We start from the raw sequence: 72089 nt of genomic DNA, 5'->3' as shown, positions 1-72089 counted from the left end.
CTCCTCTTCCACACCCCAAAACACTAAGCTAAGAATTAGGAACTCCCCTGCATTAGAAAACTTTTGCAGACGACTTTTGATGTACAATGAAGGCGAACATGTTTTCTTTCTCAGATTCCCGCTTCAGTACAACCCCCCCTTACTAAACGTATAAAGGGCAACATGGAGCTTTGGCATATCTTACCCACTTTAGCATATATGCTGAGTCGACCACCGGAACGTATACCCCCTTGTGTACTGGGCTTGGCCCATTTACTTTTCTTCTTCTTCTTTTCTTAACCTTCAAAAAATGGTGAGGGTAGTGGGATTTGAAACTCCAAACCTCACTGTCTAATTCGAAATAGAGTAACCAACCGGGAAAGCTCAATTGTTGTACTTTATAACTACTTCTTCTTGTTGTTTCTGTGCGACAAAGCGACGAGCCTTCCATGATCAAATTTTCTTCTATCTTTTCTTTTTTTATTTTCTCTTTACCTTTTTGAACAAATCATTGACTTATCTTAAACTTGAAATTTTCAGATTCATGAACATTGTTTCAAATACTTGAAAATTTCTCAAATCCGTGAACATTTTTTTAAATTTGCGAACTTTTTACAAATCCCTGTTTTCTTCAAATGCATGAATGTTTTTCAAATACACAGATTCTTTTCATTTTTTATGAACTTGCTTCAAATTTCTGACCTTTTTTTTATCATTTTGTGAACAATTTTTGAAAATAGGGACTTTTTTTTTGAAAATTTTGAACAAAATTTGGAAAAGTGAACCTTCTTGGATCCTTGAACAATTTTTGAAAAGGGGAACACCTATTGAACTTTGAACAAAATTTTCAACACGATTTTTTTGAATTTATGAACTTTTTAAAATCGTGAAAATTTTACAATATTGTTAACATTGATTAATAAGTATGAACAAAAATTGGAACCTGAACCAAACTAGGAAATTCTGAACATATTCTAATATTTTTGAAATTGATTTATAAATATGAGAATCTGAAATTTAAACTGAAAAACATGAAATATTTCAAAATTCTGAACATAATTTCGAAATTATGAAAATTATGAATTTATGACAATAGAAACAATAAATTGAAAAAGGAAATAGTCAAATAAAACAAAAAGGAAATAAAAATAAACATAAAAGTAAAAAAGGATAGACGATGGAAAGAAAAAAACATGGTTTGAAACCTCTTAGAATCTTCCCAAAACCGGAAGAAATTGGCTGGGAAGCTCAGGGGCGGACCTAGACTGAAAATTACCCGGTGTCCACATAGAAGAACATATGCCTACATGTCAAACAATCAATGGCCTACACACTAAATCAATGGATTATATTAAGCAAGTGCAAATTGGACCCGGTGCCAGTGACACCGACAAGCTGTACGTAGCTCCGCCCGTGGGGAAGCTGACGTTCCCAAAACCTGAAAGGTTTTTTTGCAAAAAAATAAATAAATATTGTACTTTCTTTTTGAAAATTTTCTTATTTTTTTCAAATCCATGTATTTTTTTTTCGAAATCGATGAACTTTTTTCAAATCCGCGAGCGCTTGGGCTTGCCCAACAGGCGCTCGACGGGAGCAATGTCGTCGCCTAGTTGGAACATTTTCTTATGTCCCAACTATTTCTTGAATTTGTCAACAATTTTTGCATTTCAAATTTTGTATGAAAATTTTAAAAACTATTTCTTCCAATTTTTTTACAAATTCCCAACAATTGATAAAAATTTGAACACAAATTCCAAACCCTTTTTTTTGAAACACAAACATTCCTTAAATTTGTTAACAAAAGCTTGAAAACAATAACATTTTTTAAAATTGTAAACAATATTGAAAAACAAGAACATTTTTGGGTATTCCAAACAATATTTTAAATAGTTCAACAGGTTTAAGAAAGAATAATAAACTTCAAAAAAATATAAATGAATTAACGTAAAAAAAGAAAAGAAAAAAGCACTTAGGCTTTGACCTAACTAGGTGAAGACATTGCTCCCATCAGGCGCCTATTGGTCCGGCACGTGTAGCTAGTTGTTTCTTCGGCGCAGATTATTCCTGCTCCTTTTGTCTCCTTCATGCTCTATAGTTGATCAGATCATCACCACCACACCACATTACAAGTAATTACTAGTTCTGTACTTGTGGTAGCTCTTATTTGCAGATAACAGAGTTGTAGAATACCACTATAGAACAGTAGCTGCAATACTACGCAGAAACAGTATTGATACGCGCAACCTGGAGTATATCCTTCATCACATCTGGCCTAGACTGTTGGACTGCAATACTAGGTAGCAACAGTTTTAAAATGTCCACCACCGGCCCAAGCACTCGCTCATTTGAAAAGAGTTTAATGATTCAAATTTTTTCCTGTTTTTAAATTTGTTCACAAAATAAAAAAATGTTCATTTTTCAAAAATTCAATAAATGTGTAGGGAGTTCCAAATAATGTTTAAACTCTCAAAATTTGTTCAGAATTTAAAAAAAACATTCCTATTTCAAAACAAAAACTACACAAATACAAAAAAAGTTTTGGGACATTATTTTGTTTCAAAATTGTGCTCGTATTTTCATTTTTTAATTCCACTTTATTTATTGTTTTTCAGAAAAATGTTTGAAAAATTCAAAAAGTGGTTGGGTTCAAACTTTACTTCTCTCCTTTTTAAAGAATATTCGTTTTTTCACATTCTCAATAATTTGAAATGCATGAACATTTTTTAAATTTATGTATAATATTTTGAAGTATGAATTTATATTTTTTTCAAAAGAATTGAAAATAGCTCTTTAGAATTTTGAATAAATTTTGAAAGTGTGAGCATTTTTAAAAAAGAAAATAGAAATGAAAAAGGAAACAATAAAATGAACAGAAAAAGAAAAGAAATAGTGCGAAAAAATACCGGTTCGCTATGGTAACTGGTGCTGTCATCGATTTGGAAAATAAAAGTTTACGAATTTGAAATAAGTTCAAGATTTTTCGAATAAAAGTTTGTGAGAATTGTAAGGAGTTCTATGATTTGAAAAAAAAGATCATGGCTTTGATTTTTATTCACGGTTTTGAATAAAAGTTCATCAATTTTGTAAAAAGCTTATGAATCATATTAAAAGGAAAATAAAATGAAAAAGAAATACAAAGAGAAAAAAGGAAAAAAGAAGTAAAACCGGCCAAATAGTACCAGAAAAAAACAAAAAAAACAAGTAAACCCGCGACCTCGTTGGCCAAACGAAATCAAGAGAAAAGAAGAAAGAAAGTGAACCCTTGACCTCCTCATTCAGTGGGTTCCGAACAGAAGAAAGAAGAATGGAAGAAAAAAGATGTAAGTATTCGCATCAGGTGAGCTGTCTGGCAGACTATTGCGGCGTGCACTTAACGAGGTGGTCGTGGGTTGAATCACGTCCTGTACATTTGTTTGTGGGTTAACAGAGAAATGGTAAGATGGGCCAGCCCGGGGCGGAGGGCGGATTGCGTACATCTACATTCCGACGGATGACGTACTTTTGAAAAAGACGACGATCCTACCCTTTATTATGAAGAGGTATGTAGAGATTTCGTCCCTTGATGTGTTTAGGGGGTTGTACCGAAGTAGCAGAGTTTTCTCAATGTAATTACAAAGAGTATATGCATGCTACGTGTGTACTTGGAACATTTTTCAAATTCTTTGCAATTTCAAAACCCTCCTTTTGAATGCTTACAGAGCATTTTAGCTCAAGTGTCGAACTTTACGGTCGGTGTAAATTTTAGATTGATGTCCTACAACCTGGTAATAAAAAAAATACAGAGCACGTCGCGTTTTGTTGAAACACATGAATATGAAATGCACCAATTCCAAAAGAAAAGGTGCAATTAATCATTGGATGATCCCCTTCCATTCCATATAGGTTGAGTGCGGCGGCATATGCACTGTGGCCTCGTTGCAGTAGATGGTATCAAAACCTTGAGCGCCTCCTTAATGCGAGATCTCTTTTCATAGAAAGTCGGATTAATTGCCTGCATCTTTGAAGTTGTCCAATTGTGAGCTTTGTCCTCTATGTGAATTACAGTCGTTTGAATTTACAAATGATGATCGTTCCACTCAAAACTGAGTCATCTCATGATGTGCTCCGCTCATACTAGGCTTACATACATGTGGGTGCCAGCGGCACTAGACTACAGGGTACTGTTGAGCGTCAGCTAATTGATGTTAGAAGCCTACGTCTTCCTCTTCAGAATCTGTGGGTTGTTCAGCACTATCTTGGGCTACTTCATCTTGGAGTTGGTCATCATCGGCTACTTCATCTAGGGTTCACTATTTTGGGCTACTTCATCTTGGGACTGTTCATCATCGGCTACTTCATCTAGGAACTGCCGAACCTCTGCTTGGAGACGTATGATGTCGTCGGAACATAGGGATCTCTGAAAGCTGAAGCATTCCATAACGTCATGCCGGCAAGTGGGGCACGTCGTGGCCTTGTGGAACCACGGCATGATGCACCGGCTATGGAAGGCATGCGAGCATGGCGGCCTGCTGGCGGTCTCCCCGTCTTCACTCTTCAAGACCAAGAGTCCGTCTTCAATCTCCAAGTCCAGCAAACAGATGGCGCACACCTCGCGGGGCTCACGGCGGCGCTTTCGCTACCGGCCACGTGCGGTGACTCCGGCAGCCTCCTTGTCGACCAAACTCACATGTAAATGGGGCATCTCGATGTCTACGTCGTATCCCAAGTCTCCGATCCCGCTGCTGAGCGTAGGTACCTGACGATCCCCATGGCTATGTTAAGGGCCGGCGTACGGAGTGAATCCGCCCAGCTGCCGTGCTCGTCGGCCGCCAGCGCCTCAGTGAGCATCACGTGGATGAGTCGGCTGCAGGCCTCCATGGACTTGAAGGTGGTGGGGTCAAACCGAAACCAGTGCCGTTGGTCGAGCGCCCTGAAGACTTGATCGGTCACGCACACCACCCCGCCGCGTGGTCCGATCGCGCGCGACCCCTGCGTCAGGATCAGGTCGCCGTGGAGGCGCAGGAAGCACGGGCGGTCGCGTGGCTTGTGCCGGAAGTTGATGGTCCCTTGCCCTTGGAAACGGCTGCGGGTCTCCGTCGCCGCTGCGGCGTGCGGCCACGGCGGCAGTACTGCTGGCGCTGCCATGGCCGCTGCCGTCTCGGTGGAGTCCTCTGTTAGAATAATCCGAGACACTCCGTTGATCTACCAAGGACCAAGCAATCATACGAGGCACGACATCGAGATTTGTTAACGAGGTTCACCGTCATGGCTACATCCCTGGGGCCTGACTACGGGCGCTCCTTCCCATGATACCGCTACAATACCGCACCCCGGCCGCCCGGGCGCCGGCACACACCGCCGGCTCCCCGCGTGCCCGTGCTATTATGTTGGCATAGGTTACATCGTGTGTGTATCCTCACTATATATAAGAGGCCTAGGATACAAGTGTCCTATTAGGACATAACTCCTACCCTGTCTACACACAGTCCAAAACCAAGTCCAATTGTAACCTACCTTGTATAATAATATTCGACACAATTTTAACAAACTCCACCTTGGCGAATATTCTCCATCACCTTAGATTCATCCATGCATCGAACCTCCATGTACATTGGACTTGAGATACGCCATGAGCACCGCTGCTACTCCCAGACTCCATGTGACTCCACCTACAACTGTAGTCCATTCTCATCTTCATCACAATCAACACTTGAGCAAAAATTAAGTTCCTCGTTACTCTACTTTGTGCTCCCAACTTCCGGAGTATCCGTTCAACGCAATCACACACCGACCACTGTCTGCGTGAAAATGAACAACTCACATATCGGACGCTACATATAGGAGTTACCTGAACTCAACGTCACCGCTCCTTTCTTGACCGCCTTTCTGAAACTTGAAAGAATTTCATCGTCGCACTGTGTCACCCTGAGTCAAATTCACAGTTGTCTCACCATTTTCCCCGGAGAGTCTCTGACATGTCTCACAGCTATAGCACTCAACCTCCTTCTGTACTTGTCACCCGCACTTTGCCATGTGCACCGAACTGTAACGCCCCGACACCGATGTGCCAGGTGTCTTCCAGTTATTCGCTGTCGTTGCCATGTCTTTTGCTTGCGTGTTGCATTTTATCATGTCATCATATGCATTGCATCATCATGTTTTCAAAACTTGCATCCGTCCGGGTTCCCCCACTTCCGTCTGTTGTCCGTTCTGAGCCCAGACACACTTGCACGCGCCCGCGGCATGTCCGAAATATTATTTTATAAGTGGCTGGAAAATGTTCTCGGAATGGGTTGAAAGTTGCATTGCTGTGTTGTTATGTTGTAGGTAGGCCGCCTGCCAAGTTTCATCGCATTCGGAGTTCGATTGATGCCCCAACGGATAACTATAGCGACATTATAGTCGGTCAAAACGTCGGACGTTTTCGGTCTCCGGAAACAGTTGCCGGGCTGCACTCCTCTCCTCTCATCTCAGCCCAACCTCTTTTCACAACCCACCTGTAGCCCACCTAAACCCCCCTCCGTTCCGGACCGTCAGATCGCGATCGGAGGCTCCGAAACGCTCCTAAAACCCCCCTAAACCCAAACCCTAGCCATCCCTGCCTATATATGGACAACCCCTTCCAAATTTGGCAGCCTAACCCTTCCCCTACCTCCCTGCCGCCTCCCTCCTCAAATTCCGTGCCACCAGCCTCCTTCCCCCTCCAAATCCAGCGCCAGCCACCTCACTAGCGCCACTTGGCAGCGTCCCAGTGGCTGCGCTGCCACCCAGCCACCGGATCGGCCAACCGGGCGCCGCCACTTGTCGTCCCTGCCTCCAGCCTCCTCTCTCCAGCCGCAGGCCCGCCGAGCCCGCGGGAAGCCCTCCAGCGCCCATCTGGGCCCGGATCGCTCCGCCGCTGCTCGTACATCGCTACCGCCCTCGTTCCCGAACGTCTCCTGCGTCGGCTCGCTACCACCGCCTCGCCTTGCCTCGTCGGCAAGCCCATCTCCGCTCTGCCGAACTCCGGTGACCAGGAGCCGCCGCCGGTGACCCCAGGCCGCCTTCCCTGCTCTCCTCTCTCTTCGTTGCTCCCTCTCCGTCTCCCTTCTCTCATGGTCTCTCTCTCTATGCCCTTCGCAGGTCGACGCCGCCGGCCATCTCCGCCCGCATCCGGAACCCCCATCGCCGGAGCTGCCCGTTCCTCACCTCCCCTGTAGTGCTCCGCCGCCCTCCGCGCCGGATCTCGCGCCGCTGCGAGCCCCGCGACCATGGCCGTGCCCCTGGTTCGTCTCGCTGCGGGTGCACGCACGCGTTGACCTCGGCTGCTCCAGCATGGGCCAGCCTCTGGCCAAGGCCCAGCTGCTCCTCTGCTGCCCCGCGCCAAGGCCCATCTCCCTTGGCCCAATGTGAGCAGCTCCCTGGCCTTTCCTCGGTTGGGCTAGCCGGATGTGGCCTGTTTCTATTTTTTTTCTGTTGCTGCAATTTTAGCTTTATTCCAGAGTCAGCAGTTTTTGCAGAAAACCCCCTATACTTCATGCATATATTAACTTAATAACCGTGCATCGGTTTAAAATGATTTATATATGAAACTTGCTTAGAATTTTGTCTAGATTCATAATATCCAACTTTCATGCATGTTTAAAATGTCTAAAATGATGTTTGTTTAAATTTGCTCCTATGCCATGCTAAAATGTTTTAAATCATAACTAAATAACCGTAGCTCGGTTTCTAATAAACTTTATATGTAAATGGGGTAGAATTTTGCCTAGTTTAACATGGTGGCATCACTTTGCATGTTTAACAACTATAAAATTTAATTTAGGGCAGAACAGTACCAAACCTAATATATGCATATGAGGAGTTTCCGGACTTGTTGTTTTGTTGTTCCGGCCTCATTTAAACTTGCCTAGATTAGATAGTTTCATCATGCTTCACCTCTTGCCATGCTAACAACATTTAATCTTGTTGGGTACATAAACGAGAGAGAACTAAATAAGTCATGTGGTGTTTTCTCCAATATGCAACCCCGTTGCACAATGAGCTCCACTTAATTTGTAGGATTGTTTGTGCACTTTGCCATGCCATGCCTCATTAAACCGGACATGCATCATACTTGTTTGCGCATCGTGACATGCTTATGTGGTGGTTGTTTACTATGTTGTTTGCTTTCTTTCCGGTGTACTTCGTCTCGGTAATCCGGTAACATCGTGTTGTGAGGATTCGTTCGGCAACGTCCGTTTGTCTTCTTCATGGACTCGTTCTTCTTCCTTGCGGGATTTCAGGCAAGATGACCATACCCTCGAAATCACTTCTATCTTTGCTTGCTAGTTGCTCGCTCTTTTGCTATGCCTATGCTGCAATACCTACCACTTGCTTATCATGCCCCCCATATTGTTAAGCCAAGCCTCTAACCCTCCTTGTCCTAGCAAACTGTTGTTTGGCTATGTTACCGCTTTGCTCAGCCCCTCTTATAGCGTTGTTAGTTGCAGGTGAAGATTGGAGCTTGTTTCATGTTGGAACATGGATATTTTGTTGGGATATCACAATATCTCTTATTTAATTAATGCATCTATATACTTGGTAAAGGGTGGAAGGCTAGGCCTTATGCCCGGTGTTTTGTTCCACTCTTGTCGCCCTAGTTTCCGTCATATCGGTGTTATGTTCCCGGATTTTGCGTTCCTTACGCGGTTGGGTTATAATGGGAACCCCTTGACAGTTCGCCTTGAATAAAACTCCTCCAGCAATGCCCAACATTGGTTTTACCATTCGCCACCTAGCCTTTTCTTTCCCTTGGGTTCTGCAGACTCAAGGGTCATCTTTATTTAAACCCCCTGGGCCAGTGCTCCTCTGAGTGTTGGTCCAAACTAGAGCCCCTTGCAGCGCCACCTCGGGGAAACTTGAGGGCTGGTTTTAGTTGTACGGATTGCTCATCTGAGTGTGCCCTGAGAACGAGATATGTGCAGCTCCTATCGGGAGTTGTCGGCACATTCGGGCGGTGTTGCTGGACTTGTTTTACCATTGTTGAGGATGTCTTGTAACCTGGATGCTGAGCCTGATCGGATTGTCTTGGGAGAAGGAATATCCTTCGTTGACCGTGAGAGCTTGTGATGGGCTAAGTTGGGACACCCCTACAGGGTTTTGAACTTTCGAAAGCCGTGCCCGCGGTTATGGGCAGATGGGAATTTGTTAATGTCCGGTTGTAGAAAACCTGAAGTTGACCTTAATAAAAATGCACCAACCGCGTGTGTAACCGTGATGGTCTCTTCTTGGCGGAGTCCGGGAAGTGAACACGGTGTTTGAGTAATGCTTGACGTAGGTTGTTCTAGGATCACTTCTTGATCATAGTTGTTCGACCGTGCTTTGCCTTCTCTTCTCGCTCTCTTTTGCGTATGTTAGCCACCATATATGCTAGTCGCTTGCTGCAGCTCCACCTCATACCTTTTACCTTACCCATAAGCTTAAATAGTCTTGATCGCGAGGGTGTGAGATTGCTGAGTCCCCGTGACTCACAGATACTTCCAAAACCAGTTTGCAGGTGCCGATGATACCGTTCAGGTGTCGCAACCAAGCTCAAGGAGGAGCTCGATGAAGATCTTGTCCTTTGTGTTGTTTTCGTTCTAGTTGATCAGTAGTGGAGCCCAGTTGGGGTCGATCGGGGATCTGTGTAGCATTTGGGGTAGTCTTCTTTTATTTTGGTTCCGTAGTCGAACCTTGATTGTATCTGTATGATGTAATGCTTTATTCATGTATTGCGTGAAGTGGCGATTGTAAGCCAACTGTGTATCTCTTTTCCTTATGTATTACATGGGTTGTGTGAAGATTACCTCACTTGCGACATTGCTTTCAATGCGGTTATGCCTCTAAGTCGTGCTTCGACACGTGGGAGATATAGCCGCATCGAGGGCGTTACAAGTTGGTAATTAGAGCCTTCCCCGACCTTAGGAGCCCCCTGCTTGATCGAATAGCTGGCGTTGTTAAGTTTAGAAAAATGTTTTGAGTCATTTAGGATTATATATATCGGAGAGTTAGGAATTCTTTTTACTCCTCAGTCCCTTCATCGCTCTTGTGAGGCATCCTGACGTAGAGTTTTGACTCCTCTCTTCTCAAATTTCACTAAAAAAAATTTAGGATCACGCGGGTATCTTGGAATCGTTCCGATGGTTTTGTGACGAGAATATTGTTCTTGGTGCCTCCTGACATTTAGGGGTTGTGGTAGTGTCCTGGGGAGTTGAGCTCCGAGGTGTTGTCGTCACAATTTTATCATTGCAATTCTGAAATACCTGAGTTTAGTTTCACCGACATCGAAAATCTCTTTTATGCAGTTGTTGGTGAGATAACCTCGACGCCACCCAGTATTGGGGCGGAAGTTCGGGAGTATTGCCATAACTCGTATAACGGATGCTTTTCGAAGGTTGAGGTAGACGATTTCCGAAGGTTTCTTGGTTATGTGTTGAAGGATGGATACAGCTGGATGTAGGATTTGCTAGTTTTGGGTGAGATATTATGCTTCCCCTGTATCCCCAACACCAAGATTGCATAACCGGAAAATTTCGGGAGTTTATAAGTGGGAATTCAAGTAGCTCTTAGGATATCTTTTCGACAGATGTATGATATGAAATTGGGGTTCGACGTCTAGTGGTCCGCCTATTCACGATTGGTTTTACAGTGGTCTCGTTGTGTCTTAAAGAGTCCTTGGCTATGCCGACTCGGGGACGCTTCGTATGTCATGTGCACTGCCTTGTAGATGATGGTGTTGTACGATCGAGCCCGTGTAGGCCCCACCACGAAAACTTCGGACGAAATCTCTATCATATGTTTGTTCCGGCTTATTCTGCAAGCCAATCCTTTGTTTTGTTTTGAGTTGTGGTATTCGAGTTGCTTCGAAGTCAAATGTTGATTCCATACTTTTCCTAAACGGTGTTCTCATACTCCTATGTGAATGCAATCCTTCTCGATCATCGAGATTGTCATGTCAATCTTGTTCTACCGGCGTGTTTCTCTTCAAGTGGATCCAATCTTTGTCAACATCCGCAAGATCAACTCAAGTCCTCTCAACGGTGTTCATTTCATTCGTCCCAAGCTGCTTTTGTTTTCCCGCCCTCCCACCCTTTTTCTTCGAGGACTCGAATTTCTTAATCAAGTATCCATTTTACTGATGTGAAGTCTCTCCATTCTTTTCAATCAATATCCTTATCTGGTGATTCTCATGAAGATTCTAATGGAGCTCCAAGTTCGTCATTCTTCATTCCTTTCATCTCCGGTGGTTTCAATTCAAGCTTTGTTGATCATATCCTTTTCTCGTTTCTATGCTTTCTCTTGCCCGTGCACCTCATAAATCATTCACTTCTCGTTACTCATTTGTTCCGGAGTCCTCAAGATATCTCGAGGCTGTTATCTCATTCAAGTCTTTTAATTCAACCGGTGCAATCTCTCTCTTTAAATCATTTCAACGGTGTTTCTTTTGAGTGGGCCCTAACCCACAGGTCTTTTTCCAGGATCTTACCTGACTCTTCTAATTCTATCGGAGCTATTCTAAAAAAATTCCTTTTGAAGTTTGACGTAAGAATGATTTATCGTTAGTCAAATGTCTTTGTCCAAGATTTTTCAAATTCTTTTCATAGTTGGCTCAACCTCTTCGCTTTTGATTCTTTCGGAGTATCTCAACAATACATGGTGGTGTTTCTCGTCGTCTTTCTCATCATTTGAAGACCAAAGAGGAGTTCCTCTTAAATCCTTACCCGTTCTTCCAAAGATCCATGGTTCTAATTTGTTGCCATCCTCTCATAATTGTTTTGACTATGAGAATTCTTTTCACCCATCCGGAGCATTTCATGAGTTGTTTTCCATTTCTTTCCCCCGAAGCCCATCATTTAAGAAGACTTATTCATTCTCAGCCTTCAGCTATCTTTCTCTAAATCTTACCGGTGCATCATTCAAGTTTTCTCTTATTAGCTCATGATTCTCTTCGTTCTCATGTTTCTAATTCTCTCAAGCATCTTCGTTCAATTGCTAATTCTTCCCGGTGTTTCTTCATATTTTAATCGTTCTTTTTCAATTCTTACGGTGGTTTGTCCAAGAGTTCTCTTCCTTCATTATCATACAGATTCATTCGTTGTTTCAATCCTACCGGTGGTTCGTTGAAGACCTTTCCAAGTTGACGCTATATCTATCTTAATCCTTTCTACGAGAATAAGTAGTATGCCAAATCCGTTGCTTGTCATCAACTTAAATTGGTGAAGGATACACATAACATAATTCTTATTCTTGCTTCATCCAAATGATGGATTCGTTCCTCCGGAGTTCGTTCACAATGACTAATTCTCGTTGTCAATTGTTCATCTTCTCTTTTTCCCGGAGTTCCAACCTCTTTCAATTATATCACCACGGAGATTCATCTAAATCGTTACAAGGATTCACCTTGTGTTTTCAACTTCTCTTTCCTTTCGTTTGATCTTCCTTTTGTTTTCTGGAGTTCTTCATGGAGGCTCAACATGATGGTTCATCAAGGATTTAATTCCTTCTCGGAGTGTTCATTGAGATTCTTTTCAGAGGAGCTCTAGCATTCTTCATCTTGCTATCCGGAGTGCAATTCTTTTTTTCCATATCATTGTAGGTGGTATTATGTCATTCTTGATAATTTGAGTTCATGTTTCATGATTAACAGGTTGTTAAGAATGGGGTTTTGTAAATCAATCAATCTCTTCATTGGAGTTATATTGGGTTATATTTCACCTAAAGCCTTCCCTAAGGATTGTTGCTATTATGGTGCTCTCAAATAATCCAAGTTCTTCTTTTATCCTCCCGGTGAAATAAGTTTCTCGTCTCCTTGTTCTTATCAATCCAATTCTTTTTCCCGTCAGTGGCAGGTTGTCACCTCGTAATTTGAGATGTTTTCGATAAGCCCACAATAAGCTTTCTCTTTTCGTTGTTGGTTTTCCAACAACTCCGTTCGACTCTTCTTCTAAAGATGCTTTTCAAGCTCTTTTGAGGTAGAAGATGTTGTTTTCTCCTCCGTTCTTTTGATTCCATTCTTACTTTTGTTCCGGAGGCATTGTGATGTTGCTCTCTTCAACCCATCATCTTGTTTGTCAAGATCATGTTCAGTTCCTTCCATTTTCAGTCGAAGTGCTGCCCAAATTATACCATTCTTTTCCCTCTCTATCTTGTTTTTAACCGGAGCATTGTGTCCTCTGCCCAAGTCCTTTTCATCCTATCAAGTCTGCATCCCTTCTCAACCGAAGTGCTAACCGAATCGGTTCTTTCTTTTCCTCTTTCTTAACGGAGTGTCTTCAACTTTGTTCTTCTCCGTTGTTTTATTTCTTTCAATTTGTTCAACTTTCTCAAGGTTCTTTGGTCTCACTCGTTTGTCAAAGAAGCAACTTAGTTTTACCTCTTCTCTTTCTTTTCCGTTGTCCCTCCGGCGCCATTCTAGATCTCGGGACGAGATCCTCTCGTAGTGGTGGAGTGTTGTAACGCCCCGAGACCGATGTGCCAGGTGTCTTCCAGTTATTCGCTGTCGTTGCCATGTCTTTTGCTTGCGTGTTGCATTTTATCATGTCATCATATGCATTGCATCATCATGTTTTCAAAACTTGTATCCGTCCGGGTTCCCCCACTTCCGTCCGTTGTCCGTTCTGAGCCCAGACACACTTGCACGCGCCCGCGGCACGTCCGAAATATTATTTTATAAGTGGCTGGAAAATATTCTCGGAATGGGTTGAAAGTTGGCATGCTGTGTTGTTATGTTGTAGGTAGGCCGCCTGCCAAGTTTCATCGCATTCGGAGTTCGATTGATGCCCCAACGGATAACTATAGCGACATTATAGTCGGTCAAAACGTTGGACGTTTTCGGTCTCCGGAAACAGTTGCCGGGCTGCACTCCTCTCCTCTCATCTCAGCCCAACCTCTTTTCACAACCCACCTGCAGCCCACCTAAACCCCCTCCGTTCCGGACCGTCAGATCGCGATCGGAGGCTCTGAAACGCTCCTAAAACCCCCCTAAACCCAAACCCTAGCCATCCCTGCCTATATATGGACAACCCCTTCCAAATTTGGCAGCCTAACCCTTCCCCTACCTCCCTACCGCCTCCCTCCTCAAATTCCGTGCCACCAGCCTCCTTCCCCCTCCAAATCCGGCGCCAACCACCTCACCAGCGCCACTTGGCAGCGTCCCAGTGGCTGCGCCGCCACCCAGCCACCGGATCGGCCAACCGGGCGCCGCCACTTGTCGTCCCTGCCTCCAGCCTCCTCTCTTTAGCCGCAGGCCCGCCGAGCCCGCGGGAAGCCCGCCAGCGCCCATTTGGGCCCGGATCGCTCCGCCGCTGCTCGTACATCGCTACCGCCCTCGTTCCCGAACGTCTCCTGCGTCGGCTCGCTACCACCGCCTCGCCTTGCCTCGTCGGCGACCCCATCTCCGCGCTGCCGAACTCCGACGACCAGGAGCCGCCGCCAGTGACCCCAGGCCGCCTTCCCTGCTCTCCTCTCTCTTCGTTGCTCCCTCTCCGTCTCCCTGCTCTCATGGTCTCTCTCTCTATGCCCTTCGCAGGTCGACGCCGCCGGCCATCTCCGCCCGCATCCGGAACCCCCATCGCCAGAGCTGCCCTTCGTCTCGCTGCGGGTGCACGCACGCATTGACCTCGGCTGCTCCAGCATGGGCCAGCCTCTGGCCAAGGCCCAGCTGCTCCTCTGCTGCCCCGCGCCAAGGCCCATCTCCCTTGGCCCAATGTGAGCAGCTCCCTAGCCTTTCCTCGGTTGGGCTAGCCGGATGTGGCCTGTTTCTATTTTTTTTCTGTTGCTGCAATTTTAGCTTTATTCCAGAGTCAGCAGTTTTTGCAGAAAACCCCCTATACTTCATGCATATATTAACTTAATAACCGTGCATCGGTTTAAAATGATTTATATATGAAACTTGCTTAGAATTTTTTCTAGATTCATAATATCCAACTTTCATGCATGTTTAAAATGTCTAAAATGATGTTTGTTTAAATTTGCTCCTATGCCATGCTAAAATGCTTTAAATCATAACTAAATAACCGTAGCTCGGTTTCTAATAAACTTTATATGTAAATGGGGTAGAATTTTGCCTAGTTTAACATGGTGGCATCACTTTGCATGTTTAACAACTATAAAATTTGATTTAGGACAGAACAGTACCAAACCTAATATATGCATATGAGGAGTTTCCGGACTTGTTGTTTTGTTGTTTCGGCCTCATTTAAACTTGCCCAGATTAGATAGTTTCATCATGCTTCACCTCTTGCCATGCTAACAACATTTAATCTTGTTGGGTACATAAACGAGAGAGAACTAAATAAGTCATGTGGTGTTTTCTTCAATATGCAACGCCGTTGCACAATGAGCTCCACTTAATTTGTAGGATTGTTTGTGCACTTTGCCATGCCATGCCTCATTAAACCGGACATGCATCATACTTGTTTGCGCATCGTGCCATGCTTATGTGGTGGTTGTTTACTATGTTGTTTGCTTTCTTTCCGGTGTACTTCGTCTCGGTAATCCGGTAACATCGTGTTGTGAGGATTCGTTCGGCAACGTCCGTTTGTCTTCTTCATGGACTCGTTCTTCTTCCTTGCGGGATTTCAGGCAAGATGACCATACCCTCGAAATCACTTCTATCTTTGCTTGCTAGTTGCTCGCTCTTTTGCTATGCCTATGCTGCGATACCTACCACTTGCTTATCATGCCTCCCATATTGTTAAGCTAAGCCTCTAACCCTCCTTGTCCTAGCAAACTGTTATTTGGCTATGTTACCGCTTTGCTCAGCCCCTCTTATAGCGTTGTTAGTTGCAGGTGAAGATTGGAGCTTGTTTCATGTTGGAACATGGATATTTTGTTGGGATATCACAATATCTCTTATTTAATTAATGCATCTATATACTTGGTAAAGGGTGGAAGGCTAGGCCTTATGCCCAGTGTTTTGTTCCACTCTTGTCGCCCTAGTTTCCGTCATATCGGTGTTATGTTCCCGGATTTTGCGTTCCTTACGCGGTTGGGTTATAATGGGAACCCCTTGACAGTTCGCCTTGAATAAAACTCCTCCAGCAATGCCCAACATTGGTTTTACCATTCGCCACCTAGCCTTTTCTTTCCTTTGGGTTCTGCAGACTTAAGGGTCATCTTTATTTAAACCCCCCGGGCCAGTGCTCCTCTGAGTGTTGGTCCAAACTAGAGCCCCTTGCAGCGCCACCTCGGGGAAACTCGAGGGCTGATTTTAGTTGTACGGATTGCTCATCTGAGTGTGCCCTGAGAACGAGATATGTGTAGCTCCTATCAGGATTTGTCGGCACATTCGGGCGGTGTTGCTGGACATGTTTTACCATTGTCAAGGATGTCTTGTAACCTGGATGTCGAGCCTGATCGGATTGTCTTGGGAGAAGGAATATCCTTCGTTGACCGTGAGAGCTTGTGATGAACTAAGTTGGGACACCCCTACAGGGTTTTGAACTTTCAAAAGCCGTGCCCGCGATTATGGGCAGATGGGAATTTGTTAATGTCCGATTGTAGAAAACCTGAAGTTGAACTTAATAAAAATGCACCAACCGCGTGTGTAACCATGATGGTCTCTTCTTGGCGGAGTCCGGGAAGTGAACACGGTGTTTGAGTAATGCTTGACATAGGTTGTTCTAGGATCACTTCTTGATCATAGTTGTTCGATCGTGCTTTGCCTTCTCTTCTTGCTCTCTTTTGCGTATGTTAGCCACCATATATGCTAGTCGCTTGCTGCAGCTCCACCTCATACCTTTTACCTTACCCAAGTCTTGATCGCGAGGGTGTGAGATTGCTGAGTCCCCGTGACTCATAGATACTTCCAAAACCAGTTTGCAGGTGCCGATGATACCGTTCAGGTGTCGCAACCAAGCTCAAGGAGGAGCTCGATGAAGATCTTGTTCTTTGTGTTGTTTTCGTTCTAGTTGATCAGTAGTGGAGCCCAGTTGGGGTCGATCGAGGATCTGTGTAGCATTTGGGGTAGTCTTCTTTTATTTTGGTTCCGTAGTCGGACCTTGATTGTATCTGTATGATGTAATGCTTAATTCATGTATTGTGTGAAGTGCCGATTGTAAGCCAACTATGTATCTCTTTCCCTTATGTATTACATGGGCTGTGTGAAGATTACCTCACTTGTGACATTGCGTTCAATGCGGTTATGCCTCTAAGTCGTGCTTCGACACGTGGGAGATATAGCCGCATCGAGGGCGTTACACGAACACCACATAATATACGGCCATGTACTCTCTCCGCTTTTGACAATTTCAGACTTTCCGTCACTTTCACAGATTCTCCATGGTCAACTCCTGTCCATCTTCCGGCACCGATAGACCCAGTCACCAACTTGAATCCGGTACTCGTCAACACCGCTTCAGCACCCCTGCACAATTTGTCTGACCACCAGTGCCTTGGCCTGTCGCTGTGTCCCGTGCTTACCGCACGCCTCGCCGCTATCACCGCGTCGAGCCTCTGCTGTCCTGGTCGAGTCTCCTGGGTAGCTAGCCCCCACTATCTCAATTCCCACTGCAGAGAACCATTGATCATCACCGACCGATGCCGAGTATCACGCCTTCATCAGACCACTGGTACCCAGTCTGAAACCACGTGTCTCTCGCTATCCCGCTGAAATAGGCTTCGACTCTCCGTTAACTTACGCCGTAGCCCCTTTATCAGCACAGAGTATAGTCATCCGTCAGACTCCAACTCCACCTTCAACATGACTCTATGTAGCTGGTCACGCTACCCTGCACCCTGTCGACTTCAAGCTCTCTCATGTGTACACCGCCTTGAATCAACCCTGCGCCATAGTCTTGTCGAAGCCGCACAAGCCCTTAGACCTGCACCACGTGTTTCCACGCCCCAGAAGTCGGTCACCATCAGCATCACGCTCCTATGTCGTCGTCGCTGAAATCACCGCCGTCTTCTGCTTTGACCGACATCCCCGTCGATTCATCAGACTGTCCAGTCCGACCCAGCCGAAATTATCCGACTACAACCATGCTTCACCCTGCGTCGTGTCCGCCTGCATATCTTCATGCCTTGCTTAACGCCCTGTGTATGCATGATTCCACGTGACACACTGTCCTCCACTTCACATAATCTTCGAGCCCTCTCAGCAATCTTGACAGAAAAAACTTCCATGTAAGCAGACCCTAAGTTGTTGCACAATTATTTTTCCTCGTCACTATTTTGCTAGTGCATCTCCGTGTACCCTTAGCAGCAAAGGATCACCTTATCTGCCCATAACACACATGCACGCTCGTATCATGCGAACCAAGACATCGTGCTTTCTTTTAATCCAAACAAATCCCATGTCAGCTTTGCCTTCGGCTAACCTTCCGTGTACTCTTTCCGTGACTCAGCTCCAAGCGCAGTGCAACAACTCCAGGGCTTTCAACACGACGCTCCCGGGTGCAGCAGCCACGTCTGCCCCGTGATCTGCACCTCACGCGCGCCTGGCCCACTGCTGCTTTTGCCACCCGTGCGCGCCTCGGACTGGGCCACCTTGTGTCCACGTTCCTTTGATCAGCGTATCGATCTCGTCGAAACCGAATCAATCTAGAACACCAAAACACGTTGCCTGCTCGATCCGACCTCGCCAGGAATTTCGCTGAAGACACACCGTATGTACGCTCGCCCGATCGATCTACGGATCAATCGCCGTAAGTCTCACACACACGCGTTGCCGCCGATGCTTCGAAACGGCCGATCGCCTCCATGAAAGAAATCCTTGTCACGGGTCCATCTTGCTAACCGCCACAGATGCTGCTCTCCTCGGCTCTTAAAACCGACGCAACTTCTTCGTGGTTTATTCCCGCACTATGAATCTGACAAAATCTTCCGTTTTCTTCCTCTAGATCAACTATCCGTGGCCTTTTCGTAACCTTGCTCATGATACCACTTGTTAGAATAATTCAAGGCGCTCCATTGATCTATCGAGGACCAAACAATCACACGAGGCACGACACCGAGATTTGTTAACGAGATTCACCGTCCTGGCTACATCCCCGGGGCCTGACTACGGGCGCTCCTCCCCATGATACCGCTACAATACCGCACCCCGGCCACCCGGGCGCCGGCACACGCCGCCGGCTCCCCCGCGTGTCCGTGCTATTATATTGGCATATGTTACATCGTGTGTCTACCCTCGCTATATATGAGAGGCCTAGGATACAAATGTCCTATTAGGACACAACTCCTACCCTGTCTACACATAGTCCAAAACCAAGTCCAACTGTAATCTACCTTGTACAATAATATTCGACACAATTCTAACATCCTCCATGGTCAGCTGATCAATGAACAAGCGGACTGGCGGACGGGAAACAACCGAGGGCCGACCTGCGTGCCCGGCTACATTTATGAATGCGCGGGCATTGGGCGGAGTAGGAATCGAATTCGAGGTCAGGTAGGAGTAGGACTCTAGGAAGAGCACGGCCTCCAGCTAAAGTGGGCATATCCTTTCCTTCGGATAGTAGTACAAAAAAAATATTTCAAAAAAAAGTAGTAGAAAAAAACAAATTTTTGTACTACTCCATCCGTTCCTAAATATAAGTCATTTTAGACATTCCACTACAAACTACATGCGGATATACATATACATATTTTAAAGTGCAGGTTCACTTATTTTGCTCTGTATATAGCCAATAGTGGAATATCTAAAAAGACTTATATTCAGAATCGGAGGGAGTAGTAATAAATGTCTAAATCAAGGACGCTTATTTTTTAAACAGAGGGAGTAACATCTTATTTGTAAACATATCAACCATAATTGAATCTTGTTTGATTACTCAAGTGAAATGTTATCTGAATCCATGATCTCAAGGCAACCCGTCGGCATGCGAGCGTGGGGCCAGTTCGGGCTTGGCCGCGCGCACGTCGTCGTATGCTTTCAAGGTGGCCCACTGTCGTCGTAGTCCAGAGAGGGCTCGCCGGTGTTGGGCGGGGGGTGGGTGGGGAGAGGGGATGCCGACAAGGTGCTCGATGAAGCACTTGATCTGGCGAGATTGAACCACTCTTGTGGCCTTGTTCGGGTCTTTTTTGTTTGAGACAACTTGTTTGGGTTGTTGCTGGGGAGGTGGAGATAGAACATTTACAGAGTTTTGGCCCGGATGGCGCACGGAAGAGGCTGCCCCCTAGACCCATTCCACAAGCAATACCTTAGGGAACTACTCACTTAAGACTGTCGTTTCCCACTGTTCTTCACTCCCGGCAATGATCATGTATTTCATCAACCACAACCGATGGTGGAAGGGATGAGTTCCATGACAACAACCTCTTCTTCTCCCTCACAGTGACCGCATGTCGTAGCGGCGATGGGCAGCCGCATCCATGCCTGCGCCCAGACTGACATCATGATGGATGCCAGGAGAGTGGCCACCCGTGCTTCATTCACGGCGTGCACTTTTTATCATCCATCTTGTTATTTAAATCTCTATATGGTAGTCATAGATGATATTAGATGGATGTATCACTATTTTTCATGTGTTGTTGTAAACAGAATTCACACTGTACCGATACATATGTCTTCCTTTTATTTTAATTATCTCTTTTCAGATTGGTCGGGCTTTCTAGATCGGAAGAAATTTATCTTAGATTGGCCTTTGGGTTTCAGAAAATTCAGAATAAGCTTCATTCTTAAGAACACCTCTGAGGTTTCATTACACATGAGACGAGTCACTATGTTTTACCATTGTTACTCGAGTATTTACGTTTTGCAGTTTGCGATCTTTCCCCCCTATAGGGTCCGTTATATCTCGGTTGTTATTTTAATTTAGTAACAGCTATGGTCATTACTAGTCAAGGACTAGCTTATGTCTCGGTTGTAAGTGCTTAATATTTCAGCAAAGCGTTGAATTGTACAATCAAACAGTGGCGTAGCTAGGGGGTGGCCAGGGTGGTCCATGGACCACCCTGGAAATCCCCCATAGCTTTTGTGTATAGTGTAGTAAAAAAATTCTTTTAAAATAAACATAATTTGTGTATATATTTTTATTACCGAACCACCCTGGCAAATTGGGCTGGCTACGCCACTGCAATCAAAGTGTTAAATTTGTTTGTATTTCAACATCTTGTTTCAGGTGCATTCAAGTGTCATTTCGCTGGAGCTCATCCTTGCATTTTGTTTACCCAGTCTAAGCATAGGCATAGCACTTGGGATGCTACAGTCACCATACTCTAAGGGCAGAAAACATACGTGGAAAAGTAAAGGAGGCTCAAATAGGTTGATCCTATGAAACATTACATGATTTGGCTACGATGTAACAGAGAATAAGATAGCATGTGCCTTTTCATTGATGGGGTGTGTGTCGAGAAAAGGAAGACATTGCATTTTCCCTTTAAATCTGGGATAAATTGAAAGTTTTGCTTACAGTTTCTTGGCTGGAACCGTGAACAGTTACTTGGAATTTTTTAGCTCCTCTTTTTTTCTTAGGAGATGGTGAAACAAACGTAGTAGAAGCATTGTTTCCCAATCTCCATAGTTGTAGTTCAATGGTGTGATGACATATGATGGTGTTCTTCACAACATGAAAGGTTGCAGTAGATTAGTTTGGGTATATAAGCCATTGACGGTGTTATTGGGCACATGTACACTTCAACTCTCATGCACCTGAACACTTGAACTAATGTGAGATGTCCTTTTTGTGAGGTAATTGAAATGGAAGTTGATTAATCTCAATATGAATGCAAAACACAATACACACATGAATTTCATAGTCTGTCTTGATTGAGACGTCCATTGCACGTGCAAGCTTACTAGTATATACAAGTGTGTTACAATCTATATATTTCTCACCTCTCTATACTAGTAAGCGTCTTTTAGTAGCTGGACGGCGCTTTGCTTTTATAGTAATTCCTACTCCCATTTAGGATGGTTGTGTTCTCAACACCAACATTAGCATATGCGACTCACGCCCCACGCCTCCCACGGCGCCCCTGCTCGGGCGACTCGGGCGGGAATGAAACCCTAGCCGCTGGGGGTTCTCCTTCCTTCCCTCCCTCCCTCTGCCGCCGCCGACCTATAGTCCGGGGGCCAACGGTGGTGGCGGGGCCTCCCTCTCTCATGCGCCATGGGATGGTGGGGGGCCCCGCGGCATGAGGAGGCACGGTCGATCAGGCCTTGGTTGGGGCCTCCGGCTTTAGATGCGAGACTTTGGTATGATGTCTGTTTGGTATTAGGCTTGCACTGTCGGCAATCCTTCATCAAGGGGATAGGAGTAGCGATAGTTGTTGCTAAGATGATGGCTTCAGACTACCTGATGTACTACTTTGTAAGGTCTTTATAAATAATTAATAAAATGACTGCATGCATCACCCATATGCAGAGGCCAGGGTATTCCTCATTTTCTAAAAAAGACTCCTATTTAGGACAATAAAACTAAGCCCACACCGAGCTTTCTCAGCGATTAGCATTTTCCACCGCCCATTTTCACTATCTGGTTGTTTCTGGCCGTTGGATCTCCTTTGAGAAGCAATCTGTCCCGCACTGTGTGAAATCTGACCCAGTTGTCCTGTGGGTTGATGCTCCAGAGGCCAAAATGAAGGCTTCTGGTGCACTGGCCGTCAGCTAGCCCATTCTCTTGGGCTTCGATGGATCAGAGCGCATGCGTCCAGCTGCCGATGCAAGGAGCCACATGTGATAATAGGTACACAACGAGTTGGCGCTCGGTGAGTTTGGGTGGCCCCAATTGAAGGACATGTTAAGATCAATGTTGATTCGGGAGTCTCCATCGAGCACAACATCAGAACGACGACACCTATATGTTGAGATCGGCATGTAGGATATCTGGGCTCTTCTATACTAGTCATTTAAGGCCTCGTCAACCCGGCCACGTTTGAGGTCTTGGCCTGGAGAGAAGCTCTTGCTTTGGCTCAAGATTTAGCCATGCAACATATCCAGGTGGCATCGCACTGTAAGCAGGTGGCCAACCACATTCATCAAGGTGCCGGTGGAGATTATGGGGGAGTTGTTAAAGAGATTTTAGAGACAACTAAAGTTTTTAATTCTTGTAATTTCTCGTTTGAACCTCGGGCTTATCATTTTGAAGCCCATAAATTAGCTAGGTTTGGTGTTTCTCTCCCCCAAGGGAGACGCATCTGGTTGGGATCTCCTCATGATCCTACACTCATACCTGTAAACATTGTTATCAGTCAAGAAAGCCTAGGTAATTTTGCTAAAAAAAGCTGCCGATGCGAGGAGTTGGTAAAAAAACACTGCTGCGAGCCCACAGAGGAGCCGTCGGTTTCATCGAGTACTGATGCAGGCTCACAAAAGAGACGTGTGCGATCTGCCTCCATCCAGCCGAGGCGTGGGTGGAGATTAGGCCAGGTTCATGAGGGATTCCGGCGAGGGAGGGGATCGACTCGAGGCCTGTTTTACCCCAGACTTGCCCATCTAAGACACACATGCAATGGTGCAAAAAAGGAGCAGGTAACCAAACGCGTCCTAGGTTAGCTGCATTGAATGCGTGTGCTTGTGTGTGGAATGTGTTCTTATACCATGGATGGGTGGGCATTGCATTTGCATCTACACCTTGATTTAGCCTGAATATGAACTCTTTTGCCATGTGAGATGTGCTTTTCTCTTTCATCCCGTTTCCTCTTCCACATGACCACACCCCTTCGCATACTAAAACACTGAGTCAACGTGAAACTCCTCAGTGGCAGAGCCAGGCCGGCGGCAGGCTCCGGACCACCATGGGCCGCCTTCAGCTACAGTAGTAATCACTACACCCGGAAAGTTTCACGGACATCACGTCTGATGCCCTACATCCTGGTAATGAAAAAGAAAAGAGGTCACATTGCGTTTTCTTGAAACGCATGGATATGAAATGCATGAATTCCAACAGAAAAGGTGCAATCTTTGGATGATCTCCTCACACTTCATATAGCCATATAGGCTTCAAGTTTTCTCAACCTCCTGGTTGAGTGCCACATGTATGAGTAAAAATGGAAGTTCTCCGGCGGCGGCATAAAATTCATCTCATGATGTGCTCTGCTCATATCAATTATAGGCTTAGATGTGGGTGCCTGCGCCACTAGCCTACATGATTTACATACTGCCGAGCGTCAACTAAAGTAACGTTAGAATTCTACATCTTCCTCTTCAGAATCTGTCGATTGTCCATTATGTTGGGCTACTTCATCTTGGAACTGTTCATCTTCGGGCATGTCATCTAGGAACTGCCCATCATCTGCTTTGAGACGTATGAAGTCGTCGGAAGATACCAAAGTCTCGAAGCTGAAGCATTCCATAACGTCATGCCGGCAAGTGGGGCATGTCGTGGCCTTGTGGAACCACGGCATGATGCACCGGCTATGGAAGGCATGCGAGCATGGCAGCCTGCTGACGGTCTCCTGGTCGTCAAGCCCAACAATCGTGGGGCACGTCGTGGTCTTCGGGGAGCCCAACAATCCGTCTTCGATCTCCAAGTCGAGCAAACAGATGGCGCACACCTCGCGGGGCGCACCGCGGCGCTTTCGCTTCCGGCCACGTGGGGTGACTCCGGCGGCCTCCTTGTGCACCAAACACACGTGCAACTGGGGTATCTCGATGTCTATGTCGCAGCTCAAATCGCCTAAGGTCTCGTCCATCTCACGTACGTACCTAACGATCCCCACGGCTATGTTGAGGGCCGGCGTACGGAGTGAATCCATCCAGCGGAAGTACTCGCTGGTCGCCAGCGCCTCAGTGAGCATCTGGTGGATGAGTCCGCTGCCGGACCGCATGAATTTGAAGATGCTGGGATCGAAGAACTTGACCCGGAGGAGCTCCCTGACGACTTGATCGGTGACGTACACCAACCCGCCCCGTGGTCCGATCCCGCGCGACCCCTGGGTCAGGATCAGGTCGCCGTGGACGCGCAAGAAGCACGGGCAGTCGCGTGGCTTGTGCCGGAAGTGGATGGTCCCTTGCCCTTGGAAACGGCTGCGGGTCTCCGTCGCCGGCGCCGTGTAGGTAGAGTCCTCCATGGTCGGCTGATGAAAGAAAGAAGGGGCGGACCGGCGGACGGGAAACAATTGACAGCCGACCTGAGTGCGCGGCTACGTTTATACTATGAACGCACGGGCATTGTCGGACTAGGAATCGGATTCGAGATCAGGCAGGAAACGCTTCTCCTCAGGGCCTCCAGCTAATTAAAATGGAAAACGCTTGCTTTTGCCCGACTGATTTTCTGGGGGGAAATCGGTCGCCCCTCGCGACCCCTCTCTCTCTATCTGCCTTTTACTCTTCGTCGACGCGTGCTCGCCTACGCCATGAGGGATGCAGCTCAAGCTCCATAGGATGCTCCAATAGACGCCATAGATGATGCACAAGCAAAGATCGATCGTTTTGCATTGCAACGCTCATCAGCGGCTGGGACGCTGCGACGCAGCAGAGGCTCGGTTGTTCGATGCAGGGCTTGCCGGCCGTTGCTGGTGATGCGATGCAGCCTCGCCGGTGCTGCGATGCAGCCTCGTCGGGGCGCCGGAGCTGCGATGCTGCAGAGATTCATTATGCTCCAATGCAGCGCTTGCCGCGGCTCTTGGTGCTGCGATGCAGAGCTCGTCGGCGCTGCCGGAGCTGCGGTGCAGCGGGCACGACGCCGTAGAGATACATCATGCTCCAATGCAGCGCTTGCCGCGGCTGTTCATGTTGCGAGGCAGAGCTCGTCGGCGCTGCCGGAGCGGGCGCGACACCACCGGAGCTGCAATGCAGCGGGCGCGACGATGCCGGAGCTGTGATGCAGTGGTCGTGTCGCTGCCGGAGATACGATGCAGCGTGCAACACTTGCCGGGCGGTTGTCGAAGCTGCAATGCATCGCTCGCCACGCTGCAGAGAGGCCGCCGGTGCTTTGATGCGGCAGTTGTCGGCGGCTGTGTTGCTGTCATGTAGCATCGACAGCTGCGGCGAAGCATCGTCGGGCCTCCGGTGATGCATTGAAGCACCACCCTGATGGATCTGATGCGAGAGAAGGATGCGAAGCTAGAAGAGAAACACACGCTGCTGTAGTCCTGCAAGCCCATGGCCATGCGCGCGCTGAATTAGATGGCTGCTTTGTTGTGGCCGATGTGGCTGCTCCAGATGGGAGGATGGCCGTTGACGACGAGCGATGGAGCGGGTGCTGCGCTGCAGCGATCAAGGTCAATTTTTGCAGCTGCCCCTGTTCCCCTCCACTGGCGCAAATCGGACGGCCACGCGACGACGCCTCATCCAACGGCTGACCAGGCGGTTAACAATTGCCTCGCGTCAGCTGACACCTAGCAGCGGCCAATTAAAATGGGCCTATCTTTTCCTTCACCGTGTATCACTTTGGATAGTAGTGTAGATTTTTTTACCCCTAAAAAATTGATTTTTTTAGAAAAGTAACCTATTATTTTTTAAAAATAGTAAAAAAAATACATGGTAAGGTATTTATATGTAAACACAATGGACACCGGGAAGCTGTTTGGTTCATGACCGAAAACACAAGCATAAATGCAGTCAAATGCATAGTAATCTGTAAACACGTATCGGCCAAAAATGAATCTTGATTGATTACCCTAGTGAAATGTCGCCGATGGATTTCAGGATCCAGAGAAAAAGCAAGATTAGGAATCTGGCGGCTAGATGGAATCTGAAGCAATTACACAACTCATGGAGAAATTTTAGCTTTATGCGAGAACATGAGCTCACTTGTGACTCCGCAATGGTGGCAAGGTCCTCCCTTTACCATTGATCCCTCTTCTCTGTTCTTCCCACGCCCATGCCCACAAACGAATAGGGCGAGAAATACGGGAAATTCTTCTTCAGGAAAAAAATGGAGAGAGAGAGGAGATATTCAACAAGAAAGTATTTCTCTCTCTTGGTGTGAAACCGTGAATGCATCTTTCAGACCCTCGAAGGTTAATTATTAGGAATAATACCACTGCCCATCAACTCAACATTAAAGATTTGCTTCTTATTCTTATTCTTTTGTTTCCTTGTGTTCTGCCTGTCCACCTTTTATCCACTGGTTTGGAGAGGGGGGGGGGGGGGGAGAAAAAAGAAGGTAGAGAGAGAGAGAGAGAGAGAGGAGAGGAGAGAGATGATGGAGGAAGGAAGAAGGGGAGATTTGAAAATGCTGGGTGATTCATTAAGAATTGCATTTTTTTTCAATTGTTGTAGGAGTGTGTATCTTTCAGCCTTTGGGTGGTTTTTGTTAAAGGAGTGCAACTGAATTTCACCATTATGCATAGGTAGGTGTGACTAATTAAGTACATGTAGAGGTTATTTCTTGACCCAATTATAGTCTATTTACTTAACATTAAAGCGCTCCATTTATGTGTCTTGAAAGAATCTTCTCTTTGCATTTTGCCCATTGATTGATCAATGACGGGCCATCTTACATCCAAGCCGACACAGAAATAGCTTACATGTGGAGGTAACTAGTTAAAGCAAACCATTCATTGAATTAAAAATGTGAAGAAATGTGTGGCCTCTAAAAAAACACGGGAAAAATTAAACTGGTATATATTGTCTGCAATTTCAATAAATATGAAGTAGGTATCTGATGGACACGAGGCTTCTTAGGGCATCTCCAATGGTCGTATGATCATCATTGGTAAATCTGTCATGTAGACTGTTTTGGGAGGGTTTTTTTTTGAAAAGGAGGATGTACCCCCGGTCTCTGCATCTGGACGATGCATGCAACCATTTTATTAATTATTCAGAAAGACCTTACAAAGTAATACATCTGTAAGCCTGAAGCCACCATCTTGACAACACCTGTCACTACTCCTATCCTCTTGATGAAGGGGTGCCGAATGTCTGAGCCTAATACCAAATAAACATCGCACCAAAGCCTAACATCTAAAGCCATATGCCCCATCCAAGCCACAATGCCGGGACTGGGTGACACACCAGTCCGGCGCACTCTCAGTGGGCACCATACGCGCACACTGCAAGGGCCGTCGCCTCCGTCTTCCATCGATCCATCCTCAGAGCAGATATTGACGCATCGACCTTGCCAGGCCTCTATGCCAGCTACGCCACCACGACGCCAGCCAGCATCGTCCTCCTGCACGAGTCCATTGCCACACATTGCACACCGAGCCTCCACCGCACCACGCCGCCGAGATCCGCTGCCATCAATATGTAGGATGAAGCACCGCTCCACCAAAGATGTCATCCACTGGTCCCTTGAGCCCGTGTACACCTCCAAGAATGACGCCCCCAAGGGGAAAACGACACAAGAGTGCCGCTGTCATCCGATCTACTGATCTAGGGTTTCCCTCGGAGGTATTGGGTGGAGCTGGGAGCTTCACCTCGATGATGCCTTCATGAAGGAATGGACGCCAAGGGCGCCGTCATCATCGGCTCCGTCCATCGGCCGAAGACCAGGTTTCCACCCGGATATGTCCCAAGAAATCCACCCGACAACCTGTGCACCGTCCCGACCGCCTTCAAAGCTCCAGATCTAGCTGCCTAGATCCGGTGACCATCCACAACAACACTGCCACCGTAGGAGCCCTGGCGCACCGGCCACTGCCTGAGTGTGCCACCACTGGAGCCTGGGAGGAGGGCTACACCCACCTCGCCAAACCGCGAGAGCCGCCGAGATGAACCCCGCGCACTCATCACCGTATCTAATCCGAATCAATCCGTAGCAAAAACCACCAGATCACCGGCGCAGATCCGACTTGGATACCAGGCCTCTTATAAGCGCGTGAAAATCTAAACAAATATACTATAAACACAACATCAATAAATGCAAAGTGACTTCAAGTGTCAGATGGACTACTGTGAGTAGGCCTCTAATGTATATGAGGTCTCTAAAAAGCATGTGAAAATTTAGACAGATATACTGTAGACACAATTTCAGTAAATGCAAAGTGTTTCAAGTGTTACATGGAGTAATGTGAGAGGGCCTCTAGTGATAGGAGGCCTCTAAAAAGCGCGGGAGAATGTCAACATGTATATGTTGTATTCAATAAATATGAAGTAGGCATCTGATGGGTACAAGGTTTTTTATAAGCGCGTGAAAATTTTGACTGATATGTTGTAAACACGATATCAATAAATGCAAAGTGACTACAAGTGTCACATGGAGAAAGTGCGGGAAAGTTATATATTATATCTAATTACGAAAATGGCATTTGGAGCTCGGCCTCCATGGAGGCCTCTAAATTCAAATTTCAAATTTCAGCGAAATTCATATATTTGTATTTCAAAAAATTCTGAAAAAGTATAGATACACATGAAGGTATAATACACATGTGTGTAAATTTTCATGTCAAAATACGTTGAAATGAGGGTTGTGCAAAAAAGAGAAATCTGGGGTTTTTTAACACGTGATACTATTCATCCTCCCGGACCATGAATTTGTCTTTTTGTACAGGTCACATTTTAATGTATTTTATCCTGAAATTTTACACACACACACACACACACACACACAACATCCTTGTTTACTTGCACCATTTTTTTCAGATTTTTTTGAAACCGAAAAGCTTGAATTATATATATATACCGAGAGCCAAACATACGTTCTCATGTAATTACAATAAATATGAGGTAGGCCTCCGACAGATAGAAAGCCTTTTGTAAGCAGGAAGAAATTCAAATAGATATGTTGTAGACATAACATCAATAAATGCAAAATGACTTGTGTTTCCCCTGAAATAAGTCCGCAACCAAACAACCTGCCTTCCGTTGCGGCACATGCAGACTAGAAGGGATGCAGGCGGAGGAAGTAATCAACATGCTGATGTTGTTTTTTTGCTTGCATTTCCTCAACCAGGTCCAACTAGGGCAAGTATGCAAAGTGCACTAAAAAAGATGCAGACAACTAAACACGCCCCAAGGGTCACGTCCACTCAATGGGGAGCGAGATTGGCAACACAAGTACAGTTACACAGAGAGGATTACCTTCTTAATTACAACATTGATTAAATCCTAACAGGCACGTTGCACATTAAATTGTAGGTATACCCATGATTTTTTTTTCAAATCATGTAGTATACAGACGACTACTACTATTACTACTAGTAAGAGCATATCCAACAACTTCGGTAAAAAAAGCTTCCTGTAAAACCATTTTTATGGGGTGTTCATAAATTTTTGAGAAAGTTTTCGGATGAGATCTTTTCTCAGTTCCATAAACATCTTCCTGAAAATAAGTAAGGCGTCACCGGGAAAACATAGAGAGAGGCTAACGAGCCAGGCCACTTGCCACTTCCACTTCACATAGAAAAGTTGCAATCTTTGGATGATCCCCTTCCACTTCTTATAGGCTTCAAGTTTTCTCAACCTCCTAAGCTTATAAAATTCATCCGCTCAAATTCATCTCATGAATAGTGTAAATATGGAGCGTTCTCTTAAAAAAAATTATGAATCCAAAAGGAAATGTGTTACATGTATGAGACAAAATGGAAGTCCACGGGCAGCGGCATAAAATTCATCCGCTCAAATTCAACTCATGATGTGCTCTGCTCATATTAGGCTTACATATATCTGGGTTCCTGCGCCTTGTGGATTGTTCATCATTATCTTGGACTACTTAATCTTGGAAGTTGGAACTGTTCATCATCGATCGGCTACTTCATCTAGAAACTGCCCATCGTCATCTGCTTTGAGATTTATGAGTCGTCGGAACATACCGATCTCTCCAAGCTGAAGCATTCCATAATGTCATGACGGCAAGTGGGGCACGTCGTGGCCTCGCAGAACCACGGCACAATGCACCGGCTATGGAAGGCATGGGAGCATGGCAGCCTGCTGTTGGCCTCCCCGTCTTCAAGCTTCCAGCCCAACAACCCGTCTTGGATCTCCAAGTCCAGCAAACAGACACCGCACACCTCGCGGGGCTCACGGCGGCGCTTTCGCTTCCGGCCACGTGTGGTGACTCCGGCAGCCCCGGTCACGGCGGCGGCCCCCTTTTGCACCAAGCTCACATGTAACTGAGGCATCTCGATGTCTATGTCGTATCCCAAGTCGCCCAAGGTCTTGTCTTTCTCACGTACGTACCTGACGATCCCCATGGCTATGTTAAGGGCCGACGTACGGAGCGAATCCTCCCAGTTGCCGTACTCGCTGGTCGCCAGCGCCTCGGTGAGCATAACGTGGATGAATCTGCTGCAGACCCCCATGAACTTGAACATGCTGGGGTCGAAGATCCTGCCCCGCTGGTCGAGCGCCCTGACGACTTGATCGGTGACGCACACCAACCCGCCCCGTGGTCCGTTCCCGCGCGACCCCTGGGTCAGGATCAGGTCGCCGTGGAGGCGCAAGAAGCACGGGCGGCCGCGTGGCTTGCTCCGGAAGTGGATGGTCCCTTGCCCTTGGAAACGGCTGCGGGTCTCCGTCGCCGCCGCGGCGTGCGGCCACGGTGGCAGTACTGCTGGCGCTGCCATGGCCGCCGCCTTGTCGGTAGAGTCCTCCATGGTCGGCTGATGAAAGAAAGAACAGGCGGAGCGGCGGACGGGAAAACAATTGACAGCCAACCTGCGTGCGCGGCTACGTTTATGAATGCGCGGACATTGGGCGGACTAGGAATCGAATTCGAGTTCAGGTAAGAAACACTTCTCCTCAGGGCCTCCAGCTAATTAAAATGGGCCTATTCTCACCTTCACGGTTAGCTGGAGCCTGGCCTTTCCTTCTATTTTTAACACGCCTATCCTTTCCTTCACCGTGTATAGATACTCTACTATCACTTCCGATAGTATACTAGGAAATAAACATCCCAATTAAAAGTACTCCCTTTCATTTCTAAGTATAATCCTTTTTATAAAGATTCCAATGCAAACTACATACGAAGCAAAATGCGTGAATCTATACTCTAAAATACGTCTATATACATTCGTATGTAATCTGTATTGAAATCTAAAAAAAAATAGAAATCGAGGAAGTAGTACAGAAAAAAAAACACATGGTAATGTATTTATATGTAAACACAATCAACGGTAGGAATGGAGGTGTTTGGTTCATGACCTAAAATGCAAGCATAAATGCAGTCAAATAGCATAGTATATGTAAAAGTATGGACCAAAAAGAAATCTTCATTGATTATCCAAGTAAAAAGTTTACATGGATCCACAATCTCAAGGCAACTTGTGGGCATGCGTGCACTGGGCATGGAAGCTGCCCCTAGACCCAATCCACAAGCAACACCCTCGGGAACTACTAACTTAAGACTATCTCTGCCCACTATTCTTCGATTTTTTTTCAAAACTATGTTATTTTTTGTAGCAATTTCGGAAACTATAGCGTAGAATGAAAAAAACGCAAAACTAGTAGCCCGTCGGCCAGGAGTGGGCCGAAAAGGCAGTTTTCGGCCAGGGTGTGGCCGAAGTAGGCTTTTCGGCCGCGCTTGGGCCGAAAACTCGCTGTTGGCGGGGGCCCGGCCGAAAATAGTAGCTTCGGCTGCTAGGCGGCCGAACTGGGCCGTTTTCGGCCCACCGGTGACCGAAGCTGGCCTTTTCGGCCAGGCTTAGGCCGAAAAGGTGCGGATAAGCACCCGTTCGCCCCTGCGCTGCTGTTCTTCGTTTCCCTTTCTCTCTCTCTCAGTTCTTCTCTGTAGAACTCCCCCCCACGCCGATCTCCTCCATTTGCCACACATTTGCAAATCCAACCCACAGAATCGGTAGATCATAGCAATCTCCACCGGCCTACGGTGTTATTTTTTGCTATGGGATAGTTTTTGATGTGTTTGGGGAGGAGCAGCCATGGTGGGGAGGAGGAGCCATGGTGGAGAGGAGGACGGGTAGTAGGTGGTGGTGACTAGTAGCAGCAGCTGCAGAGGAGGAGGTGGTGAGGAGGAGGAGCAGGTTGGGGGCTGACCGGAGTTGAACCTCCGGTCGTCGGGGGCGGCGTTGTCGTTCTCCGGTGGTGCAAGTACTTCGCGAGGTGGCCGGTGCCGCTGATTCAAAGAGAGAAGCAAGAAGCGGACACACACTTCGAAGGTATAATCACGTCGTCACAAATATTTTGTAAATATTAGCGCATAGTTCGTGTAGCGGATAATATTAGTGTTCGTTGTGAATTTCAGTGTTAATTTAATTTAGGAGGCATTTTAGCGCATAGTTCGTGTAGCGGATAATATTAGTGTATATCATGAATTTTAGTGTTAATATATTTTTGGAGGCATTTTAGCGCATAGTTCGTGTAGCGGATAATATTAGTGTATATTGTGAATTTTAGTGTTAATATATTTTTGGAGGCATTTTAACGCATAGTTCGTGTAGCGGATAATATTAGTGTATATTGTGATTAATATAGTTTAGTTAGTGTATATAAGTCATATTATGAATTTTAGTGTTAATATATTTTTGGAGGCATTTTAGCGCATAGTTCGTTGTGATTAATGAGAAGATGGCAATGTCTGACAGGTGAAAATGTCTGAATCAGTAAATCTGAATGTTTACTACGGCGCTGGTAATGTTCGATATAATGAGTTGGGGGTTGATCTTAGCGAGTTTAAAAATGGCGTTATGACACTAGCTGACCCGGACAGACTGAACATTAGACAGTTGAAGTACTGGTTGACAACTAGTTTCGGTCTGGATCCTGAAGTATGTTCCGTCAGTATTCATGCATTGTGGACCAAATCTTGTAAAAATGTCAAGTGGGAGTTGATGCCGGTAGATAGGAGCCAGCATTGGTTGTCCCTGTTAAGACGCTGCCGAGACCGAAGAATCCACCCATATGCACTTGTGCAACCTGTGCCGAAGGAGGAGAATACCGTACAACTCCACAGGGGGTATGAACCCGGCCAAGGCAGTGAAGTGGCTAACGAGATTGTTTTATCCGGGTCACAGCCACAAGATGTGGATGCTAGCCAACCGGAGAAAGAGTCAGACTACGTGCCACACAATGTTTGTGGTCCTGATACTGGGCAGAGTAGCCAGTCGATAATATTAGCTGTTTCTGGTTTTGCTGATGGGGATGAGGAAGGGGATGAAATGCAGAGGGTGATGGAGGAAGAGGACGAGGATGGATTGGTGGAGAAACTGGATTCTGAAAATTCTGAGGATGAAGTTGAGGTACCGATTCCTTCTGCATGGGAGCAGGACATATCCACCGGCCTTACGGTGAACGATGGCCATGAGACTCCATGGCAGTATAATCTGAACCAAGTACAAATAGGGGCTATGTTTGATACAAAGAAAAAATTGAAGTATGCGATGATAAAGTGGGCTATGTCTACGCAGAGGGTTTTCAAGACACACATATCAAGTCCAACAAACTATACCGTGAAATGTGTTGTAACATGTTGTCCTGGGAAGGTGCATGGTTACGTGCCGAAGTATGACATCCACTGGGTTGTCACCATTATCGTCCCACATAATTGTGTGAGGACGAACCTGCTGGTGAAGCATCCGAACCTGACTTCAAGTCTCATTGCGCAACTCATGTATACTAAGATAGTAGAGAAGAAAGATATGGAAGCAAAACACATCCAGACAGCAGTGAAGGTCAGATGGAATTATGTCATTGCTTATGGGAAGGCTTGGAGGGCTAAGTAGAAGGCTATGGAGGAAAGGTTTGGGACGTTCTTCGACTCATATGATAATGTTGTCCGTCTCCTGGGCATACTGAAGGAGAGGAATCCCGGCACTTATGTGAACGTACAACACATGAGGTTGCTGAGTATACCAGATTTCAAGGTGTTGAAACGAGTGTTCTTCACATTTTCTATGTGCATCGAAGCTTTCCGGCATTGTCCTCCTGTTATGTTTGTGGATGGTACATTCCTGACCGGTCAGTATAGAGGGCAAATCCTGACTGCTATTGGTGTGGACGGGAACAATCAAATCATCCCACTTGCCATGGCATTTGTGGAGGGTGAGAACTTTCTCAGCTGGGTTTGGTTCTTCCGCCAAGTGAAAATTGCCATCGTGAAGGACCGACCAAACGTGTGTGTCATTCATGACAGACATGCTGGTATATTGAAGGCCGTGAAGACACTTCGGAATCCAGCAGATGACGAACCAACACCTTGGAGGGACTTGCAGAGCCGGTGGTGCATGCGCCATCTTGGGGTTAATTTTTTCTCACAGTTCAAGAACAAGCGGTTGATGAACTTGTTCAAAAAATTATGCAAGCAGAGCCAGCAGCGGAAATACGAATTTATTTGGTCAAAACTAGATGAGTTTACTAAGAAGCAGGTCCGTGCAAGGAAGAAAATGGAAGAAGATCAGGTTAAATTAGCAGCACTCATCGCGGAGCTAGAGGAGCCAGTTGGTCTTTGTGACTTGCCAGCAATTGACCCTCCTAATACTAAGAGAAAGAAAGGAAGGGCAATAAAGAATTTTTCTGAGTGGATAGAGAAAGAGCCTCCAATGAATTGGTCTTTGCTGCATGACACACATGGAGCTAGGTATGGCCACATGACAACCAATCTTGCAGAGGTGTATAACTTTGTGCCGAGAGGGAATAGAGCATTGCCACTCACAGCTATTGTGGAGGCTATATTCCATGGCACTTTGAGATATTTCAGATAAAGGCACGAGTTAGCAAAGAAGCATATTGAAGATAATCAGAACACACCTTATTGTAGCCGTGTCATGGAATACATGGCAAAGAAGATAGAGAAAGCAAAGAAGCACAGTGTCAGACTCATAGGGAATCAAGAAAGGAGGTATGAGGTTCAGCTTCCTACCGATGGTTTTGGTTCTGGAAATGAGGTGAAGACACACGAGGTAAAAATTGGAACCGAATTTTATCCAACGTGTGAGTGTACATGCAACAAACCGAAGTTGCTGCACCTACCTTGCTCTCATGTGTTGGCTGCCTCTGGCCAGATTCAGTTGGATGCTATATCCTTCGTGTCCCCATACTATTTAAAAGAGGCAGTGCTCAACACCTGGACAGGCGAGATGACAGAGTTTAGAGTCATCGGCAATTTCAACAAGATAAACGACGGTGAGAGAGTATACATCCCGCATCCAGACCTTCGGCGAATAAGTAGGGGCAGACGAAAGGCCCGTCGCATCCGGAACGATATGGACCAGTCTGAAGCTGGTGGAGCAACCAGACAATGTTTGTTATGCGCGGCTTATGGGCATAGGATGAAATATTGTCCCGACCTGAACAAAGATGGTGCTTCCGCATCGACGAGTGCTTCCACATCGACGGCTGCGACAACAGGAGCAAGAGGCGGACGTGGTCGTGGCAGTCGAGGCCGAAGGGGCGGACAAGGAAGAAATAACTCACGAGCTATATAATGTGCCGTAGTGGGTTTAATATGTAATATGTCAGGACTATGTTTTAATTTGTAATATGTGAGGACTATGTTTTAATTTGTAATATGTCAAGACTATGTTTTAATATGTAATATGTCAGGACTATGTTTTAATTTGTAATATGTGAGGACTATGTTTTAATATGTAATATGTCAGGACTATGTTTTAATTCGTAATATGTCAGGACTATGTTATAATTTATAATATGTCATACTATGTTTTATTTGCACCTGAGATTTGTTGTTTGAATTGCAGATATGTCTTCGTATCCGTTGCTTAATGGTAACATCGATAGAAAGCACCGGGGCGCCCTTACGGAAGCGGGCAACAACTTAGACGTGCTGGTCACTCGTACCCCAAAGACTAACTGGCTGATACACGATTCATGGGTTGATAGGTATGTGTGCATATAATGGAGACCATATAATGACTTACTATGTTTGACATACTTTTCATAACCGCTAACAATCTCTTTATTTTGTAGGTTAAGTTGGGCTGGACTTCTACCCTTGGCACGGCTGGTTGAGGGTACATTGGATGAGTGGATTGATGGTCCGGACTTAGATGAGGCAGGTGAACCATTGCAGTTACACAAGAGGCAAGTGAGACGTTTCTCTTACGACAAGTCACTCCTTACCTGCTTAGTAGATAGATGGAGACCAGAAACACATATGTTTCACTTTCCTTGGGGAGAGATGGCGCCTACTTTACAGGATGTGTCTTACTTGTTGAGATTACCTCTGGCCGGTGCTGCCATAGGTCCCTTAGAGGCAGAATCTGGGTGGCAAGCAGCGATGCAGACCCGTTTTTTGGCTGCAGTCCCGACTGCTAGGGCTATAGACAACGATCCTCATGGACCTCTTTTTAGATGGTTGAGCCAGTTTCAGGTAACCATCACGGCCACTTAAACAAATGTTGTTTTTTAGTTGTCTGATGTTCATACAATTATTATGTTTCTATGTAGATTGTCTCGTTAGGACATCCCGACGTTCAGTTGTCGGAGGCTCAGATTGACCGGTCCCTAGAGGCATATATTCTTTGGCTATTCGGCAGGACAATGTTTACGGAGAACCACGTGACCACTGTCGATGCACGACTCATCGGTATTGCACGAGAGATAGCTGACGCACGTTGCCCTGCGGATATTCTACAGAGGAGTTTTGGTTCTGCTGTGTTAGCGGCTACGTACAGAGGCCTGTGCAAAGCTTGCTTGTTGAAGTCTAGAAAATCTAGTCTTGTTGGATGTCCATTATTGTTGCAGCTTTGGTCATACGAGAGGTTCCCTATTGGACGACCCTATGTCTACATTGATAAACCTTTTGGTTTGGAGGACTTAGCTGGGACTTATGTGCCTGCTATCGGCAACTTACCTACTATGGGATCTGTTTGGACACGGCGAGAGGTACTTTTATATTAAGTAACAATTAATTCAATTATTTCTTGCCATTCAATAGTATTACTAATGCTTATTTGTTGTCATGCACAGAGACAGTTTGCGCATACTCAGGTTAGGGGATGCTACCCGTCCTTCATGGCGCAGTTTGATAGTTTGCACGAGGATCAAGTTATTTGGGAGCCATACTCGCCTCAGGCTATATCATCGAGGTACCCAGTTGGGATTTCTGGATTGTGCACTAGAGATCGGCACTTTTGGATGACCAAGGCCAAGTTGGTGTTCGACGTGACGGTTGAGGAGATGTCTCTTCATAGGGTGATGAGACAGTTCGGTCTATATCAACAGCCTGAGATTCCAGATATTCCACACTTGCCAGACCACGTGCACAAGTAAGTACTAATACTATTTTAGTTGGCAGCTCTGCATTCATAATATACCTAATCATGTATCGCGCATGTCAATCTCAGGGACAGTCGCCTAGGAGGAAACAAGTCCATGGCTTATTGGCTTGAGAGCATTACCCCTTACGTTGACGAATGGACTACCACTGCGACAAATATCTGGGGTGAGGTTCGGTCCTTTAACTGGGAAATGTTCGGGTTGTATCTGCAGCGTTACCGGCATACAACGAGGATCTACTTGGTTCCATCAGCTGCTACTGATCAGATCGAAGCCCCTCTCACCAGCGATATGTACCCAACTGCCTCTGTTGTGGGAACCAGACACCACGCGATAAATGCCTTGGTTCTCATATGTTAAGTCTTTTGTTAATCTGGACATATTCGCTTGGTTGTCTATTCGTGGTGTCTATCATACAACGAGCATATAATTGGTTCATTCTTTGTGTACAGGGTGACTTGACACTACAGGCGCAAGAGGAGGTTTCCGCTTTAATGCGGCGCTTTCAGAGGAGAGAAACTATCCCACCGCGAGAGGGCGTCTCATGGTTGAGGCGTCTTGATGACAAGCTACGCGGGATTTACGCAGCTGTTACGTGTAGACGGACTTCGGATGTTGCACTTCCTCCTCCAGCACATCGTCCGCCACGTCCCTCTGTACAACATTCAGAACCACGACCCTCTGTGCACCATTCAGAACCACGACCCTCTGTGCACCGTGTAGAACCTCATCCTTCACAGCCAGGGAGATCTTCCTGGCATGAGCCACCTCCTTCACAGCCAGGGAGATCTTCCTGGCATGAGCCACCTCCTTCACAGCCAGGGAGCTCTTCCTGGCATGAGCCACCTCATTCACAGCCAGGGAGCTCTTCCTGACATGAGCCACCTCCTTCACAGCTAGGGAGCGCTTACTGGCATCAGCAGATGAATCTAGGTAACACTACTCACTACATTCTTTTGAACAGTGTAGTAATCGTTCTTGCATTCTCAGCAGTCACTGATGCTTACTGGTGGTGCTTCGTTCATGCATTTGTATCAATTTTACTTTACCGCAGGCGGCAACCAGTCGCAACCGTTCATGCATTCAGAGCAGTCACCGATCCTTAGTGGTGGTGCTTCGTACTTTGAGGGCGACCGCGAGGATGATGACCAAGCTACAAACATTTATGGCTTCTCGCAGACAGTGTTTCACACTCCACCACCACCACCGACGCAGGAGACACAGACCGTGACAGACGAGGTTAACTATGGTCGTGGTTATCGCGAGCCTCGTCCACCGCCTCAGCGCTTATCGCCTTCGGGTCCTCGCCCGAGGAAGACCCAGACTCGTCGTCGTCCCCCGTAGTGATATGCTTATCTATCTATGTATGACTCATTATCTATGTTAGTTTCAGACTATTCGCAGCTGTGTGTCAGTATTTATGTATGAGACATGCTTCATGTATGTGTTACTATCGCACTTGCTTCTATGTGATCAGGAGACATATATTGTTTTATGTATGCGAGACACATATTACTATTAATTCGCATTCTTATTTCAGTTACATTTCCAAATAGACTACAACCGATAATTAAGATACAAGTACATCTGAATTAAACGGTGCGGCTGAACTTGTGCAATACATATTACATACTACAAAATGAAATTCAGATAGAACATAATGCCCTACAATAATACAATACAAACTAATAATGCAAATACATCTGAATGAAACGGTACAACTGGAATACATCTTACATACTACATGAAGTCATCATCGTCATCCTCCGTTGATGCAGCCCTCTTGCCCTTCGACGATGCGCTCCTCTTGCCCTTCGTTGATGCCGAACTCTTGCCCTTGGTCGATACAGAACTCTTGCCCTTCGCGGATGCATAACTCTTTCCTTCGGACGATGCAGAACTCTTGCCCTTCGACGATGCAGAACCCGGAAGCGGCGGCATGAAGATATCATCGTCGTCCTCGCTCTCCTCAGTCCATAAAAATGGATGCTTTTCTGCAGTCCTTCTGAAAGTTTCACTCTTCGGCTCCACCACCTTCTTCCACCTTTCATGCAACCTAAGAAGTTCTTGACGTACCTCCTCATAGGTCCTTTCAGGCCACCCAGACCTACGTAGTTGGTGAGCCAACTCATTCATTATGGTGTCACTACCGGTGAGTTCGTCCCATGGAACTATCTTATTGTCCATCCTGAAATCGGTAGCTAGACTCAGCAGAGTGCTGCTCATCTCAGGGTGAAAACTACGATCGAATGGATAATGGGACATCTCGACTACACTACACTGGAATGCTTATCCACCTCCGCCTGAAGGGGGTTTTATAGATACAGAGGAGAAAATGGCGGGAAAGAATAACTGCGGTATGGCGGGAAAGGGTTGGCGGGAAGGGATTGGCGGGCAAATAAGGCGGGAAGGGATTGGCGGGAAAATAAGGCGGGAACGGATTGGCGGGAAAATAAGGCGGGAACGGATTGGCGGGAAAATAAGGCGGGAAGGGATTGACGGGGAGGGGTTGGCGAGAAACGGGTGGCGGAAACATATGGCGAGAAGGGGTTGGCGGGAAACGGGTGGCGGGAAGGGGTGGGCGGGAAACGGGTGGCGGCAAAATACAATTCAGCATGAGCCATGCAACTTCGGCCTAGGGTTGACCAAAAAGTGACTTTTCGGCCTAGACTTGACCAAAAAGTCTACTTCGGCCTAGCCGTGGCCGAAAAGTACTACTTCGGCCTAGCTGTGGCCGAAAAGTACTATTTCGGCCTAGCTGTGGCCGAAAAGTACTACTTCGGCCAAAGAATGGCTGACGGGCTATTAGTTTTGGTTTTTTTGCATTACGTCCTATAGTTTCCGAAATTGCTACAAAAAATAACATAGTTTTGAAAAAAAATCCTATTCTTCACTCACGACAATGATTGCGTATTTCATCAACCACAATCGATGGTGGAACAGACGAGTTCCATGACATCAACTTCTTCTCCTCCATCATAGTGGTCGTAGAGGCGATAGACGCCCACATCCATGACTGCGCCTAGACCAGCACAAGGATGGATGCTAGGACGAGTGGCCACCCATGCTTTGTTCACATCAACGACAGCGTGTTCATGTCCCACGAATACCTGCACACATCATGATTCGGTTTGATAGCGCCGACATGATGGATCTTGCTCCTCTCTTCATCTGAGGGCTCGACCGTACCGGGTTGAGGCCGCCAACCTTGCCGCCATCTAACGAAGTCGTGAGACATTCCGCGAGCTCATCGACGCGGCCCTCGCTGACGCCCCAGTCACCTGCGAGTATGACCTCACCACCGGCAAGTAGAGGTGTTTGTGCCCGAAAAGCTGGTCGCACATCGTTTTCCACAACTTGATGGGCGTTGCTCAGATAGGCTTCAGGTTGTACATCAAGCTCATCCTCTGGATCAAGTTGAACTACAACGAGCCCAAGGCATCAGTCTTTGCTTACAAAGAGACAGAGACCTAGGCTGCCGGGTGTTTGACACTTGCCAAAAGCTAGGCGATATGTGCGCCGTCTCTTTGCCGGAGGAGGGGACCGAAGAGGAGGAGGAGACCGTCAGGCTGCCGTACTCCCATTCTTTCTACAACCCATTCATCTTGTCGTGGTTCCACCTCACGTTAATGTGCCCAACCTTGTGATATTTGCGGTGCTTCACAGATTCGCGCGTTGCTAGCCCGATGTCACCTGTGGATCGTGTAGCCGGAGACGAGCAGAGCACGTCCCTACGCCTCTTGTCTCCGTCGTGCTCAGCCAGGCGATCCAACACCTCCGCCCGCCTCGACCGTGGCCGGCCATGGCCGCCACCACCGCAACCTCCTACAACTGCCGGCACGTCTCCTTCACGCCACGGGCTCTGTCGCAATAAAAAGAAAAGGTTTTTGCAACATGAGCTTTACAGCAATATGACCTCTGTTACAACATGGGAGGGCAACGCTCAGCCGCTCGATGACGCTAGATTTGGCGGCTCGCGACCCGGCCGGTCTTCATAGCACGCCCCTTAGAACTTTGGTCATGACTATTGATGCTTAGGCTATATGGATCGACAAGGAATTGAGACGTCACGTCAGAGAGCGTTTACACCACAAACCAAGAGTCCAAGACATGCAGGCAGTGGGTAAACAGACTTGAGCAAGACAAGGAGAACCAGGGACATTACCTTTGGCATCAGCATCTCCGTCACAGCAAACTTCAGCAAACTCTCGTCTTCAACGCATGAATGAATAAAATAGAGTACCTGCCCCATGAATCATGATCCCATCGCCACCAAGTGCCCAACGTAATGTACTCCCTCCCTCCGGTCCTTTTTACTCTCCACATTAGTTTTGCCGAAAGTCAAACTTTGTTAAGTTTAACCAAATTTATATTAAAAATTATTAGCATCTATATTATCTAATAAATATAATATGAAAATATATTTCAAGATGAATCTAATAATATTGGTGTTGTTATGTGAATGTTTATAATTTTTTATATAAACTTGGTCAAAGTTGGATGAAATTGATTTCGGACAAACCTAATATGCAGAGTAAAAAGGACCAGAGGGAGTAATTCCGCATGCTACCAAAGTTGACTGTCGACTTGGTCTTGTCAGTAGAAAATTGAGTGTTGGACAAGCCAGAAACTCAACATATATTGTGCCCTCATCTGGTAGACACCACACCTGCCATAATTTCAGCCGTGTTGCTTGTGAGTTGTGAGCTCGCCACACAAACGAGAGAAGCAAAGATGAGCGAGCCGGTGCCGGTGAGGCTGCTGGGCTCCTTCGGGAGCCCGTTCACGCACCGTGCCCAGGCGGCGCTCAGGCTGAAGGGGGTGCCTTACGAGTTCATCCAGGAGGACCTCGGCAGCAAGAGCGAGCTGCTGCTCCGGCACAACCCCGTGCACAAGAAGGTGCCCCTGCTCCTCCACGGCGACGACGACGACGTCCGCGCCGTCGCCGAGTCTCTCGTCATCGTCGAGTACGTCGACGAAGCCTTCGAGGGCCCGCCGCTCCTGCCGGCCGACCCGCTCGCCCGCGCCGCCTCCCGCTTCTGGGCGCAGTTCGCCTCCGACAGGTGCTCGAGGACGCTGTTCAAGGCGCTGTGGACGCCGGAGGGCGAGGCGCGGAGGGGGTTCGTGGAGGAGGCCAAGGAGAACCTGGCGCTCATGGAGGCGCAGCTGGAGGGGAGGCGCTTCTTCGGAGGCGACTCCATAGGGCTGCTCGACATCGCCGCCAGCGGGCTCGCCTGGCTCCCCGTGCTGGAGGAGGTCGCCGGCGTGGAAACTAGCATGATCCGCGAGGAGGATTACCCTGCCTTGTGCCGGTGGCGCGGGGAGTATGCCTCCGACGAGGCCGTGAAGAAGTGCTTGCCGAGCAGGGACGAGATGGTCGCCTACTACGCGGCCATGAAGGACCGCTTCGTGCTCCATGCCAAGTCAATGCACAAGAAATAAGACCAAAGTAGTACCGAACATTGTTGCGTGTGTGGTGAGTTATGACCCAAAACATTCCACGTAAACAAATTATTTTCTTAACACAGGTCAATCAAAGTCGCTCACAATGTAAAAATATATTTATCCGTTACAACAACTTGGACCAACGATCCCCCCCAAAAAAAACTTTGACCAACGCTCAGTTTACCACAACACATCTATATGTGCTCTAAATATCGTACATCTAAATTCTTTGTCACTGATTTTATGTTAGGACCATCTAGTTTGATTGAGTCACTTAAATGTGTAATAACAAAGGTACATCTACAGTTCAAAAAGAAAAACAAAGGCATATATAGATTTGCCCTAAATAAACTCTTACTGTAACTATATGTGGATTGTCTGATGCAAAACTGGTAAAGATGAAAAAAATTGGTACGTGTCATCAATTTTGTATCTTGTACATTACGTATTGCTGAACAAATTCTTGTTAAAATAAACAGATTTGTTAATTCTCATCTAGAAAAGAAATAACAAGAATTAATGCACTACTGGTGTTTCAAATTGGCATGTATGATCATTTTGGTGTCTACAGTTGTGGTATATAAAAAAGTGGCGCATGGACTTAACTTTCGTGTGCAATAATGCCTTCGTCATTCAAACTTTAATTGCGCTCCCATAGCATTGTATTTCTGTTCGCATGCGTGTGAGCGTGCCAACAAGGCGCCAGGTACACTTGCAACGGCTTACATAATATGCGTCTTTACGATCGTTGGGTCCCACCTATCAGTGAATGGTACAAAGAGAAAATCAAAATGAAGAATCATGTCACGTCCTTTGGGGTTGGAATGAGCAACCTCAAGCCTACCTGCCCCAGGAGTAACAACTCTAGCCCACACCCTTTGATGTCTACTAGTGGTTAGGGCCTGCTATTACGGGCCACTTGATCGAAAGCTATGTACGCGTTTCTCCATCTTAAAGAAAAAAACCTGACCTTCATGTCCATATGGAAAAACTTTCTTGTATCACATGAACATGACATCCATCTAAAAAAGAAAAAGAAAAAGCTTGTAAAAAATTCTCAAAAAGACAAAGGGGAAAATCTCACTACCATCTTCCAAAAAGTAATATCCAAAAAAAAAATCAAAAACTTTCACATTGGTGCCAACCACATGGGCCACGTGCCATAGCTAGTTCGCCTCTCGTACGCCTAACGGGACTAATAGCTAGTCCATGAGCCAAGCACTGGCATAATAGGGCATAAATGGGCTGCACTCAGTATGATCCATTTTTTCCATTTAGTTTTTTTGGCAAATTTTTAATATTCATATTGGTGTGTTATAAATAACACACACACACACAAATAAATAAATATTTTTTTAAAAACTTGTTCATATAATTCCTAAAAATATTCATATAATTAAATAATATTTATAAATTAGAAATATGTTTATACAATATTGAAATGTGGAGCATATTTAATGAATGTTCATAGTATTTTAGAAATATTAATATAATTTAATTTTTTTATATATTTAAATAAATGTTCATATTTTAAACTAAATATTCATTTACTATATAAATGTTTTCATGCTTTACGAAAATGTTGATGTACTTGTAGGAAACAAAATGTTTATGCTTTACGAAAAATCATGTGCAACACGTATGCGTAATTTTTTGTCTATATAATATAAAAGGAGGCGGGTTTGTTACGCGCAATCGTGGCTTACCACCAGGTCATTGGTTCGAAACCCCGTGCGCAGTTATTTCCTTCCAATATGATTTGCACTCTTGTCAAATAGGTAGGACCATGTCTTAGCTAGGGAAGGTTGTATTAGATCTCTATGTAAAACTTGGCTCCAAGTATCTCCTGAGTGTGTTAGCTCGGAGATTGCTACCGAAGGAGCTATGAACTTTGAATAAAGTGACAACGTTTTCCCCTAAAAAATAGGTGGGACCCACCTAGTGCTACGCAAGCAACTATACTACTCATTAAACTATTCGCTCACAAGTGGGACCCACCCAACGCCATGTCGGCAGAATTAATGACCATGGACAACCAATGCATCGTATTTACACGCAGAAGGTGAGGCAAGAATGGGAGTAGGGTGCTCGCGAGGAGAAGACGAGGAGGGTGCTGGAAGAAAGAAGATCACACCTTGCGGTTGGATTACGACTAAGCAATTTACAAAAAATCACCTTATTATGCACCATGTGAGTTTTTTTAGGACTTCAGCAAAAAACACACCAGTTAAGTCCTCTTTATTTATTGTGCATTGTTTGGTCGATTTTTTAGGGTTTCAGTCTTAGGAGTTGATGCCTCTTTACCAAAGGAACAATGCCACCAAATTTTAGCAGGATAGCGGCGTTGTTTGGTATCGTGGTGGCGTCGACGGCAACTAGACTAGTCGGGCAAGGTGGATGCGTCAGTACAACTCTGAAGATGGATTGATGATAGTTGGTGGCGGTGGCCTCTGAGTGTGCGTCGGACCGGTGGGTGCCCCATACCCGGCAGGTGGCTTGGTTGGTGCCTCAAGTCTTAGATGTTAGGTTTTGATGAGAGGTCTATTTAGTATTAGGCTCAGACTATGAGCATCCTTCATCAACTGAATAGGAGTAGCGACAGATATTACCTAAACGGTGGCTTCAGTCTTGCTGCTGTATTACTTTGTAAGGTCTTTTATAAATAATTAATAAAGTGACCGTGCTCTAGAGCGAGCCCAAGGCGTTGCTCCTGGCGTGCAAAGAGGCCGCCGCAAAGACCGAGGCTGCCGGAGCTCTGGCGCCCGGCCAAAAGCGCCGCCGTGAGTCTAGCAAGCCGTGCGCCATCTGCTTGTCGGACGTGGATAGCAGGGACGAGGAGGCCGTCGCGCTACCGTGCTCCCGTGCCTTCCACACTGGATGCATCGGGACGTGGTTCCACCGTGCATCCACCTGCCCGACCTGCCGACGTGACCTTATGGAGTGCTTCAGCTTTGTCAGATGGGAGTCGACCGAGCAGTTAGTACACAGATGAAGTAGCCGAAGATGAGCCATGGCTATATCTTACGCGCTGGTCTTCCCAGATGACGTAGCCGAAGCTTCCCAGACGATGAGCCATGGCTAGCTATTCCGAATGGAGAGATGAACTCATTGATACCATAGATTTCTTAGATCCCCAATTACTCGAAGGATCCTGAAGCCGAAAATAGGCAGCTCATGTAGATTGTTGCCGAAGATAAACAATTTCTGTTGTCTACAAAAAAGGATAAACAAATTCTGTTGTCTACAAAAAAGGATAAACAAATTCTGGATACTATCATTTTTGCGGAAAAACAATTTCTGGCTACTATAGCCTTAGATCAGCTGATCACGTGATGACATGGACTAGACAATGAACATTTCAGTAGATTGCAGCGAGGAATTCATTTGTATTAATTCAAACCACAAGTCATAAGATACGGATGAGCGCCGACTTTGCCCCTTACTTCAGTTGGTGAATTCTTGAATCAATCAATTGACGTGTATTTTTAAAGATAATACAAGAATATTTTTTATAATATTGTTGAGTGGATGCATGTAATCAACTAGCACTTGGTGGTGATATATATGAGATGGCAAATAGTATAAATTGTTTGGAATTACAAATTTGGTTCAGGTTTTCCATTTTTCCCTTTTTTTGAAATTTGTTGACATTGTAGAAAAAACATTCAAAATTACGAAAAGACATTGTAAGAACAAATTTCAATTTTATAACAATTGAACAATTTTTGGAAAAATGATTGTATTTAAAATATGAAAATAGATGAATTTTTTTAGAAACTTGATTTTTTTTGGAATTCTGGTTTTGTTTGGAATTACTAATTTTGGTTCGGGTTTTCCATAATTTGTTCATTTTTTTTGAAATTTGTTGACAATGTAGAAAAAACTTACAAAATTACGAAAATACATTGTAAGAAGAAACTTTTAAATTTAGAATTTTTTTAGAATTGAACAATTTTTGAAAAACATGGTTGTTTTTCAATTATGATTTTTTGGAATACGGATTTTGTTTTGAAAAAGTGAATCAATCTTAAGTTTAGATTAATTTTTGAAATTCTTATCATTTTATGATTTTTTTTGGTTATGAAAAATCAAACTAGAAATAAAAGTAAATTTAAAATGGAAAAATCGAAAATAAATCAGAAGAAAAATTATATGTGATAAAAAACTAAAGAGAAAAGACCACAAACGGAGAACAGAAATAAAAGAAACCACACAGAAAAACATACACAAAGGAATAATGCGCGCAGTCGTGATAGAGTCCTCCTCGTTGGCGCCATATGCACCATTTTTGCCTAGTGGCACTCACAAGGCGCTCGATCGATGCCTCCCTTCGATCGCTTTGTTTCATCGCTCGACAAAAAAAAACTCGGTTGATAGATTCAGTTGACTATGTTGATCAGTTTAGTTGACCATGTTGACCATCTCTATTAAAAAAGGTCATCTCTTTAAAAATCATCTATTTAATAAAAGTTCATCGAATTTGTAAAAACTTCACGGATTTGAAAATTCATATGATTTGAAAAAAGTTCGCTGATTTTAAAAAAAATCATCGATTTGAAAAAAAGTTCATCACATTTGAAAAAGGTTCATTGATTAATTTTTTTAATCAAATTTGATAAAATTTCACCTTTTTGAAAAAAGTACATTTGATTGAAAAATGTTCATTGACTTTGAGAAAAGAGCACATCAAATTTGAATTTTTTTCGTGGAATTTAATTTTTTTATCGATTTTGAAAAAAGTTCATTCAATTTTGAACAAATTCGTTCAATTTGAAAAAAGTTCATCAATTTTGAAAAAAGTTCAACAATTTGAAACAAAAGGTTCATTCAATTAGCATTAAGAAAAAAGAAAAAGGAATAAAAACCAATAAAAAGGTTGCGAATAAAAAAGAAAAACGGAAAAAGTAATAGAAAAAGTAAAAAGATATCAGAAGAAGAGAGAGAAGAAGTTTCTATTGTGCACACAAGTTTAACTCTGGACTCAGTAGGGTGGTTAGTGCAGCGAGTATCAACTAGGAGGTCCCTGGTTGAAATCCCAGCGCGCGCCTTATTTTTTGCGTTACAAACAGAAAAAGAACAGAATTGACCGGCCCAGCTATAATACCAAGTGTACAGAGAGGGTGTGTGTGTGCCCTGTATCAAATGCCTTATATTCGGCTTAAGGCGCCGAAGATTTGGCCTCTTGATATGGGCTGGACCATCATTTGAGTTGCGTGCCTATTTGCGCCGAAGAATGGTTTTAGGTGAAATTTTCCCATTTTCTCCATCGTCTTTTTGTCTCCCTTTGCCGGCCGCGGCGTTAAATTCGTCATCATCGCTGCTTCCCGGCCGCACTAACGTCGCCTACGAGCTCCCGGTGAGCGAGCGCACCTTTGTCCTTCTTCTTTGTCCAATTCCTTCACCTGTAGCGTCGCCTTGCTCGAGCTCGAATTCCGCCGCCATGGCTATGGCCGAGATCGGTTGTGCACGCACCCAGTCTACAAGTGCCCTCGGCAGCGGCCCGATAGCCTCGCTCACACACTCGCCCTTCCCTGGCCGGACGCGCCGGCCGTGCCACGACGAGCCCTGCTTTCCTGCCTGGGAGTGATGCCTCGCATGCACATGTTAAGGTAATGTTCATGCTCGTGCGCCTGGGAGGGAACGCAGGGATGTGCCTCTTCCTTTTGCAGCCGGTCATCACGCAGAAACCCATCGTTCTAGCCCCCCTGAAATGTCATCCAGATCATCATCCGCTCTCGGGGAGGTTTCCGGTGGCCGCCCGAATGTGCGGGTCGACGTGGACGCCATCTCGCTCGGCGGCAGCCACACCGAGGTTCTTTGTCATGAGCAACCTTCATTTTGGACGTCGTCTCTGCCCAAAACGTTCTAGTCGTCTGCTTTTCCTTCTTCCTTCCCTGCGAACAACGTCTTGAGGTATGCTTTGAAGGCCTTGAGCTACCAGCCGAGGTTGAGTTGCTTGATGAACCAGAGTTCCTGGACCATGTCTTCTTCTCGTAGCTGCAGCCGCGTCGTCGTCTGCCAGAGCCATGTCGGTCGCACATTCCGAGAAGAACTCCTCCACATTGAGCGCCCCACTGACAAAAATGCGAGTTTGGCGGTGACACACCACGGGACCGCTCGCACGACGTCGCCCTGGCGGTGCTCACCACGAGTCCGCCGAGCCGCGCGCCCCTACCCCTGCCGCCGTTGAGGAGGAGCTCCCCGGTGGCGACACCAGCGGCGGCAGCTACCCTGACACGTGGAACAAGAACTCCCTCCCCGATTTTTGCCAAGTCAGCATGATCACGGCCAAAACCAGCTTCAATCCTCTCCAAAACTACCAAGGGGCATATTTATCCGGTTTGATAGAGTTCAGGGGGGAAATAATTTGGTTTTAGACTTTAGGGGGATATTGATCCATCAGGGGAGATTTGAGGGAGGAAACTACACCTTCTTCTGTTGTTTATGCGTGGAAAAGGACAAATGGGTGATGTCTACTACACAACCTTCTTCTTGTAGACGTTGTTGGGCCTCCAAGTGCAGAGGTTTGTAGGACAGTAGCAAATTTCCCTCAAGTGGATGACCTAAGGTTTATCAATCCGTAGGAGGCGTAGGATGAAGATGGTCTCTCTCAAGCAACCTTGCAACCAAATAACAAAGAGTCTCTTGTGTCCCCAACACACCCAATACAATGGTAAATTGTATAGGTGCACTAGTTCGGCGAAGAGATAGTGAAACAAGTGGTATATGTATAGTAGATAATAGTATTTGTAATCTGAATTAATAAAAACAGCAAGGTAGCAAGTGATAAAAGTGAGCGTAAACGGTATTGCAATGCTAGGAAACAAGGCCTAGGGTTCATACTTTCGCTAGTGTAAGTTCCCTTAACAATAATAACATAATTGGATCACATAACCATCCCTCAACATGCAACAAAGAGTCACTCCAAAGTCACTAATAGCGGAGAACGAACGAAGAGATTATGGTAGGGTACGAAACCACCTCAAAGTTATTCTTTCCAATCAATCCGTTGGGCTATTCCTATAAGTGTCACAAACAGCCCTAGAGTTCGTACTAGAATAACACCTTAAGACACAAATAAATCAAAACCCTAATGTCACCTAGATACTCCAATGTCACCTCAAATATCCGTGGGTATGATTATACGATATGTATCACACAATCTCAGATTCATCTATTCAACCAATACAAAGGACCTCAAAGAGTGCCCCAAAGTTTCTACCGGAGAATCACGACGAAAACGTGTGCCAACCCCTATGCATAGGTCCATGGGCGGAACCCGCAAGTTGATCACCAAAACATACATCAAGTGAATCACGTGATATCCCATTGTCACCATAGATATCCACGGCAAGACATACATCAAGTGTTCTCAAATCTTTAAAGACTCAATCCGATAAGATTACTTCAAAGGGAAACTCGATTCATTACAAGAGAGAACAGGGGGAGGAGAAACATAAGATCCAACTATAATAGCAAAGCTCGCAATACATCAAGATCGTGCCAAAGCAAGAACACAAGAGAGAGAGAGATCAAACACATAGCTACTGGTACATACCCTCAGCCCCAAGGGAGAACTACTCCCTCCTCATCATGGAGAGCACCGGGATGATGAAGATGGCCACCGGAGAAGGATTCCCTCTCCGGCAGGGTGCTGGAACGGGTCTAGATTGTTTTTTGGTGGCTACGGAGGCTTCTGGCGGCGGAACTCTCGATCTAATCTCCGTTCTGGAAGTTTTACGATACGTAGATATATATGGGTGAAAGGAGTACGTCAGGGGAGCCACGATGGCCCCATGAGGTAGGGGGCGCGCCCTAGGAGGGTGGGCACGCCCCCACCCTCGTGGCTTCCTCGTTCCTTCCTTGACGTGGGGTCCAAGTCTATCGGGTGGCTTTCGTTCCAAAAATAACTTCTCCAGTTGATTTCGTTCCGTTTCGACTCCGTCTGATATTCCTTTTCTTCAAAACACTGAAATAGGCATAAAACAACAAATCTGGGCTGGGCCTCCGGTTAATAGGTTAGTCCCAAAAATAATATAAAAGTGGATAATAAAGCCCAATATTGCCCAAAACAGTAAATAATATAGCATGGAGCAATCAAAAATTATAGATACGTTGGAGACGTATCAAGCATCCCCAAGCTTAATTCCTGCTCATCCTCAAGTAGGTAAATGATAAAAAATAATTTTTGATGCGGAGTGCTACTTGGCATAATTTCAATGTAATTCTTCTTAATTGTGGTATGAATATTCAGATTCGAAAGATTCAAGACAAAAGTTCATGTTGACATGAAAATAATAATACTTCAAGCATACTAACAAAGCAATTATGTCTTCTCAAAATAACATGGCCAAAGAAAGTTATCCCTACAAAATCATATAGTCTGGCTATGCTCTATCTTCACCACATAAAGCATTTAAATCATGCACAACCCCGATGACAAGCCAAGCAATTGTTTCATACTCTTAACTTTTTCAAAACTTTTTCAATCTTCACGCAATACATGAGAGTGAGCCATGGATATAGCACTATATGTGGAATAGAGTGGTGGTTGTGGAGAAGACAAAAAGGGAGAATATAGGCTCACATCAACTAGGCGTATCAACGGGCTATGGAGATGCCCATCAATAGATATCAATGTGAGTGAGTAGGGATTGCCATGCAATGGATGCACTAGAGCTATAAGTGTATGAAAGCTCCAACTGAAACTAAGTGGGTGTGCATCCAACTTGCTTGCTCATGAAGACCTAGGGCATTTTGAGGAAGCCCATCATTGGAATATACAAGCCAAGTTCTATAATGAAAGATTCCCACTAGTATATGAAAGTGACAACATAGGAGACTCTCTATCATGAAGATCATGGTGCTACTTTGAAGCACAAGTGTGGTAAAAGGATAGCAGCATTGCCCCTTCTATCTTTTTCTCTCATTTTTTTATTTTTTTATTTGGGCCTTTCTCTTTTTTATGGCCTATTTTCTTTTTTTTATTTGGGCTTATTTGGCCTCTTTTATTTATTTATTTATTTTTGTCCGGAGTCTCATCCCGACTTGTGGGGGAATCATAGTCTCCATCATCCTTTCCTCACCGGGACAATGCTCTAATAATGATGATCATCACACTTTTATTTACTTACAACTCAACAATTACAACTCGATACTTAGAACAAGATATGACTCTATATGAATGCCTTCGGCGGTGTACCGGGATGTGCAATGACTCATGAGTGACATGTATGAAAGAATTATGAATGGTGTCTTTGCCACAAATACGATGTTAACTACATGATCATGCAAAGCAATATGACAATGATGAAGCATGTCATAATAAACGGAACGGTGGAAAGTTGCATGGCAATATATCTCGGAATGGCTATGGAAATGCCATAATAGGTAGCTATGGTTGCTGTTTTGAGGAAGGTATATGGTGGGTGTATGATACCGGCGAAAGGTGCGCGGTATTAGAGAGGCTAGCAAAGGTGGAAGGGTGAGAGTGTGTATAATCCATGGACTCAACATTAGTCATAAAGAACTCATATACTTATTGCAAAAATCCACAAGTTATCAAAGCAAAGTACTACGCACATGCTCCTAGGGGGATAGATTGGTAGGAAAAGACGATCGCTCGTCCCCGACCGCCACTCATAAGGAAGACAATCAATAAATAAATCATGCTCCGACTTCATCACATAACGGTTCACCATACGTGCATGCTACGGGAACCACAAACTTCAACACAAGTATTTCTCAAATTCATAACCACTCAACTAGCATGACTCTAATATCACCATCTCCATATCTCAAAACAATTATCAAGTATCAAACTTCTCATAGTATTCAATACACTCATAAGAGAATTCTATTATTCTTGAATACCTAGCATATTAGGATTTTAAGCAAATTACCATGCTATTTAAGACTCTCAAAATAATCTAAGTGAAGCATGAGAGTTCATCTATTTCTTCAAAATAAAATTACCACCATGCTCTAAAAGATATAAGTGAAGCACTAGAGCAACGACAAACTACTCCGAAAGATATAAGTGAAGATCAATGAGTAGTTAAATAATTACGCAACTATGTGAAGACTATCTAACATTTAATAATTTCAGATCTTGGTATTTTATCCAAACAGCAAGCAAAGCAAAATAAAATGACACTCTAAGAATAGCAATCATCATGTGAAGAAGCAAAAACTTAGGATCAACCGAAACTAACCGATAGTTGTTGAAGAAGAAAGGTGGGATGCCAACCGGGGCATCCCCAAGCTTAGATGCTTGAGACTTCTTGAAATATTGTCTTGGGATGCCTTGGGCATCCCCAAGCTTGAGCTTTTGTGTCTCCTTAATTCCTCTCATATCAAGGTCTCCCTAAATCTCAAAAGCTTCATCCACACAAAACTCAACAAGGACTCCTGAGATAAGTTAGTATAAACCATTGCCAAAACCTTATCATACTCTACTGTAGAAAATCACTAAAATTATTATTAAACATTGCATACTAAATTCCTCTGCATATTTAATAGTCCTATCCTCAAATGGAATCATTAAAGAAGCAAACATATGCAAACAATGCAAACATAACAGCAATCTGCCTAAACAGGATAGTCTGTAAAGAATGCTACAACATCCATACTTCCCTAGCTCCAAAAATTATGAAAGAAAATTCCCACTGTAGTAAATTTATCATAGCTTAATATGAAAAAGGTTTCAACATTTTATCACATTCTGACTTTTCTAGGGAATTATTGCAACAGCGGTAAACTTTCTGTTTTCAAACAGCAACATGTATACTCATAGAATAGGCATAGTAAAGGCTATCAATGCCACTTTTATTGAAATAAAAGATGCAAAACATTGTTATAAATAACAGCAAGCAAATTCTAACAAAATAAATTGACGCTCCAAGCAAAACACATATCATGTGGCGAATAAAAATATAGCTCCAAGTAAAGTTACCGATGAACGAAGACGAAAGAGGGGATGCCTTTCGGGGCATCCCCAAGCTTAGGCTCTTGGTTGTCCTTGAATATTACCTTGCGGTGCCTTCGGCATCCCCAATCTTAGGATCTTTCCACTCCTTATTCCATAGTCCATCGAGTCCTTACCCAAAACTTGAAAACTTCACAACACAAAACTTAACAGAAAACTCGTAAGCTCCGTTAGTATAAGAAAATAAATCACCACTTCAAGGTACTGTAATGAACTCATTCTTTATTTATATTGGTGTTAAACCTACCGTATTCCGACTTCTCTATGGTTTATAAACTATTTTACTAGTCATAGATTCATCAAAATAAGTAAACAACACATGAAAACAGAACCTGTCAAAAACAGAACAGTCTGTAGTAATCTGGATCAAACGTATACTTCTGGAACTCATAAAATTCTCAAATAAATTGCTGGACCTTAGGAATTTATCTATTAATCATCTTCAAAAAGAATTAACTAAATATCACTCTCCAAATAAATATGGCAGCAATTCTCGTGAGCGCTAAAGTTTCTGTTTTTTACAGCATGATCAACAAGACTTTCCCCAGGTCTTCCCAAAGGTTCTACTTGGCACAAACACTAATTAAAAGCATAAAACAACATATAAACAGAGGCTAGATGAATTATTTATTACTAAACAGGAGAAAAAAGCAAGGAACAAAAATAAAATTGGGTTGCCTCCCAACAAGCGCTATCGTTTAACGCCACTAGCTAGGCATGATGATTTCAATGATGCTCATATAGAAGATAAGAATTGAAACATAAAGAGAGCATCATAAAGAATATGACTAGCAAATTTAAGCCTAACCCACTTCCTATGCATAGGGATTTTGTTAGCAAACAACTTATGAGAACAATAATCAACTTGCATAGGAAGGTAAAACAAGCATAACTTCAAAACTTTAAGCACATAGAGAGGAAACTTGATATTATTGCAATTCCTACAAGCATATGTTCCTCCCTCATAATAATTTTCAGTAGCATCATGAATGAATTTAACAATATAACCAGCACCTAAAGCATTATTTTCATGATCTACTTGCATAGAAATTTTATTACTCTCCACATAAGCAAAATTCTTCTCATTCGGAATAGTGGGAGTATCATAAGAAACATGAATACTATAAATTGTTCCCACATTAAAAGAGTAATGTTCAGAAAAGGGGTAACCATAATCATGACAAGTTTTATAAATATAATCCTTGCTACTTTTTATAGCATATGTATCATCACAATAATTATCATAAGTAGGAGGCATGTTATTATCATTATAAATTTGCATATCAAAACTTGGGATACTAAAAATATCATCTTCATTAAGCGTAGCATCCCCAAGCTTGGGACAAACATTAATTGCAGCAAATATATTCTCAAAAACATCATCTTCATCAAACATAGCATCCCCAAGCTTGGGCCTTTTCATATTATAAGCATAATCATTCTCATCATTAATTGTATGGATAGCACCAATAGTATAGCAATTATCATATTCATCCAAGCAAGTGCCAAAAAGATTTTCAAGATCATAAGAAGTATCATTATCCTCCACTATTGTATTTTCATGAGGCACAATAGTAATAGGAGCAGCATTATTTGGGGGAGATATCTTTTTACCTCTCTTCCTTTTTCTTTTCTTCTTCTTCTTCACCACATCATGTGTGGGTTCAATCCTTTTTATGGAGCTCCTTATTAATGAGATTGGTTGAATAGGAGGCTCCTCCTCGTTACCTGATTCATCATAAGAAAAAATAGGAGGATATTGGGAAGTCTCTTCCCTTTTATTAGTATTCTCTTCATCTTCTATTTGTTTTCTTTTCTTTATGTAATTGGCAATATAAGGATTTTCAATGCAATTCACCGCACAATACATATAAATATTCTCTAGATCAAAATGAAGAACTTTATCAAGATTAAACTTTGGAATACCCTCAGTTATACGTTTCATTTCCTCATACCCCAAAAGAAGACTAAGCTCTTTATGATGCTCAAGGGTAATCAAATTATCACAATTTTTGGATACGATTCGGTCATGAAACAATTTGCATTGGAGATTTAAATGACCATGTTCATTGCAAAGTTCACAAGGAGCGCGAAAAATATTGAATTTTTCAGCACATTCATCTAGCTCTTCTTGCAACAATTTGGTTTCTAAGTACTTATGCCTCTTGCAATATCTATCTTCCCTATTTGGTGTGTACTTACAATCCTAGTGCACCCCACAAAAATTGACATGTTTATAGGAGACATTTTCATCATAACTAGTGCAATCATCATTAGTATCATGGATATTCGAAGAATTCATACTAATAACATTGCAATCATGCTCATCATTCAAATATTTAGTGCCAAACATTTTATAGATTTCTTCTTCTAACACTTGAGCACAATTTTCCTTTCCATCATACTCACGAAAGATATTAAAAAGGTGAAGCGTATGAGACAAACTCAATTCCATTTTTTATATAGTTTTCTTTTATAACTAAACTAGTGCTAAAACAAGAAACAAAAAGATTCGATTGCAAGATCTAAAGATATACCTTCAAGCACTCACCTCCCCGACAACGGCGCCAGAAAAGAGCTTGATGTCTACTACACAACCTTCTTCTTGTAGACGTTGTTGGGCCTCCAAGTGCAGTGGTTTGTAGGACAGTAGCAAATTTCCCTCAAGTGGATGACCTAAGGTTTATCAATCCGTAGGAGGCGTAGGATGAAGATGGTCTCTCTCAAGCAACCCTGCAACCAAATAATAAAGATTCTATTGTGTCCCCAACACACCCAATACAATGGTAAATTGTATAGGTGCACTAGTTCGGCGAAGAGATAATGAAACAAGTGGTATATGGATAGTAGATAAAGGTATTTGTAATCTGAATTAATAAAAACAGCAAGGTAGAAAGTGATAAAAGTGAGCGTAAACGGTATTGCAATGCAAGGAAACAAGGCCTAGGGTTCATACTTTCGCTAGTGTAAGTTCCCTCTACTAACATAATTGGATCACATAACTATCCCTCAACATGCAACAAAGAGTCACTCCAAAGTCACTAACAGCGGAGAACGAACGAAAAGATTATGGTAGGGTATGAAACCACCTCAAAGTTATTCTTTCCAATCAATCCGTTGGGCTATTCCTATAAGTGTCACAAACAGCCCTAGAGTTCGTACTAGAATAACACCTTAAGACACAAATAAATCAAAACCCTAATGTCACCTAGATATACTCCAATGTCACCTCAAGTATCCGTGGGTATGATTATACGATATGTATCACACAATCTCAGATTCATCTATTCAACCAACACAAAGGACATCAAAGAGTGCCCCAAAGTTTCTACCGGAGAATCACGACGAAAACGTGTGCCAACCCCTATGCATAGGTTCATGGGCGGAACCCGCAAGTTGATCACCAAAACATACATCAAGTGAATCACGTGATATCCCATTGTCACCACAGATATCCACGACAAGACATACATCAAGTGTTCTCAAATCTTTAAGGACTCAATCCGATAAGATTACTTCAAAGGGGAAACTCGATTCATTACAAGAGAGAAGAGGGGGAGGAGAAACATAAGATCCAACTATAATAGCAAAGCTCGCGATACATCAAGATCGTGCCAAATCAAGAACACGAGAGAGAGAGAGAGAGAGATCAAACACATAGCTACTGGTACATACCCTCAGCCCCGAGGGAGAACCACTCCCTCCTCGTCATGGAGAGCACCGGGATGATGAAGATGGCCACCGGAGAAGGATTCCCCCTCCGGCAGGGTGCCAGAACGGGTCTAGATTGGTTTTTGGTGGCTACGGAGGCTTCTGGCGGCGGAACTCCCGATCTAATCTCCGTTCTGGAAGTTTTACAATACATAGGTATATATGGTTGAAAGGAGTACGTCAAGGGAGCCACGAGGGCCCCACGAGGCAAGGGGGCGCACCCTAGGGGGGTGGGCGCGCCCCCACGCTCGTGGCTTCCTCGTTCCTTCCTTAACGTGGGGTCCAAGTCTATCGGGTGGCTTTCGTTCCAAAAATAACTTCTCTAGTTGATTTCGTTCCGTTTCGACTCCGTCTGATATTCCTTTTCTTCAAAACACTGAAATAGGCATAAAACAACAAATCTGGGTTGGGCCTCCGGTTAATAGGTTAGTCCCAAAAATAATATAAAAGTGGATAATAAAGCCCAATATTTCCCAAAATAGTAAATAATATAGCATGGAACAATCAAAAATTATAGATGCGTTGGAGACGTATCAATGGGCCACTTTAGTTGGAAAGGCCCATGACCGTGTCCGATTCATAGACTAAGCTGTGCCCGTGCCTTCATAAATTTAGACGCGCAAGTGCCTCGATTACAAGGACTCTTTCATCAGTCACCGCTGTCCTCCGCATACAGATTTGTCGGTTGCTATGGCAGCAGTAGTGCAACCGTGGCCGCACGCCGCGGCGGCGACGGAGACCCTCGTCCGTTTCTACGGTGAATGCACCATGAAGGTCGACGACAAGCCGCACGACCACCCATGCTCCATGCGCCTCCACGGCAACCTGATCCTGTCCCACAGGTTCGCGCAAGGTCGACGCCAAAGGGCTCGACTATAGGCTCGAGATCGCCGACCCCGCCGTCCTCGAGAGCGACGAGGCCAGCAGCGATCTCATCCACGAGATGCTCGCCGATGCGCCGGCGATGGCTGGGTACGACCTCGCCGCGGACAACTAGACGTATTTCCCCCCTGCCCTCACACCCTTCGACATAGCCATGACGATCATTAGGTGCTTTCGCGAGGAGATCGGAAAGAAGGGCGCCGCCACGGGTATGGAGTTCGAAATCAAGCTGCCCAAACTCTGGGTAACCTTGGTCTACAACGAGCCCAAGGCGCTGCTCCTCGCGTGCAAAGAAGCAGCCGCAAAGACCGAGTGTCACATCCCTAGTTCTGGTAATGCCTAGTGCTAGCATATGGTGTTGCATCATGTCTACTTTTCTTAGAAAGTTGAAATGGGGATGACAGAACCCCCAACACCCCCTTAATCCAACTAGAATTTACTAAAATCTTTTTCAATGAATCTGAATTGCCCTTATAAAATGTTCATCATCTTTGCCTTGGTCTAAAACCCGTGACAAAAATGGTGCACACTTTTCTAGGACATCATAAGGTCACCGGATTAAATCATATACTATTTACATTTGGACTTTTAAATGCTATAAATTATTTTAAATGTCCAAATAATCATAAACTGAAATGTTTACTGTTGAAAATATTTCATACAGTGGGCATGAGAAGTTTCATGATTTTTGAGTTAGTTTTAGAATTTTAATTAAAGCCACAAAGTTACAGAAGAAATGGAAAAACAGAAAATAAAGGAGAGAGAGAAACTTACCTGGCTTACCTGCCACCCCCAGCCGGCCCAACACTGTGCGGCCCAGCCCGCCTGGTCCCCTCCCCTGTCGTCTTCCTCCTTGCCAGGAGGACGAGCGCGTGGCCGACTCACGCCGGCGCACGCCCGGCCACCTCCTGCTTGCCGCTTCGCCCTGGGCCTCTCCGAATGAAGCCACACAACCCCTGGAACCCCCTCGGCCTCTCCCTCATGATCCTCCCCTCCTGTGTCTCGCTCTCTCTCGCACACCCGAGCGCCATCATCACCGCCGTTCGCCGTTGCCACGGCCACCCCTCGGCCTGCCGCTGAGCACAGAAGAACCGTCGCGACTTCCTCGTCCTCTCCAATGAGCTACGCAACGCCGGGTGCCCTGGAACTCCGTCAACATCGTCATCTTCGATGCACGGCCACCGAGATCGCCGGCGCCCGTTCCTCATCTCCAGCGCCTCCCGAGCTTGATGACCTCTTCTCCGACACCGCTGTGAGCTCCTGCTCCCAACCCCTCTCTCTCCGCGGTCGTTTCCCTCCTCTAGCCCCACTGACCACCGCGGCCGAATCTCGCCGCCGCTGTGCCTCGTCGCCGCCGTGGCTGGAGCCGTTGTAGCTCGAAGCCGAGCACACCACCGCGCTCAACGCATCTCCAGGAGCCCGTAGCCAGCACCAGCTTCTCCCCACGTGCCCCCTAGCTCCAACCCGATTACGCCCGTAGCTCCGGCTGCCGCTTGGCTTGTCGCCGGCGTCGGTTCCGGTGACCCCGTGACCTGCTGCCTCCGCTAGATACGCGGGAGCAAGGGCTATCGCCTGGTGCCCTCAGCACGTACAGCCGATGCCCACAATACGATTCCGGCGAGCCGCCGCCACACTGTGAGGTCGTCGGAGTCCAACTCCGGTGGCTGGTGACGTGGCACGTCATTAGCCGCTAACAACCAGTTAATTAACATCTAGCGACACTGACAGCTGGGCCTCGTTGCCTAATTAAACACGGTTTAGTGCCTGCTTAGTTTTAACTAACCACTATGGCCCCACGCGTCAGCTTTGACCTTGCTCACGTGGCCCTTGACCGACCCCACCCGTCAGTGACCTAAGCCAGCAATGTGACACCGATAATGTGCTCCACCGGTCAGGTTTGACCTGGACCGGCCCTGTTGACAGCTGACACCACAGTGACGTCATGTTGACGCAGTATTCTTTTTCTGGAATTTAAATAAATATTAAATGGTTTATTTATTCCAGAAAATGCTCTGAACTTCAAAAAAACATAGAAATTAATCTGTACCTCTAAATGAAAAGATTTATATATGAAAAATGGTCAGAAAAACCCAATCTTTCCATCTATACTGGTTTCATGCATGTTTAAGAAACTTAACCTCGCTGTCTAGTGCAATACATGATAAGGCACTATTTAAATTCATAATTTGAGTTTGGGATTGAACCTTTGGTTCAAAATGACCCAAACCCATTTGGTTGTAGTTGCAATAGGCCAACACACTCAGATTGCCATGTCATGATCATGCATCATATTGTGCATTGCATTGATTGTGTTCTTTCTTGTTTGCCGGTATTTGTCCACTCTCGATAGATGTGTCCTGACGATGAGTTCGATGTCACCGATGAAGAGCTATATTATCTTCAGAAGTGACAGACAAGCAAAACCCCCTTGTTCAATCCGATACAACCCCAATCTCTCGCTCCTGCTCTCTTTTACTGCATTAGGACAACAATGATTCAACTGTTACATGCTGCGGTAGTTGAACCCCTTTCCTCTGCATGACCTTTCATTGCCACAGTAAATAGATGAAACCCACTAGCATGAGTAGGAGTTGTTTGAGCCCTGATGTGCCTACTCATTCATGCTTGTTGTCATACCTGCTACTGCTTAGAGTTGAGTCAGGTCTGATTCATCGGGGATGGATTGGAATGTGGTGAACATGTCCTACTGTTGAGAGCTAAGTGTGTGAACATGATTTGGTAAATGTAGCAGTGAGAGGCCATGTAGCAGTACATGGTGGGTTGTCTCATTGCAGCCGTCCTCAGGAACTGAGTTCTGTGTTTGTGATCCATGATCAGCTACTACCACGCATTGGAATGCTTAAGTGCCCCTCTCGACTTATTAATCACCTTGATCTCTGTCCAGGAGTTGCAACTAGTTTCTGGTGTTTGTAGGATATGTGTTGGGGGCCGTGCGTAACGCTGACCCAAGGGGTGGGCTATGATGCGGTAGAGACACGAGGCATAGTGTACTGGGACGCCCGTTTGGTGCCTCGGGAACCCTGCTCTCATCGTTTGGGGCCGTGAGCGAAACCCTGGCCGGATCTCCTTGCGGATGGAACCCGAATAGGCGGTAAAATTGGACTAGAGACTTGTGTGGTTAGTCAGGTCGTGGCCGACTCCTCGCCATGCTTCCGCTTAAAGGTTGCCGAGATACACGACGTGTACATGGTGGTAAGTGGCGAGAGCGTGTGTGAAGAAGTACACCCTTGCAGGGTTAACATCATCTATTCGAATAGCCGTGTCCGTGGTAAAGGACTTCTGGGTTGCCTGTACAGTTCATAGACAAATGAAAGTGGATACTCTAAAATGCGCAAGATAAGCGTTAGTGCTATGGATGGCGTTCTCGTAGGGAGACGGGAGCGGATCCATAATGGTGTATTGATATGGTGAATATGTGGACTCTTGTGTGCCACCTCAAAACAGTTACCAACAGTCGTAGTTTAGGATAGCCATCGAGTCAAAGCTGGCTTGTTGCTGTTAAACTCCACCACCCCCTTTGTTGATATTGATGCATATGTAGATAGTTCTGATGTAAGTCTTGCTAGGTACATTTGTACTCACGTTTGCTTAATTTATGTTTTTGCAGAGAGACTTCAGTCCCGCTAGTAGTTTCGCGTAAACTTCGACGTTTAGTTTGTTACCTCAGCTACGATCTTGTACCCCCGGGAGGATCTTGTAGATAGTCAGGCTTCTCAGCCTTTTTCATTTGTAGTTGTCTGTACTCAGACATGTTTAAGCTTCCTCTTGTGCTATTGCTTGCATGACTTGATTGCTGGGTCATGAGACCCATGTTTGTAATATCTCGCTCCTCGGAGCCTATTGAATAAATACTTGAGTTGTAGAGTCATGTTGCGATGTATGTTGTATTTACACATATCGGGCATATTGTGTGTATGATTGAAATGCTTGGTATGTGTGGGATCCGACAACCTAGTTGTCTATCCTTGGTAGCCTCTCTTATGGGGACATGTAGTCTGGTGCTTCCACTGAGCCATGGTAGTCTGCTACAGCCCGGTTTACCGGAGTCCTGTTAGCCTAGTTGCTACTGCTCCGGAACACTTAGACTGGCTGGCATGTCTCCTTCTTCGATCCTGTGTCTGTCCATTGGGAGAAATGTCACGCGGTGTCCTTCGGAGTCCTGTTAGCCTGCTACAGCCCGGTTTCCCGGAGTCCTGCTAGCCCAGTTGCTACAGGCCGAATTCACTCGCTGATGACCGACACGTTCATTGCTGGGTCATGTATGCCTGTCCCTGTAATTTAGCGCCACTTTGGGTTTACAACTAGTCATGTCGGCCCGGGTTCTTTGTCATATGGATGCTAGCGACACTATCGTATACATGAGCCAAAAGGCGCAAACGGTCCCGGGCTAGGTAAGGTGGCACCTGTGGGAATACCGTGCGTGAGGCCGCAAAGTGATATGATGTGTTACATGCTAGATCGGTGTGACTTAGGATCGGGGTCCTGACAGTTTTGGTATCAGAGCCTGACTGCCTGTAGGATTACCAAGCCAAATTGGTCAAAGTCGAGTCTAGGAATGCTTTAGTTATATAAGGAAATTGATTGTGGAAGGGAACGTAAGGCTCTTTTTACTCCTTTACCTTATGCCCTTCTGATCTGAGTCACCCTCATCTTTTCTACGGGGATAAGAAACTAGGCCTTCTCTTCTTTCTATTAGGATGACGTGTTACTAATCCATAGAATCTTAGGATTGATGGATTCAATTCTCAGTTTAGTTTCTACTACTTCCGTATGTTCATAGCTGGCCTCAGAACCTTGATATGGTGATGTTGAGTGGTCATGCCACTATTTTGCAGGATGTCTCAAATATTTTTGAGTATCTACAGCCGTTATGCTGTCCGAGTCATCCCAGGTTTCTAAATAGTCTGATGCATTTGCAATCCTTCCTCCCAGTTCCCGATGTTCTTTTGGGCCAGATTAAGCGCACTAAACGGTCTGTTGAGGTACTCCATTGCCTTGACATATATGTTGGAGATAGTATTATGACCCTAGTCATCTTAGAGGACCACTTAGTAATCTAGCAATGCTTTGCATCCCTAGTGTGATGATTCGGGCCATTATTCTCGAAAGCATCTCGTGATGCCATTTAGTTAGTAGGTGTTCTACTCCTGGGTTTTTGAGCCCCAAAATTCACCCTACTTACTTCATGTTGATAGTGTTTGCTAGTTCCTTTAGGATATTAGTAACCTTTGCGATAGTCCTCATGGTCCGTGGTAAATCCTTCTTCCAATACCATGAACTACTTATGGCAGAAGTTCCTTGTTGAACCAAAACATCACAATAAGAGTGCTCTTGATGAGTTCTCCATTCTGCATTGTGAATCTGCCAGTTCTACCTTTCTGCATGGATTATCTGGAAGAAATATGTTGAACTTGTTTGACATACTAAATCTATGCATCCACAACTCAGAAAACCATATGTTCCTTTGAGCTGTCTCTCTTTAGTTGTATTCTGACCTCTGTCTATCAATTGATAGTCAAGAGCATGTCATGCATTCATACTCATCGTTACCTCAAGTTCTTGTGGTCTGTCAAGCCATTCTATTCTGGAATAACTAGGAGAAACAAACTCTAGTACCTTGTCCACTTCGAGGATTGGGTCAAGGCAGTTGTATTCCGTGGATCAAAATGCCAATCCAGCTTTTGCTCTGCTCTACCATGAAGTATTACCCCCTTTATGCCAGGATTGTCATGAGAATTGCACCACCTCTTATGAATTCTTGACGCAGTGATACTTCTTGCCATCATTGTTCATTCCTCGGTTCCCGTGATATTGTAACCGGAATGCCGACAAGTGAATCGTGATGTGTGAAATCTATACTCCTAGTAATCCCATTGCTGGGTAGTTAAATGGGCAATACTCTCATTCTTGGCGTGCTGGGCACTGAGTCATCTTCCTAAGATTGATCTTGCTACCTAGTCCATTTTCGCGGTGCACTCTTCGATCAATGACTTTGGATTATGTGAAATTCCTTGCTCTTTCGATCATATCATCTTGTCCTGAAAAGCAAGATTGTTCTCGAGCTTAGTAACATATCGGTGGTTCGTGATTTTCCGAATATCTTCTCGGAAGTATCACCAGGTCGTCCCCTGACCGCTATGTTGAGTTCATGATCGTGTTGGTCTTTCTATAAACGACCCTTTCTTCAAGGATCTATGTTGGATACCCCTGAGCTAGTTGGATAAGCTAAACAATAACTTGGAGAGTTGGAAGATCAAAGCTTTATCTGACTCGGTTCATTCAAGGGATATCTTTTGTTTGTGTGTGTATTTAAGAAAGATGATATCTTCACCGATTAACACTCGTGATCAGTTGTTGGATCTATTATCTTACCAATCTTTGATTTGACTGTGGGCTATCGTCAAATCAAATTAGAACCAACGATGTTTGTAGTGTTGTATTACTCGTGGTTGATCCTCGAGCATACACCATTATATCTTTTGTTCTGACCAATGCTATTGCTTTGTTCACATAGTTGTGGAATTCCATCTTCATGGAAATCTTTATGATTTGTTGTTGAGCCCATCAACAACATTTTATCTTCTCCATGATTCATGTTGAACATTAAGCCAGTGTTGGAAACTTTTGTAAGCATTATCTTCATGCCCCGTTCGTGAAGGATATGTTGGATGAAAGAAGTGACTTCCTCTAATTCATGTGCATTTGATGCAAGTTGCCGCCGTGAATTCGAGAAAGTTTGTTTTGCTTCCTCTGGAATCATCCCAAGTCAGTCATGCATATGTGCGAAGTATACTGTAGTTTGGAGACTTGCAAACTTCATTCTATATGTATCCCTGCCACACCAAGCCACTAACTGATTTGTTCAAGGAGAAGAAGTTCCCTCATAAGATCTAATCATATGACTTATGCAAGGACTTCGTTATCCGCGATGATGGTTCTTAACCAGAACTCGGTAGTGTTTTATTATAAGACTACCATGTGGTCATGCTTGTCTAGGACAGTGTGTTCACAGGTGTGTAGCAGAACCAACTCATGTTTTGGAGCTTGCTATCGTAGTTCATCTACCGAGAATCTCGCAACGTCATCTCGTCGATTTGTGTTGCAAACTTTCATTTCTCTTTCTAGACCGATGAGTCTGGATTATCCTGACACCAACCAGATCTGAATCTCAGGCAGGTGTGATGGTTGGAACATTTACCAAGAACTATACAATTGGTCTCTCTGTAACCCGGTAGAGTGGATGTCTTGGCCAACACACCCAGCCGAAAGACCCATTATTGTAGTATCTTGATTGAGAAAATTGGCCACCTTCCCATAAGGATTCTGTAGGATTTACTTCCATAGTTATTCCTTATGGATTCTTGCGCTCACAAAGTCCGACCTTCTACATAATGTTCTAGATACCAAACCATATCAATAAATGGTTTATGCTAGCACATCAAGGAGAATATTAGAAGCAGAGTGCTAAATGTCTCTCGGTCGATCATCAGATTTTGTTTCCTTGGCCTCGCTAAGGAGAAATCTGAGAAGGTGTTATCTCCCTTTGCATCTGCATCGTCCATCACTATTCTTCATGGTAGTATGTTGTGTTGCCAGGATCCTTGACACGGATATTGGTAAAACCTTGATGAATATGGAAATGCTCAAGTTCTTGAGAGCACGCGCAAGCACTAGGATTTATCGTCAACATTAATTGGGATCCGCTCTCAGTTTCTTCGATTAGGCCATAACCTTTCAAACAGTGGAATCATTCTCTACTGTTGAATTTCTCCCAATTACTAGAATCATTCCCAGCATTAGCATTTTGTTCCTAGCTTGCACCGCCATTGTGCCATTCAACCATGGACTACCCTTCTCGGTAATTTCTGGTCAGGATCACCTTCAAAAGTGGTCCTACCTTGGTTTCCATCCATTTTCGATGATAAGACAAAATCATCCTTTGCGTTGTCTTCAACAAGGTAGTCCACATCATCCATTCTAGTCCGGGTATGCCATCCCTTCTTACTCCGCCATACGATTGTTGTGATTTGCCTTAGGCTGGTATAAAGAGTTTCAATGATCTTTGAATCAAAAGTAACTCCTTTTGCCACTTAAGGGATGATTCTACGGGTCACCCTCCTCCAAGATGTCTCGTTTTGGTTTCATGGCAACTCAACTCCTCGCTACGTTGGCAACCGTTGACCACCCTCTTAGGTGTGGAATTTTTTCCTACCTAGTGAACCTTTGTCATGTGTTTCACTCCATCCCTCTGGACGTATGCTTCGTGTCTCAGATCGAGAGTTGTTTCAGCGTCACGCTCCATGAGTTGATCCTGAGTTGTTTGATCTTCGATAAGATCGATCCTTACAGAGTTTTCCCTTTCCTCTCATTATCATGTTAGTTGGAGTTCTCAGAGCAAGACATCGAGACAATGATGGTGATCGAATCAACGTTCTTATGAAGTGCCACCTGGATCGTGAAGGTTGTGTTAGTTATGCATTCCGCTTCCATCTTACCCTACGCTTGAATCTCGAAACGAGATTCTTGTTTAGTGGGGGTGAGTTGTCACATCCCTAGTTCTGGTAATGCCTAGTGCTAGCATCTGGTGTTGCATCATGTCTACTTTTCTCAGAAAGTTGAAATGGGGATGAAAGAACCCCCAGCACCCCCATAATCCAACTAGGATTTACTAAAATCTTTTTCAATGTACCTGAAATGCCTTTCTAAAATGTTCATCATCTTTGCCTTGGTCTAGAACCTATGAAAAAAATGGTGCACACTTTTCTAGGACATCATAAGGGTCACTGGATAAAATCATATGTTATTTGCATTTGGACATTTAAATGCTATACATTATTTTAAATGTCCAAATAATCATAAACTAAAATGTTTACTGTTGGAAATATTCCATACAGTGGGCATGAGAAGTTTCATGATTTTTGAGTTAGTTTTCGTATTTTAATTAAAACCACAAAGTTATAGAAGAAATAGAAAAACATAAAATAAAGGAGAGAGAGAAACTTACCTGGCTTACCTCACACCCCCAGCCGGCCTAACACTATGCGGCCCAACCCGCCTGGCCACCTCCCCTGTCGTCTTCCTCCTTGCCAGGAGAAAGAGCGCGTGGCCAACGCACGCCGGCGCACACCCGGCCACCTCCTGCTTGCCGCTTCGCCCTGGGCCTCTCCGGATGAAGCCACGCAACCCCTGGAACCCCCTCGGCCTCTCCCTCATGCTCCTCTCCTCTCCTCTGTCTCGCTCTCTCTCGCACACCCGAGCGCCATCGTCGCTGCCGTTCGCCGATGGCGCGGCCACCCCTCGCCCTGCCGCTGAGCACAGAAGAACCGCCACGACTTCCTCGTCCTCTCCACTGAGCTACGCAACACCGGGTGCCCTGGAACGCCGTCAACATTGTCATCTTCTACCCACGGCCACCGGGATCGCAGACGCCCGTTTCTCATGTCCAGCGCCTGCCCGAGCTCGATGACCTCTTCCCCGACACCGCTGTGAGCTCCTGCTCCCAACCCCTCTCTCTCTGCGGTCGTTTCCCTCCTTTAGCCCCACTGACCACTGCGGCCGAAGCTCGCCGGCGCCATTGCTGGAGCCGTTGTAGCTCGAAGCGGAGCACACCACCGTGCTCAACGTGTCTCCAGGAGCCTGTAGCCAGCACCAGCTTCTCCCCACGTGCCCCCTAGCTCCAACCTGATTACGCCCGTAGCTCCGGCAGCCGCTCGGCTCGTCGCTGACGTCGATTCCGGTGACCCCGTGACCTTCTGCTGCCTCTGCTAGATGCGCGGGAGCAAGGGCTATCGCCTGGTGCCCTTGGCACGTCCAGTCGACGCCCACAGCACGATTCCGGCGAGCCGCCGCCGCACTATGAGGTCGTCGAAGTCCAACTCTGGTGGCTGGTGACGTGGCACGTCATTAGCCGCTAACAACCAGTTAATTAACATCTAGCGACACTAACAGCTGGGCCCCGTTGCCTTATTAAGCACGGTTTAGTGCCTGTTTAGTTTTAACTAACCACAATGGCCCCACGCGTCAGCTTTGACCTTGCTGACGTGGCCCTAGACCGACCCCACCCGTCAGTGACCTAAGCCAGCAATGTGACACTGACTAATGTGCCCCACTGGTCAGGTTTGACCTGGACCGGCCCTGTTGACAGCTGACACCATACTGACGTCATGCTGTCGCAGAATTTCTTTTCTGTAATTTAAATAAATCTTAAATGGTTTATTTATTCCAGAAAATGCTCTAAAATTCAAAAAATCATAGAAATTAATCTGTAACTCCAAATGAAAAGATTTATATACGAAAACTGGTCAGAAAAATCCAATCTTTCAATCTGTACTGGTTTCAGGCATGTTTAAGCAATTTAACCTTGCTGTTTAGTGCAAAACATGATAAGGCACTATTTAAATTCATAATTTGAGTTTGGGATTGAACCTTTGGTTCAAAATGACCCAAACCCATTTGGTTGTAGTTGCATTAGGCCAACACACTCATATTGCCATGTCATGATCCTGCATCATATTGTGCATTGCATTGATTGTGTTCTTCCTTGTTTGGCGGTATTTGTCCCCTTTCGATAGACGTGTTCCGATGATGAGTTCGATGACACCGATGAAGAGCTATATTATCTTCAGAAGTGCCAGGCAAGCAAAACCCCTTGTTCATTCTGATACAACCCCAATCTCTCGCTCCTGCTCTCTTTTACTACATTAGGACAACAACGATTCAACTGTCACATGCTGCGGTAGTTGAACCCCTTTCCTCTGCATGACCTGACATTGCCACATTAAATAGATGAAATCCACTAGCATGAGTAGGAGTTGTTTGAGCCCTGATGTGCCTACTCATTCATGCTTGTTGTCACGCCTGCTACTGCTTAGAGTTGAGTCAGGTCTGATTCATCGGGGATGGATTGGAATGTGGTGAACATGTCCTACTGTTGAGAGCTAAGTGTGTGAACACGATTTGGTAAATGTAGCAGTGAGAGGCCATGTAGGAGTACATGGTGGGTTGTCTCATTGCAGCCGTCCTCAGGAACTGAGTTCTGTGTTTGTGATCCATGATCAGCTACTACCACGCATTGGAATGCTTAAGTGCCCTTCTTGACTTATTAATCGCCTTGATCTCTGTCCAGGAGTTGCAACTAGTTTCTGGTGTTTGTAGGATATGTGTTGGGGGCCGTGCGTAGCGCTGACCCTAGGGGTGGGCTATGATGCGGTAGAGACACGAGGCACTGTGTACCGGGACGCCCGTTTGGTGCCTCGGGAACCCTGATCTCATCGTTTGGGGCCGTGAGCGAAACCCCAGCCGGATCTCCTTGCGGATGGAATCCGAATAGGTGATAAACCTGAACTAGAGACTTGTGTGGTTAGTTAGGTCGTGGCCGACTGCCTCGCCAGGCTTCCGCTTGAAGGTTGCCGAGATACACGACGTGTACATGATGATAAGTGACGAGAGCGTTTGTGAAGAAGTACACCCCTGCAGGGTTAACATCGTTTATTCGAATAGCCGTGTCCGCGGTAAAGGACTTCTGGGTTGCCTGTACAGTTCATAGACAAGTGAAAGTGGATACTCTAAAATGCGCAAGATAAGCGTGAGTGCTATGGATGGCGTTCTCGTAGGGAGACGGGAGCGGATCCATAGTGGTGTATTGCTATGGTGAATATGTGGACTCTTGTGCGCCACGTCAAAAGAGTTACCAGCAGTCGTAGTTCAGGATAGCCACCGAGTCAAAGCTGGCTTGCTGCAGTTAAACTCCACCACCCCCTTTGTTGATACTGATGCATATGTAGATAGTTCTGATGTAAGTCTTGATGTGTACATTTGTAGTCACGCTTTCTTAATTTATGTTTTTGCAGAGAGACTTCAGTCTCGCTAGTAGTTCCGCGTGGACTTCGACATTTAGCTTGTTACCCCAGCTACGATCTTGTACCCCTGGGAGGGTCTTGTAGATAGTCAGGCTTCTCAACCTTTTTCATTTGTAGTTGTCTATACTCAGACATGTTTAAGCTTCCGCTTGTTCTATTGCTTGTATGACTTGATTGCTGGGTCATGAGGCTCATGTTTGTAATATCTCGCTGCTCGGAGCCTATTGAATAAATACTTGAGTTGTAGAGTCATGTTGTGATGCCATGTTGTATTTACACATATCGGTCATGTTGTGTGTATGATTAAAATGCTTGATGTGTGTGGGATCCGACAACCTAGTTGTCTATCCTTATTAGCCTCTCTTATGGGGAAATGTAGTCTGGTGCTTCCACTGAGCCATGGTAGTCTGCTACAGCCCGGTTTACCGGAGTCCTGTTAGCCTAGTTGCTACTGCTCCGGAACACTTAGACTGGCTGGCATGTGTCCTTCTTCGATCCTGTGTCTGTCCATTCGGAGAAATGTCACGTGGTGTCTTTCGGAGTCCTGTTAGCCTGCTAAAGCCCGGATTCCCGGAGTCCTGCTAGCCCAGTTGCTACAGGCCGAATTCACTCGCTGATGACCGACACGTTCGTTGCTGGGTCATGTATGCCTGTCCCTGTAAGTTAGCGCCACTTTGGGTTTACGACTAGTCATGTCGGCCCGAATTCTTTGTTATATGGATGTTAGCGACACTGTCATGTACGTGAGCCAAAAGGTGCAAACGGTCTCGGGCCAGGTAAGGTGGCACCCGTAAAAATACCGTACGTGAGGCACAAAGTGATATGATGTGTTACATGCTAGATCGGTGTGACTTAGGATCGGGGTCCTGACACCGAGGCTGCCGTGACCGACCGAAAGCGCAGCCGTGAGTCCAACGAGGCGTGCGCCATCTGCTTGGCGGAAGTGGATACTCGCGACGAGGAGAACGTCACGCTGCCGTGCTCCCATGGCTTCCACAGTGGGTGCATCCTCACGTGGTTCCACCGGGCGTTTACGTGCCCAACCTGCCGCCTTGACATTATGGAGTGCTTCAGTTTTGTCAGATCACCGTCGGCCGAGCAGTTCACGGATGACGTAGACGAAGATGAGCCATGGCTATTTGTAGACGAAGCTTCCAATACTGAGGGGAGAGATGAATTCTTTGATGCAACAGATGGATTCAGGGACGACGTAGACGAAGATGTGCCAGACACCGATGAGCCATGGCTATATCTAGATGAATTC

At 45.3% G+C, this 72089-nt stretch overlaps 4 protein-coding genes across 4 annotated transcripts; all 4 read left to right on the top strand.

Moving 5' to 3' along the window:
- The first annotated feature begins 34413 nt into the window (after positions 1-34413).
- On the top strand, positions 34414-35385 carry LOC147981427 (uncharacterized). Its single transcript, XM_087515965.1, has one exon. The coding sequence runs from the start codon at positions 34414-34416 to the stop codon at positions 35383-35385; it is 972 nt and encodes a 323-aa protein (XP_087372091.1).
- Positions 35386-36920: 1535 nt separating this feature from the next.
- On the top strand, positions 36921-38281 carry LOC147981426 (serine/threonine-protein phosphatase 7 long form homolog). Its single transcript, XM_087517102.1, has 4 exons — positions 36921-37013; positions 37091-37528; positions 37619-37911; positions 37990-38281. The coding sequence occupies exons 1-4, from the start codon at positions 36921-36923 to the stop codon at positions 38279-38281; spliced, it is 1116 nt and encodes a 371-aa protein (XP_087373228.1).
- Positions 38282-38829: 548 nt separating this feature from the next.
- On the top strand, positions 38830-39265 carry LOC147981425 (uncharacterized). The gene is made up of 2 exons (XM_087517101.1): positions 38830-38854; positions 38976-39265. The coding sequence occupies exons 1-2, from the start codon at positions 38845-38847 to the stop codon at positions 39263-39265; spliced, it is 300 nt and encodes a 99-aa protein (XP_087373227.1). The 5' UTR covers positions 38830-38844.
- Positions 39266-42574: 3309 nt separating this feature from the next.
- On the top strand, positions 42575-43555 carry LOC125549122 (glutathione transferase GST 23). Its single transcript, XM_048712607.2, has one exon. The coding sequence runs from the start codon at positions 42656-42658 to the stop codon at positions 43361-43363; it is 708 nt and encodes a 235-aa protein (XP_048568564.1). The 5' UTR covers positions 42575-42655; the 3' UTR covers positions 43364-43555.
- Positions 43556-72089: the final 28534 nt, after the last annotated feature.

The sequence above is a fragment of the Triticum urartu genome, chromosome 3A (assembly GCF_056163025.1).
Source record: "Triticum urartu cultivar PI428250 chromosome 3A, HENAU_Tu73, whole genome shotgun sequence".
In the NCBI taxonomy this organism is placed as follows: Eukaryota; Viridiplantae; Streptophyta; class Magnoliopsida; order Poales; family Poaceae; genus Triticum; species Triticum urartu.
The sequence above is the reverse complement of the archived record's forward strand: the minus strand, read 5'-3'. Positions and strand labels throughout refer to the sequence as shown.

Bases quoted from the DNA above. Each gene is read 5' to 3' on its own strand.
- LOC147981427 (XM_087515965.1), top strand. From the start codon at position 34,414: ATGGAGGAAAGGTTTGGGACGTTCTTCGACTCATATGATAATGTTGTC.
- LOC147981426 (XM_087517102.1), top strand. From the start codon at position 36,921: ATGCAGACCCGTTTTTTGGCTGCAGTCCCGACTGCTAGGGCTATAGAC. The intron at 37,014-37,090 runs GTAACCATCACG...GTTTCTATGTAG, and splicing joins GATGGTTGAGCCAGTTTCAG to ATTGTCTCGTTAGGACATCC. The intron at 37,529-37,618 runs GTACTTTTATAT...GCACAGAGACAG, and splicing joins CTGTTTGGACACGGCGAGAG to TTTGCGCATACTCAGGTTAG.
- LOC125549122 (XM_048712607.2), top strand. From the start codon at position 42,656: ATGAGCGAGCCGGTGCCGGTGAGGCTGCTGGGCTCCTTCGGGAGCCCG.